This window comes from Chamaea fasciata, unplaced genomic scaffold (genome assembly GCF_029207755.1).
Source record: "Chamaea fasciata isolate MVZ Bird 193981 ecotype frontalis unplaced genomic scaffold, bChaFas1.0.hap1 SCAF_23, whole genome shotgun sequence".
NCBI lineage: Eukaryota > Metazoa > Chordata > Aves > Passeriformes > Sylviidae > Chamaea > Chamaea fasciata.
This window is the reverse complement of record NW_027094108.1, coordinates 21065-92382: the sequence shown is the minus strand read 5'-3', so window position 1 is coordinate 92382 and position 71318 is coordinate 21065. Positions and strand designations below refer to the sequence as shown.

Below are 71318 nucleotides of genomic sequence, written 5' to 3'. Positions count from 1 at the left end.
ATAGCAACTGCTTCTGTCCACCCATCGCTGCTCACCTCGCCCACGTCAGCTTGACTGCTGAGATCCGGCTTTACCACCTAAAAATAAAGACAAAGAACAGAGATGTAACACAGCCATCATTTACACCTCCCCTGCAAATCAAAACAGTGACTGACCTTCTCAGGGGAGCCCCTCACCCAGACTGGGGGGCTCTGCCACAGATTTCATCCCTCTGCATCTGAAAGAAAGTTCGGACAAAAGTCAGAGTGCTGCAGGATACCTTGACAGCTCCACACATCTTGTGGCAATCTAGGAATACCCTCTACAGTCTAACTACACCCCACATCACAAATTTCAAGCCCCCGGCACTATTACCCTCGTACCCCTACACCCAGACTGAGCATCAAGGCAGAGCAGCTCCCGGCCAAACACACACCAACACCCGTGACACAGCACAGGACAAACGAGGGGACGCAACAGGGACAGAAAACTCTGGGCAAGAAGAATGACCCTGAGGGTCCAGAGAACTCAGAATGAGATGACCGAGGTGAGATGGAAGGTGAGCTGGCCAGGCTCAGAGAACCCTGCAGGAACAAGATGCCATCGGGATGACTTATCCCAAGAAATGCAGAGATGGATGCCCGAGAACCCTACGGTCAGAATCCTCGACCTGTCTTTGCATTCTCACAAGACCTAACCCGCCGAATGGATCAGGGCGGTGCACGGCTGTCAGTACAGCTCAGAACAAGACCTGAAAAGGCATCGGACTGGATGCTTGTGAAGAGAGATGGATTCTGATGAGTGTCCGAGCAGCTGAGACAAAGGCACCTGGCTGAGGAGCACAGAGATCAGAAATGCTAAGACTGATGCCAGGGGTTTTGACAGGCCCCTGAAAGGACAAAAGGAAAAGACAAGACACCAAACAGACACAGAGTGCACAACAGACAAGTGACACAACACACACCAGGACTGCTCTGCCCTGCACACCTCAGCACTGAGATGAAAAATGAGACTTTCCCTTAATGTAGCCTAAGGGGTCACATCTGGGTGCCCCCAATTCCAAATCTGACTTAAAAAACCCCTCCCGGTGCTCCCTGCCCTGGCATCCTGCTTTCATCCCCTCTGTGAGCCATCACCCTCCACTTATCTCTCAGGCATCCAGGGAGGCAAATCCCTGCCAGGTGCAAAGAAGGCCGCCTCTCCCTCAGGGAAACTCCTGCTGTCGCCGGGCTGTTGTCTCTTAGTCAGCTACAACAAAGAAAACCAAACATGAATGTGTGATCTTAGCAGCCCATCACCCAAAACCCGACAATTCTGCTACTCACTGTCTCCTAAGCTTGCCTGTGTCCTCGGCCCCGCGCTTCAGCTGCGCTCAGAGGCCAACGCCGGCGTCGCAGGGTCTGCCTGGGTAAAGAGCAGACAAGGTGACGTGGCAGCGCTGGAACTTGAGGGGACCATCCCTCCTTCTCCTCCCTGACTCACCTCAACTCCTCGCCCGTTATCCAAGCCTACCTGGATGGGGCCTTCACAAGGAGAAGATCAAAGCTCCATCACAGACTCCTGGAATGCTCCCGGAGCGCTCACGGGTGAGGTGACGCGGGTCTGTCGTCCCGTTGGTGAGAGGGGAGCTCGGCCTCCTGCGAGTGGACTCCCTAAAACACACAATAACGGAGGCTTAGAGTTGCACCAGCGAGTGAGGCTTGAACAATAGCAACGGCTTCTGTCCACCCGTCACTGCTCACCTCGCCCACGTCAGCTTGACTGCTGAGATCCGGCTTTACCACCTAAAAATAAAGACAAAGAACAGAGATGTAACACAGCCATCATTTACACCTCCCCTGCAAACACAAACAGGGACTGACCTTCTCAGGGGAGCCCCCTCACCCAGGATGGGGGGCTCTGCCACAGATTTCATCCACCTGCATCTGAAAGAAAGTCAGGACAAAAGTCAGAGTGCTGCAGGATACCTTGACAGCTCCACACATCTTGTGGCAATCTAGGAATACCCTCTACAGTCTAACCACACCCTACATCACAAATTTCAAGCCCCCAGGACTATTACCCTCGTACCCCTACACCCAGACTGAGCAGCAAGGCAGAGCAGCTCCAGGCCAAACACACACCAACACCCGTGACACAGCACAGGACAAACGAGGGGACACAACAGGGACAGAAAACTCTGGCAAGAAGAATGACCCTGAGGGTCCAGAGAACTCGGAATGAGATGACCGAGGTGAGACTGAAGGTGAGCTGGCCAGGCTCAGAGAACCCTGCAGGAACAAGATGCCATCGGGATGACTTATCCCAAGAAATGCAGAGATGGATGCCCGAGAATCCTACGGTCAGAATCCTCGACCTGTCTTTGCATTCTCACAAGACCTAACCCGCCGGAATGGATCAGGGCGGTGCACGGCTGTCAGTACAGCTCAGAACAAGACCTGAAAAGGCATCGGACTGGATGCTTGTGAAGAGAGATGGATTCTGATGAGTGTCCGAGCAGCTGAGACAAAGGCACCTGGCTGAGGAGCACAGAGATCAGAAATGCTAAGACTGATGCCAGAGGTTTTGACAGGCCCCTGAAAGGACTAAAGGAAAAGACAAGACACCCAAAAGACACAAAGTGCACAACAGACACAACACACCCTGGGACTGCTCTGCCCTGCACACCTCAGCACTGTGATCCAGAATGAGACTTTCCCTTATTGTAGCCTAAGGGGTCACATCTGGGACATCCCCATCTCCAAACCCGACTCAAAAAATCCCTCCCGCTGACCCCTGCCCTGGTACCCCGCTTTCATCCTCTCCCTAGTTCCGAGCCCTCCACTTATCTCTCAGATGTCTGGGAAGGTGAATTCACGCTGGGTCCCAAAGAAGGCCACCTATGCCTCTGGGAAATTCCTCCTGTCACTTGCCTGCTGTCTCCTAGTCAGCTACAATAAAGAAAACCAAACATCAAAGCATAATCTTAGCTGCACATCAGCCAAAAACCAGCAGCTCTGCTACTCACCATGTCTTCAGCAGGCCTGGGTCCTCGGGCCCCGTGTGTGCTTCAGCTGAGCTCGGAGGCTGACGCTCGCAGCGCCAAAGCCTTAGAGGCATTACTGGCACTGAGCCCACCCACCGTGGCCTCCATTAGGGCTGTGAGCATCCCCGGTCAGAGCAGGACAGGAACGCAGGGTGGACATCCCCGGTGAACCTCAACCCTGTGGACTCGGCCCCACCACTGTCACTTCCTGCCTGGCCCTAGCTTAGGGTTACTGCCTGCACCTCTCAGGACTTCTGGCATTGCCTTGCCATTAGGATTGCTGCCGGCACCTGCTCTCAGGGAAACAGTGTTGGAAGCAGCACTGTGAGGACCGGGATACCTGTACTCTGACTTGTATCCTAGGCTGTACCCCTGATTTTCACTGTGTGTTCTCTAGTCCTTGAGTCCTTTACCTCAGCCTCTGTGTGTATCACTGTAACCTCCCCCCTTCTGAACCCTGCTTCTTTTGAGCCCTAGACCTTGCAGCCGGGGACGCTCTGCACCGTTAGGGTCCCAAGAGCTGTCCCGCACGCAGGACAGGTACATCCACAGTTGTTCCCTGCCTACCCTAAGAAACGTGGCCCTGAGACAGGGCAGAGGCTGACAGAGCCGAACTCTTTGCGGTGGCAAAAGGCACGAAGCCTTACCAACCGCCGCCTCGAGAGGGAAATCAGGAGCACTTCCACCGGCTGCGGAGAGACAGGGAATCCCAGGGTGGGTGGGGCGGGAAACCCCCGTTATCCCCAGCCCTGTTGGATCCTGCTCCCCACTATCGCTTCCTGCCTGGCCCTAGCCTGACAGTGTCTGCACATGTCAGAGCTTCTGGTGTGTTCCTGCACTAGGGCTGCTGCCTGCACCTGCTCTCAGGGGAAGTGTGCTGGTAGCAGTGCTGTGAGGGCCGCTACACCTGTACTCTGACTTGTATCCTAGCCCGTTCCGCTGAGTTTCACTGCGTGCTCTCTAGTCCTTGAGTCATTCACCTCTCAAGCCTTCCCTCAGCCCGTCTGTCACGGTAAACTCCCTCTGCCAAACCCTACTAACCCCGACACCTTGCAACCAGCATTGCTCCTAATCAGGATGCTCCTGGGCCAGGAATTCCCCACTGCACTCTAACCCTGTGAACTCTAAAAGAAGACCAACAATGTGAAGCTCCCTAGAACATGGAGATGGGTCAGAACTGCCCTGCCCAGCGAAGGCTCTGGTGATGCTGAGGACAAACCCTTGCCCTTTACTTCTGAGGGGACCACCCCACTAGGGCCTTCTCCTCTAAGGCAACTTGAAATTGCCTCCTGGGAATGGAAAAGGTTTTTTCCCTTCTCCCAACCACCAGCCCCAACACTTAGCTTTTGGAGGACGAGTGGACAAAATCCATCCTTGAGAGAAATGAACGTGTCGGCACCGTAGACGTCGAGATGTTCTCAGCATCCACTTCGGGGCTGCCGTATCCAGACTTTGCCTCTGCACCTCCTCACACTACCTAGGATCACAAAACAGAAAATGTGAGGAGTAATCCCCAGGGCTCCTCAGCACCACTGTCCCGGCTCCCCCTCAGATCTTCACTTCACTCCAGAGGCTGCCTGGAGTGGACCTAGCAAAAGGAAACGGTAGATGCTGAGCACGTCACTCACCTATAGGTCACCCTGACTTAAAGGCCAACTCACTGGCTCTCTCTATTCCTTGGCACGCCTGGGACAGCAGCAGCACCTGCAAAGAAACAAAAGAAGCAAAAAAATCGTGCTGAGTTACTGTGCAACAGCAACCTTCCCGGTCGGACTGACACATGCCGCAAGTATACCTTAATGCTGCACCCATCTGGCCTCTGGCATCCGGAGCCAGCATATCTGGTAAGGGGACACCCTAAAATTAAAAAAAAAGAACAGCAAATGCTTACAGCTGTACCAGCAAGTGAGACTTGAGCAAGAGCAACTGCTTCTGCCCACCAGTCACTGCTCACCTCCCCCAGTTCACCTTGACTGTTGATATCCAGCTTCACCTCCTAAAAATAAAGAACAGAGCTGTAACACGGTCACAAGTTACACGTCCCCTGCAAACAGAAACAGGGACTGAACTTCTCAGGGGAGCCCCCTCACCAGGAACGGGGGTCTCTGCCACACATTTTATCCCTCTGCATCTAAAACAAAGTTCGGACAAAAGTCAGAGTGCTGCAGGATACCTTGACAGCCCCAGACATCTCATTGCAATCTAGGAATACCCTCGACAGCTCTACTACACCCCACATAACAAATTTCAAGCCCCCAGGGCTGTTATCCTATTCCCCCTACACCCAGACTGAGCAGCAGGGCAGAGCAGCTCCGGGCCAAACACACACCGACACCCGTGACACAGCACAGGACAAACAAGGGGACACAAAACTCTGGGCAAGAAAAATGACCCTGAGCATCCAGAGAACTCAGGATGAGATGACCGAGGTAAGACCGAAGGTGAGCTGACTAGGCTCAGAGAACCCTGCAGGAACAAGATGCCATCGGGATGACTTATCCCAAGAAATGCAGAGATGGATGCCCGAGAACCCTACGGTCAGAATCCTCCACCTGTCTTTGAATTCTTGTAAGACCTAACCTGCAATAACCTGCGGTGCACAGCTGGCAATACAGCTCAGAACAAGACCTGAAAAGGCATCAGCCAGAATGCTTATGAAGAGATATGGATTCCAATGTGTGTCCAGGCACAAGGTTCAATGGCATCAGCACCTGGCCAAGGAATAGGAGATGTTAAGAACACTGCCTGGCATTTCCAACAGGCCCCTCAAAGGGCTAAGGCAAAACACACACCACACGAGACACCCAGAAGACACGGATTGCACAACAGACAAGTGACACAACATGCCCTGAACAGTTCTGCCCTGTGCCCCTCAGCACTGAAACCTTCCCTTTATGTGGCCTAAGGGGTCACATCTTGGACATCCCCATCTCCAAACCTGACTCAAAAAACCTCTCCCGGTGACCCCTCACCCCACATCCCACTTTCATCCCCTCTGTGGCTCCGAGCCCTTCGCTTATCTTTGGGATGTTCAGGGATGAGGTGAATCCACATCGCATGCCAAAGAAGGCCAGCTCTGCCTCTGGGAATTCCTTGCTGTTACCGAACTGCTGTCTTTTAGTCAGGTACCATAGAGAAAACCAAACGCTGATGTACAATCTCAGCAGATCTGTTGGCCGGTCAGTGAGGGGGTCTCCCTGTAATACCAGGGAACCACCTAAAACACACAAACAATAATGGAGGCTTACAGCTGCACCAGAAACACCACTACCCTGACCACACAAATACAGGAATTTCAGAAAAGAAAACATAAAAAATAGTTCACCAAAAAAAGCGCCAACTATTATTTCTCTTAGTCCAAATACAATGAAAATAACTCCTATGTCCACTCCCCTCAAAAAAATCTCCAAAATATATACCCAGAACCCCCCATCCTAAAACTAAAAGATCCATTCAACTATAAACAGTATCTCCCAAATTATCCATAACTATAGAACACACACTATAGCCAAACAAGCTAAATAAATAAACAAACCCCTCCAACACAATAAACAATAATCTGATTATAAATATTAGGAAACCCTAAAAAATTAACTACAGCACATTACCTCAAACCCATCAAAAAAACACTATACACCATGATAAAAGCCATCACTAAATAAATAAAAACCTCCCCTACAGCTCACACTACAGCAAATTACACCACTGTAAACCTCAGGAAACGGATCCTTGGAAAACATAATACCCCACCAAAAAAAACTTCAACAACAAAACTCAGTTCAAAAACAACCTAATCCACATATAAACTAAGAAGCCTAACATGAAATAAATAGACCATATTCCTCATCACACACCATCTCCAAGCAAAATAAAGCTACACAATAGGTTATTAAAAGCCACTTTAAAACCATTAAACAGAAAAAAATTTGAAAAAAATTAAAAGCTGCATCTAACAAAACACCCAAAATTCAACTAGCCAGGGTGGCCCTACCCAATCTAAATCCTTATACGCAATGAACGAAACCTCAATAACACATATCAGAAGCCTATCAAATAAAGCTACTTAATTCTACCTCAAATACAAACCCACCCATACAGTTATTTTCACTCAAAAGCCAAATTACATTTAATAAATAACACCAAAAAAATCAAACAAAAGACCATATACCACCAAACAAAGCAATAGTTAATAAAAACCACATATAAGTACCCCTACTTATTAAAAAGCGAGGTGAAAAGAAATCCCTCCTGGTTTAAACACAGACAGCAAAAGAAGAGGAGTTTCATCACTCAATTTGAACTCCTTTTGCCTTCATAACCTCTTTTTCTTCTGGGAGCACTGGGAAGAAACTAGCAAAATGAAGCTAAAAAGGAAAAATCCTCCCTAAAACCCCACACTGGCTTACCTGCTACTATTGCTGTCTGGCACAAAGAAACATTCGACATCTACCTGCTCCTGTAGGTGCTATAAGAGGCTTTCCCCGCCACCGCAAAAACCACACTTAGAAACTCAACAAGAGTTCCTCACCCTCCGCAGCTCAATGGAAAACTGAGTTGAGGCTCCTCGCTTAAACCGCCCCGGCAGGAACCGCCCCCTCATCATTGTAACAACTCACACCTGCAGCTGGTTTGCTCCCTCCTCACCCTGACAACTCGCACCTGCAGCTGTCTGCTCTCTCATTATCCTGAAGGCTCACACCTTTGCCTGCTCTGTTCTCCCCTCATCGTTTACATGTCACACCTGGGGATGCTCTGTCCCCTCACCATCCTGTGACAGCTCTCACCTTGCAGCTGCTGCCACTCCGAGTGAGGGCAGGGGGAGAGGGGACTTCCTGCTCATTTCCCGGTCAGTCCATTCTCTGCCCCTGACACGCTGGGGCACCGGGCTTTCCTTGCTATGGGTAAGGACCTCTCTTCTCCTGCAGGTGCCCAAGGCTGAAACTGGGATTCCAGCTCCAAAAGTCCATATGCCTGAGATCCATAATTCCTAAGGAAATTCCCCAGCAATCATTGCTAACTTGTCTTTCTATGGAAGTGTTTCAAACATTCATTGAGAGTTCAGGAGCCTGGTTGGCTTGTTTGTGTCTTAGCTGACAATCCCAGGCTAAATCAAATCACCCAGAATTACGGAGAAGTATGGAAACCGTTTATAAATACTCCCCTTCCTTGCAACTTAGTCCTTTATCGGAGATCCCCGGAGCAGATTTACTTTCTTCCCAACAGCACCGCTCCGGCAGAGATCCCACTTCTCAGACCCAAACCGAACACAAACCTGCCACGGGGGGATCGGGGCGGGCTGAGGCTGGGCGGGTCTCGGAGCCGGGGCGGTGCCCAAAGGCATTGCGGCTTGCGTTGGGGTATTTTAGTTGAGCTGCGTCACACAAACATACAAGAAAAATATTATCCTTTTACCTGTTCCTGCTTTCCTTTCCCAGCAAATTCTTGCAAGTCAAGTATTTCCGGTAGTAGCAAGTAGGACTGACACATAGGTAAATACAGGTAGAGGGTGTAAATAAGCTTCTCTCTCTAAAGGAAAAGAAGCTTAGAATTTTGGCTTACAAAGTCCATGGTTAGTTAAGGGACAGTAATGTACATCATTCACAAGTTGGTTCCCTTCCATTTAAATGGCCACCTTAAATTGTGTGGTCTGTTTCTAGGTGATTATCATTAATTAATACCTGGATAATGGCATTTTTGTTGGTGGAGGTTAGCATAGTGTGTTTGAGGATTCAATTCGAAGTCAAACAATTTCCTTCTTAAAATTAATTCAGTGCCAGAATAGTGCAAAAATCTGTGGTGTTATCAGCCACTCCAGCATTCCTCATCAACTGCAGGATTGCTCATACAGCTTTTGTAGCACGTCATAAAGCCTATGTTCCTAGCTGATCAAAGCACCACTTCACAGTGATCCGATGCTGTCAACAAGCAGAGATCCTCCAGGCAGTTGTGGCTGTTTCTTCTTGCTTCTTTTCAGAGGGGAGCATTTGTGGCTCCAATTGTGCCAGCAAGAGGCGCAGCAGGTTTTGCTCAAAGAATACACTTACATTCCAAATGTCTGGCAAAAAAAGGCATTAAAAAGAAAAGAGTTGCATTCAGAGGCTCCTGGAATTGAGGAGCTGATACCTATCTTACTACTCTACACACTCTGGGGCAGAAGACAAGCTGCAAAGCAAATACCTCAGAATGTTTCCAATGAGTTTCCAGTTATCACGCTTATTTCTGCTGTCCAGCCTCACAGCTGCATCAGTAGTACCTTCCCAGCGTCCTTCCCCGTCCCTTGCCTGAAGCAGGAGTACGGGATAGTGCTGGTCCCCTAGCTCCACCGTGAGAGAGGGAGAGAGGTAGGTATAGATGTGGCTCTAGAACTTTCATTAAGGTGTAGACAAGTGTAGAAAATGATCTGCTACCTTTACCCAGTGCATCCAAACTCAGTTAATACACCAATGATCATAATCTCCTGCAGTTTCAGTTGAGGGTTTTTTCCCAGCCGGCTGTCAGGGGCAGGTTTTTATGGAGAGGATTGGAGAAATCACTGGCCCTGACTATCCTACACTTTGTCTCTGCTCCTGCAGCTACAATATCCAAGTAGAAGAGCTTCCTGATCCTGCTGTGAAGACACGCTGAGGAGTGTTGTGCCCCTGTGTTGTCTTTAAGGTAAGGTGAGGTTTATTGCAGTTCATCATAGACTTTATGAGACAGGCCCAGCTTTTTTACTGTGTCTTCTTCAGCCCCTGTTTCACCATGTTAATGCACAGTTGTGTCTCCCTGTGCGTTTCCCGGTTCACTTCTCTGTTTCGTTTTGTCCTTTTAGGTTTCTTTTTTTCTCCCAAAACCTTCCTCTTTGAAAACTGACTGAAACCAATCACTCCCATGTGATGACCCGATAGATTGCCTCAGAACCTCTGCCCTATTCTCACAGCTTCATGCTGGAAAGGCCTGAATATATCAACCGAACAGAGATACTGTGAAATAGTGGCTTCATGGGTATATTTCTGGTAGTGTACCTACTGCATGTACTACTCCTAAGTGGCTACTAGGAAGTTTACTTCTAAAGTACAGTTTTAAGACAACTCCAGCATTCCAGCTAACCTTACAGTCCAGCTTGGATCCAGGCATGCAATTTTATTTTATGGAGCAATTTTCCTAACTTGTCAAGAGTTAAAAGTGGTATGTCAAGGCAACAGATGTCCTGGGCTGATCCTATGAGTGCAGCCAGGCTGTGTGCAGGTCACTACTCCCCTTTGGTATGAGAACACTACCAGGGGTCGGTCACGGTTTTTGCTTTAATTTTCAGCAACTGCAGATTTTGACCGCGGGAGTGAAACCATGTAGAGAAAAGGTTTGTTTTCCCCCAGTAGCGCTTAGCAATTTGTACCAAATTTGCTCTGAAGGGGAGCGCTGTGCGCTGCGGCCCTTGCAGGTTTGCCGTGTTGCGGTCCTGAAGCACCGCGCCGTGGTCAGAGTGCAACGCTGCAAGCGCGGCACATTAGGGTGGTGCTCCTTCGTAACGCTCAGGATTATGCTACTCGACGTGGGTGAATCCTGCCAGCCCCGTTCGACTTCATTTCTCGGGCATTAAACACATAGGTGCCCCTTCTCGCTACCAATTTCCGTTGTTCACGTACTGTAATTAGGTGTGTTTGGTGCGCTGGATTTGGCAGCAGTTGTCCTTTGATATGCTCCCTGAAGAACCGTTCCTGTCTGTGAATGCCTCTGCGTGTGTGCGTGTCTGCCCTTGCTGATGCCCTGGATGCTGCTACTTAAGAGATTTGCTTCTAAGTATGTTGGAAGTAAAGAATGATTTCACAAAAGGAGGAGCAGTGTAGTGAGAATTTTTAATGTTCTTTCATTACAGATCTTTCCAGGTAAGTTAAAACAGTAATACACGGACATTCCTGCTGAATGCTGTGTTTCAGACTTATTTTTTAGTAACTGAACTGAGCTTCTCAGCAGGCAGTTTTGGAAGATACTCCAGTGTGTATGCTAATGGAATTTTAAAAGCAGAGTTAGGTGATCATGGTTTGGGGAGGGTCAGGCTTACCTCGGCAGTTGCTTTATTGTCTGTCTGAATTTATGTAGAAACTCAGAATAACTGAACTGATGTGAGAGTTAATGTATTCCACACAGACTCTGGGAGACCTGGGTGTGTATGGAAATGCAATGCCAAAATCCAGTGTCAGTGTGGATGAAGACCTGTTCTGTCCCTGGAAGGCAAATCATAATGGTAAGGTCTGAATATGGAATTAAATGTGGTCCTTGGCTCTGGGGCTGTGCAGAGGGAATGCCACAGCCTTACCTGGACAGAACAGAACTTTTCACTGTGGGATGTACTTGCATGCTTTACTTGCACGTACTTACATGTAAGGCCACCTAAGAATGAAGAAAGGTAGCCAGGGTAGGCTTAATGCAGTTACGGCTGAGAGCTTTCTTACCATTCTTTCTGACCATTCCCCCATCAATGAATGGATTTAAGAGATCAGCTCTTGGGGACAGCCCGAGGGGGAAAAGTGACACAGTCACCTGCTTACACACCTGCAGTGACTCAAAGGACACCTAAAATATGGTGTTGGATGATGCCTGTAGAGTGTCACTTCTGTGTTGTATTTAACAATGCCCAGCTGTTCTATTTATGGTTCTCATTTGTGTTCTCTGGGATGCAGGTGAAGATTCACACGTGGTGATGGATACTGGATAAATTCCAGCCTGTGCCTCACACCAAGCCTACAATGACATGTTTGTGCAGGCAAGCGTACAGTTACCCAGCTTGGCTACTTGGCTGTTTATGCAATGGAGCTCTGTGGCTTTCTTAGATTTTCCTGGAGTACCTTGAAGCTGGTGAGACAAAACTATTTCACTGCAGAATGTTCATTTTAACAATCAATTGCTACCTTTATGTTACGCTGATTTTCAGAATGGCAAGTGCTACAGGTGCTGTTTAACAGGGAGGAATGCTAACAAAACTGAAAATGTTACGATAACCTCACAGGGTAACTGTAGTTTCTATTGACCTTTGATTTGTTGAATCATTTACTATTTAATTTGCCTTGGTCATAGCTGAGGCTTCCTATTGCAGAGTAATGCCCAGAACTCAGTTCAGTTCTCCAGGAGGAGAACAGAAAGCCAAATGTTCCTGTATTCCAGCTCTCTTTGGAGAACATGGTTTCATAATTAACTAAATTGTTGCTTTAAAACTGATGGGCATTGTTTCTGAGAGGAAGACTGAACCACGCTACAGCAGTATTTGTGAGGGGGGAAAAAAGCCCCTCACTGCTGAGTACAGGGTTCTGGATTTTATTTCGTTTTTTAATGCCTGAACTGCTAAATTAATTACTCTGTAAAATTAGTCAAGATCCAAGACTGAGTTTTGGGAGAAACATTGTACAATGTAATAGCATAATTGTCCCTCTTATCTTTTAGATTAGAACATCCATATATTCCAATTACCTTAATTTACATTCAGAACAAATGCACTTCCTCCTCCCTGCCCAAATTCCTCAGCAATCTGTCTCTCTTGATTACAGAACTTTTCCAAGGGATACAATACTAATGAAAATTGTATTCTACATCAAATATTCATTTGCAAGCAATTTTACCATTCCAAAACAATCCAGGAATTGCATTTAGAATCATTAACTTAATTTAATACATATAAGCACAATAATTCAGTATTTAGATCTCAAACTGCTGAACAGCTTTTGCTGCCAGTGTTGTCCTGCACTTTGTGGAGTTGTCCTGCACTTCCGTGGAGGAAGACGAGTCTGGAGAACTTTCCTGATAAGTGGTGTTAACTACAGGGCAAGGAGAGTTAGGTGGCTCAGTTGTGCATGACAGTGGCGTTTTAACAGCTGCTTACCATATAGCTTGATCAAAAAACCCCTCATTTTTGAGGAGAAAATTTGGAATACTGAGAAAACACTATGAAGGGGGCCAAGGAGAAATTTAACACGTGAAGGTTATAAAAATTATCTTGTCCCCTTTGATAATGGTATCAGTTACACTGGAGCAGGGAATCTCAATCAGTACTAATCTTACACATACCTATTTACCAGGAAGATTGACTGCAGACGATGAGGAAGAAACGTCCCAGCAGCTGTTAAAGTCCTTCAGCTGTACAAAGCTGCCATCTGCCTACAGCATGCTTTATTCATTCCTTCATGAAGTGTATTTTGTTCTTTTAAATAGTGCTGTGAATTCTTGTTTGACTGCAGCTTCTGACTAACACAGGTCCAATGAGAGCAAGTCTGCAGAGCACTGGCATCCCTTCACCCACACCTCAGGTTGTGGTACCAGCTCCTTACTGTATGTGGGGGCATTTACCTGCCCTGTTGTCCCTGTGCCCCTATGGGCTGCTGCTGCTGCACAGCCCGTGCCTGACAAGTTCCTGTTCTCAGCCGTAAGAATTGTTTTCCTGAACAACTGTTTTCTGAGGAACAAGCTTACACATTCAGAGTTCTGGTCCATGTACAGTGGACAACAGATTTTGGAACCAGTTTGCAGTGTTAGAAAAAATATTATTTCCTCTGATATCAACCCCCTTACAATATACACAAACCTCCTCTTTCTTGTATCTCTGACTCTTACATTAGCATTTCAACTTTCTAGAGTAATGTAACTGACAATGAAGTATCTCTCTAAAATGAAGACTCAAAACACTTCAATGTATTTCAGTGATAGTTTATTCACTCACTTATAAACATTATGCAAAGCAGTTAAAAATGCTACTGAAACTTGAAATTCTACAATTTTCAGGAGATTTTGTTTGAAGAAGAAGGAAGGCTAAAATTACTAGCAAAGACTATTCAGTGCTGCCAACCAGCCTCTTAAACCTCAACCTGAACAATTTAAACAGAATTAAAACCATGCTAATTACAAAAACTTACCATGAGGTTCCTTGCAGGGGCTCACAGTTAGTCTTTGGAGGTCCAAGAATACCATTTTAAAGTGTTACTCAGCAGAAGTAGCTGGTAATAGTGCAAGTGCTAAAATGCAAAATTCACAGATGGGACAGTTTGGAGATTATTCTGATTAAGGTGCAGAAAAAAAAATGTAAGCAACTTTTTCAGTGGAATATGAACAAATGTGTGGGATTTCTTTCTCAGCCTGAGTGTTTAGAAACCCTCTTTAAATGAAGCACATTAAGGCACAACTTATTTTTTAATTCTGCAGGTGGAAAACTCAGTCATGCAGTTTTGTCTGCCGTTTAGATGCTCTGCTATTCACAAGCCTCAGTGCGATACAGAGTAATGATTACATAGGTTAAAAACTGTGTAAATATCCATATTCAGACTATTCATAGCTTACAGCACAGTATTTATGGTGTATAGAAAAATACAGACCCAAGACAAAATTCCTCAAGGTCATACCGCAAGTGGAAATAATTGCTAATTTCTGCTCTAACACTGTGCACTTTGTTAAGAAGCTGCCTCCTGTGTGACACCTCTGCACTTGTCATAACTTAGTTCATACTTCATCAGTCCGTGTATATTTACTAGTGCTTTATTCACCTGGAAAGCCCTTCCTCTGACTAGTTTTAACAGGAGTTAACAGCATTCTTCTGGGCTGGAAGTGTGGCAGAAGCCTTTTTCCCATGAGTGGGCTGATCTAAAAACAAATTTAAAACATGCATCCCCACAGGAGATGCTGTGGACAGAAATCCATCGTGACAGCAACTCTTTTTTCCCCCAACCCACTTCTGATAAGGAACTTCAATTGCTAAAAGAACAAGTAACGTTCCTTGGCACAGATGAAATCTGGAGGGAGCTGCTTACCAGTCTAGGTGCAGGCACCCCAAGGTGTGGGACCTGGATTTTAGATCTATGTCACTGCACAGTGCAAGGGTACAGTGGCTTAGAGGTGAGTGTCGGGTATCGATACGTGCTGAGCGGTGGCTCCTTTAGAACCTGCTTATCTGAAACAAACCGAGTGACTGCAAAAAGCTTTACAGAAGTTCATCGCAAAAGGGTAAAATTAATTAACTGCTATGAATTCTTTGCATTCAGGGCTGCAAAACAAAGACACATATTACTTAAATCAGTTTTATTTAAGAATTTCCTACAGTGACAAATCTTATAAAAAGCATCCAAACACGAAACTGCAGCAAACAGCATTCTTATGGATATCTTACAGACAGTGGAACTTCCACCCTGGAGAGGCACACTGAGCTCTAGTGATCTCTGCTAAAAGAGCTACTGCAAAGCAGACCACAAGCTCAATGTTCTCATCACAAACCCCCATCGTCTTCAAGTCACATTACCACACTTACAGATCATTAACAGAAAAAAAAACACACACCATACAGCATTCACAGCAGTTGACATAAGGGAAAAGAAATACAAATATTCCATTTCACATAACACATTCAACTAATTGATTAACTAGGTAGAGAACCCACTTAAAGTCTTCCACATGTGGATGTCCTTTGAATGCAATAAACACTCGTACATTATCTGCTACCATTGCTCTCCGCACACTCTCTCACCAAAGCCACAGGATTGAGAGACATCTCGCCAAGTCAAATAAAATCCCATTAATGCACCACCAGGTCTCTGCATGCGCTCGCTCCTTTATCTCGCACATACCAGCCCTCTCATGCCTCGGCACCACCACCAATCCCACACATGGTTTCAAAAGTTCAAACAGCCTTCTGGTTCCATCTCACAGCCTTGCGTTCACAGCGTTGATACGACTCCATGAAATAAAGAGTAGCGGATAAAAATGGAACACCCACCGTCTAAGACGCAGCATGTGCAGTGTGATGAAGTATTCTTGGATGAGAAAGCATGTAGACAGAAGTATTCCTAAGGCAGAATATTTACAGCACTGCTTTCAATGAAGTGCTTCTTCCATATACATTTGAAATGAGATGAACTGCGGAGATTAAATGAAGCCTTCATATCGTACTTTAGTATGGAGGGGAGACAGTGTTAAAAAAAACAAACACAAACAAACAGAAACGACACTGTGTTCTCCAATGGGGCGCTTGGAGAGTCTTATGGTGGGAGCAAATTAAAAACAAGAGGGAGAGAATGCTGTTTCTGACCAATGGTTCCATTTTGAACATGCAAAGAATTCAGGTAGCCAGGAAACAAACGGATAAAGTGTTACAGTAGAAACATTTCCTATTGACTGTAGTGTTAGTTCACCTATCGGGCAAACAGCAGTCCACTTCCAAACATTCAGAATTCCAACTAGATATGTAACAAAACTTAGAAAATTCCTTTTACCTTTCTTTTCTTTTTCTTTTTTTTTTCCTTTTTTTTTTTTAGAAAAGAAAAATGTCAAAAATACTGCTGAATATACTGCACACTGAACAAATTCATTTGGAAAACTTTAGTATATATGTAATTTACAGTATACTTACCATGAGTTAGAAAAATTTGATTTCCCACCATAGAGTCAGTAACAGAGCCCACTGCGTCTACATTCCCCAGCCTGACGACTTGGAATCCATGCTTGAACCAAAGCCTCCGTTAAACCCACTGCTGGAGCCTGGGTTTGAGGCTGAGCCCCAGCCTATTGCTGCCCCCGAGTTGGACCCTCCGTACGAGTTGCTGCCTGAACTAAAGCCCTGGTTCTGCTCCCGCTGCATGTTGCCCTGAGGCTGGTTGTTTCCCGAGGGCCCTGACTGATTCTGCTGGCTGGCCAGCATGCCCATCATCCCCCAGCTGCTCTGCAGGGCCGCCTGTGCTGCTGCCATCATGGCAGGGTTGATGCTGAAGGCCCCAAAGTTCATACCCCCGCCCATGTTGCTGCCCTGGTTGTTGCCCAGTCCTCCCCCACCTCCTCTGCTGTTACCAAACCCTCCCTGATTCCCAAACCCTCCCGGGTTACCACCGAATCTTCCACCTCTCTCTAACTGTCTACTGCTATTGTGCTTAGGTTCAGCATTGGATATATGTACGCTGATTCCTTTAATGATCAAGTCCTCTCCACAAAGAGACTGGGCAACCTATAAGAAATAAGGGATGGATTAAATGTATGTTAGATGTCCTTTTTTTCAAAAATGATCAGTACAAGACAAAACACAAAACATCCCCTACGATTCTGAGCAGATACTTATCCTGCAAAGAAAGCATATGCAGGTACTTAATTCAAATTGAAGCGATTTAGCATTGCATTCATCACTACACTAACTGCAGTATAAAATCGTGTCTATACAGCTGCATCTGTAAGTGTAATCTCAGTCCATTCAATAAATCAGATCAACCTGATAGTTCTGTAATACTCAAGACGGCAGACAAGTAAGCATTTCATGTGTAGTTCCAGAAACCACACTTTATCATGCTACTAAAATGTAGTCTGTGAAGTTAAAATATTTTAAGACTTACCTGATCATCTGCAAATGTAACAAAAGCAAAAGCTCGGAAGGGTTTAGGAATGAAGACATCTACCACTTCCCCATACTGGGCAAAGAACTGTTGGAGTTCATCTGCCGTCATGTCCTCGGTGCAGCGTCCAACAAACACCTTTCTGCTGCGCAAAGGTTCGTCGGGACTTTGCTGGAGAGAGTTGAAGGAAGAAACTATCACAGCTATAGTCCTTGAGAACTGAGTTACAGGATGGTAAATGATACTCCTAATCTAGTCTGTTCTGAGGGCTGCTGATGGAAGAAACTTTGAGATTGCAAATTTAAGACTTATAATAAATAAATTTTAAATATTCTAAAAGAATTTCATGCTCCAAGAACATGGCTGCACCTTAGTACAGGTGAGGGGGAAGAGCCACAAAAAAATGAGCATGGGAGCAACACACAGGGATGGTGACAAGGCCACTCCTGAAGAACACTTTTTTGTAATAATTGCATACAGAGACAACAATAGAAGTTACAGGTTCAGTTTGGAACTCAAAGACTTGTTCTGCTCTTCCCCAAAGTAGTTATTCCATCTGCTTTATTCTGCATTTATTCATGCAATAGGCAAGTTAAGCAGGTACTGCTGGACATCAAACACAGATTTCTATCTGTACTTCATTCCCCCACATAAAAAACTATTTTCCCAACATTTCAATTACTTCCAGCTCACCCACCTCCTCCCTGTTTTCCTTCCTTGCTCTTGCTTGTTCATTCACAGTAAAGGCATATCCGAGAGCAGACAGTTAATCTGTGCAGCTGCTCTCCTTTAACGCAGCTGATGAAGAGGTGCGCTTGGCGTATTTGGTACAAATAAAACCAGCAGTAAATCCCAAAGTACCTTAGAGTTGGGAAGTTTGCAGTCACACCATCTTCCATCAATCATGTGCCGCTGAGACATTACTTTCACCTGGGTTTCGTAATCCGTGAACCGAACAAACCCAAAACCCTTTGAGTGGCCTGTCTTAATATCCTTCTTAACCTAGGTGGAAAAAACCCAAAACCAACCATTAGTACGAAGCACGCTGTTACTGAATGAATATGGTAAAAATCTGTTTGAGAGTTCATCAGTCTCATAACCATTCTTATCACAGGAACCTCTAATTCCTTAACATCTCCCAAAATTAACAGGCTCATGGAAAAAAGACACCCTTAGGAAGAAACACGGCTTCTGATCTTGTCTAAGTTTATAAAGCTCCTTTGTTTCTACTTGCTTTCTCAGGAGCCTGGTATCTACCCAATATCCCTCCTTACTTGAGCTGCAAACGGATTTTACCTGCACCATCAGAACTTCTCCAAAGGTACTGAAATACTCCTTTAAGTCCTGTTCAGTCGTTTTCCAGGGAAGACCCAAGACTATTAAATCTGAAGTCTTCTGTACTGCTCGTTTCACTTTCACAGCTGATGATGCATCGGTTTCATCCATTTTTCTCTTATTATCTGAATATAAAAAAGTACATTAGACATCTTCAGCTTTGGAAATTGACCCACTAACTATGAACTGCATGGTGTTAAATTATAACCCACGATGATAAAGAGTACAGACTGCATGAGACACACACCAGCCGTTGAGAGCTAACTGGAACACATATCTCACTGCCCTGAACCGAAGCCAGTCCACAGTCAAGTCCTCCCCTAAAGCACAATTTGACCCAGTTAGTTCTGCATTAATTTACTTAAGTATTATCCAGCAACGTTCACAGTCCTATGAGGTGGAGAAAACATAACCTTTTAAAAGACTACATCACTAGCAATTTACTTGCTTCTCCTCTTTTTTTTTGTGGGGGTGGAGCAGGGTGGTCAGGTTTCTCCTTTCATGAGCATTTCTAAACAGTACCTCTGACCAAACCATGTGCCTTGAGGAGAAGCATCTGTTAGTACAGAGATTACAGTCTTTGAAGGCCTATAGGAGGCTATCCTTCAAGGATAACACAAGACTTTGTCATTAAAGTACTCGTTTAGGTAGAGTGTTAAAAAAATTAGAAAGTCAATGGGGTCAAACCTACTGGGCAGGACAGACACCCGAATAAATCATTGATCTCAGTGAATCAGAGAGTTCAAGAGTAACAATGTTGCTATGTTAGATCAGCAGTGACTCAGACCTTAAAAAAAGCAGCCTTGCACAGAGAACCGAAGCCACGAGGACAAACCTTTGGGATAATTCACGACGTAGACGAGGTTTCCCCAGCCGGCCTCGGGGGCGTGCAGAACGCCCTCGACCAGCCGGACTCCCCGCATGCACTGCGACACTGGGTTCCTGTAACGCAGCCCGCACGCCCCGGGGAACTGCGCCGTCACCGTGGACAACAGCACCGTGCCGTCGTCCTCCGACGGGATTTCGATGGGCTCATCGTTCTCGTCCTCCGTCACCCGGATATACTCCGACATCTTCGCTGGAAGTTACTGAAGTACAAAAGGGGTAAAGCAGGCGTAAGCGACCACCCTATCCCCCCTGACTTGGCTTTCATCTTCCTCGCCCGGAGGCACGAGTCTCTCTGTATTTATTACACAACACGGGGCACCGGAACGCGCCATTCATCAACGCTAAAGCCTCCGGCCCTTGCCGTATACCTCGGCCCGTCCTGGAACGGCGGAGGTACCAACAGCGACCGGTCCCCGAGCACAGCAGAAATTCCCAGGGGCGCCACAGGCTTCCCCCGCGGAGCCGGGAGCACAGCACCGCTCGGCCTCGCCGCCTGCCGGGCCCGCCCGAACCCGCGACCTCCAGATGCGGCTCCACCCGCCCCAGCACCGCGGGCAGCCGGGCCGGTTCCCACCCGGCCCCGCGCCCCGCTCACCGGCCAGGGAAGGGAGCGACGTCCCGAGGACCCCTCGGCACCGCCTCCACCGCACTCCACCCGCCGCCGCACAAAATGGCGGCCGCGGCCCCTCAAAGGCCGGGCCGGGCCGCGGGCTGAACCATTCCAGGCGGCAGAGGGGGGCCGAACTGCGGCGGGAGACTCGGGACGCGGGAGAACGTGGAGCTCCGGCCGTACCCCAGCGCGCGCTCCCGCTCTCGGCCGGATATCGGGCGGCGCTCTCGAAGCCGGCGACGGCAGTGCTCCGAGCCGCGCTCCCCCAGGTCTGGGGCCGGTGGTGCGGCCCTGTCCGCGCCTGCGCGAGCGCGGGAGCTGCCGGGAGCCGGAGTCGTCCCGGACCGGTCGGAGAGGGCGGTAGTGACCGAGCTCCGACTTGGGAGTAGGAATGAGGCCTCAGGTCGGTCCCGCGTAGCTCGCCCGGAGCAGCCGTTAATAAAGACAAGCCTTGCTAAAGCTCGGCGACGCCTCTCTCCCGTCTTCGCTACCAGAAGGAACGAGCGCACCACATTAAAAAAAACCCCAAAACCCAAAAAAAAAAAAAAAAAAAAAAAAAAAAAAAAAAAAAAAAATAATAATAAACTCCATCCAAAACCGAAAACAAAACCACCAAAACCCAAACCTGATCACCTGGCGTGTTCAGCATGGAGAAGAATGATGGGAAACCTCATCGCAACCTACATCTTCCTCGTGAGGGGGAGCGGAGGGGTAGCTCCGATCTCTGCTCTCTGCGACCGGTGGCAGGACCCGAAGGAACGGCTGGAGGTGTGTCAGGGGAGGTTTAGGCAAATATATCGGAAAAAGATGCTTCCCCCAGAGGATGGTCGGGCGCTAAACAGGGTCCCAGGGCAGTGATCACGGTCCCAAGGCTGCCGGAACTCAAGGCTCTCAGGGACAGAGTGGGATTGTTGTGGTGTGCTGTGCAGGAGTTGGACTGGATGATACTATGGGTCCCTTCCCACTTCAGAAGATTCTGTGATTTCTAGAAAACAACAACAAGCAACCAGATAAAGCAATCAAAAAAGCCCCAAACAAACAAAAAACAACCAAAAACCCCTCCAATAACTTAAGGGTAAAACAAGCCAATCACAGTCCCCACAAACTCTTCTAACAAGGCCTAGGTAGTGGAGTAGTGTTTCCAGGGAAAACGAGGGGTCTCCGCCCCTGGGGAGAACTTTCCTGGGATTCATCTGAAGTGTACCTAGGGCTCTTCCAGTTGTGAAGGAGGAGACTCCACATGCTTTTGAAGATCTGTTTTTCACAGAACTGGATAGAAGAGGATGGAAACATTAGAGATGGAATCATTTGTTATCAGCATCACTCTGGCAGTACTGGCATTGAACATTGTAAGTTGGAAAAGGACACAAACCATCTCACCAGCAGAGGCGTGTGAGCGATACTCGCTGGGGCATCTTGGCACTTGAACAGCCTCATTTTGCACTGGGTAGGAAGAATTGATCCAACATGCCTCTGCAGATCTTACGCAGGTATTCCCTGAGGATCGTGGGAAGAATTATATTAACCAGGCTGACAAATGTAGAGTTTCATGGTTGGTCATTTCTATATATCATACTTGTCTAGTCAGACACTGTCCCCAACAGCTGTTTCATTGCTCAGAATCAAAGTCTTCATTAATTTCTCAAGATCTTTGGGGGTTTTTTGTGCCTCTCCCCCATTTACTGCCCTGCTCACTGAGCTTGTATAAAACAATCTTGCAGAATTGATAGAAGTTTAAAAAAGCTGGCTAGTAGTTCTAGCCCTGTCCTTTAATACCCAGTGTTTGCTCTAACTTGGCTTAATTTTCTCTAAACCCAATTTCCCCTTACTTAATTGAAAAACTTAATGGTTATATCTTGTTATACAGTGTTATAAACATCTGAACACCAAAGCCAGTAAGCAACACTCACGTTCTTACTGCTGCTTTTCTGCCTCACAAAAAAAAGTTTAGAGGAGCTCATCTGCCCAGGTTTTCCTGAGCTGCTATCACAGGAAGGACCAGGCTGTGAGCAAGAGAACCACACAGAGAGGAAAAACACTAGTGGCAAGAAAATGGTATTTTCCACCTGCTCTTGTCTCTTTTATAAGGTTAACCATATGCTTTCAGTAGCATCACCCTCTAGGTAAACACTCAATTTATTTTTATTTTTTTTACTTTGCAGTGATAATACTAAAAAGCTATACATTAATAACTATTCCACGGTTTTAGTCTGTCATTTTCCATCTGGATAATTGCCATTCCACATCTCCAACTTATTTTATTCTGGTCTTTAGTAGTGGGCTTGTCTGGTTTGTAAGTCACATTAGCCAGGGGTCACACCAGAGACACCTGTAAAGCAATCAGTGTTACAAGGTCTATATGAACAGGAAGCCACACAAGGTTGACATTAGCAGAGCTGTTGAAGTCCTGCCTGCCATCATCATACCAAAAGTGCATAGAAAAAAGTGTACTGCAGAGCTTTCTCTAACCAGCTCAGCAAATCAACCTGTGGACTGTACTATACTATTATAAGGAAAATAATTTTACCACCTTTTTCTCCCCTCATCTGCTCCTTTGTGGCACTCATCCTGTCTCTGTCCTCAGTATCCTTCTAGCTTGTCCTTCTTTGCACTTGTCTCCAAAAACAAACAAAGAAGCAACCTCACCAGAACAAACAAACAAAAAACAAAGCAAAAAACCCCATCAAACAGAGAAACCCCCATAAAAATAAAGGGCTATTGGTAAGGACAGACTAACTCTACTGCTTAGAAAAGGTTAATCCACTACCTTGCATTAATGGCTTCTGCTGAGAGTATTTAAGACTCTCATTTTAGATATCTTCAAGTGCAAAAATTGGCTCCCAGCAACACTGAAGCTCAGTTCGTCTATGCCAGTGTGACTTGAGACTCAGTCTTACCATTTATTTACCATTTTTCAACAGCATTCTGAGAGGACCTGACTAGACACAGGCTAACAAGAGAAAGTAATGCTCCTGAAATGCCTACATTTTCTAGTGATCCACAATGTACATCCCAAAGCCAGTTGTGGTGTTGCCAAGTCAGCATGGAGACAGCCAGCGTCATTTGAATGTGCGGTGAGGACGGAGTGGTAATCCCAGCGCGTCAACATTACCTGCTGCACAATTTTCACTCGGAGTTTAGCATAGTGCTGTTGAAGAGGTTGTCATGGTGCTGAGCCAGAGCAACCTCCATCTCACACAGCATCTGGTGGTAATTTCACTAATGAGCAAAGTAAGCACCAGTCTTGGATTAGATTTCATGCAGGTAAAAGTTTGACGAGAGCAGGGAGCTCTCTGCTGGCTGTAAAACGGAGGTAAAGAAGGACAATTAGCCATAAGAGACTTCTGCCCCAAAATCTTCTTCCTCAGTTTTGGCAACAAACAAGCTTAGAATTAAGCAAATATCACTATCCCTTTTCTGTGTGAATCGGGATTCTTGCAGCACTTTCAGTCTGTTATTTTGCATTATGATTTGGTTTAAGTTAAGCAATTAACAGTAGCATTGCTCTTGAAGTTAGTACACCAGCAGGCATAAACTAGTTAATTCACCAATTCCCTTACACTGACAATTCCAAGGGCCCATGGGTGCAGACAAATAAAATATGTGGTACTAGCCATCATGTATATTGACTTAAGTGTGCCCGCAGGCACAAAACAAAATGCAATACAATAACTATTTGTTGCTCTAGGTTAAGTGTACTCATGGGTACAGGCAAACTCAGTGTAATGATCAGCTGTTCACCCTCCCAGAAGCACTTGGGATGAAAAACAACATCAGTGGGCACCTAAATACAAGCTCCTGATACAAAAACACCATGCAGCTGTGGGTACTGAAAAACTTGAAATGCCTGGGCCTATTCCTAATCACAGCGCAGTAAAAGACAGGAGAATTTAATGAATAATGGTGTATCAGTGTAGTCAGATTGTAGACAGCCTGATTTTGTCATTAGTTAATGAATCTGACCTTTGGTCCTTACTCAGTGGAAGTCTTTTTATTTTCCCCCACAACATGAAGTGTCTCAGAATAATGCAGGAATATAAGGAGGATGAACAGTTTCTCCATAAATATCTACCATAATTAGAGCTTTCTATTCACAAGGAAGTTATTAACGTAAAAATTTACTCACGCCCAGCAGTCTAAAACAACTACTAAAGACAAGTTTCCCTGAAACAAAATAAGTAGTTTTCACCCACATAAAGTACCTGGAAAGATCACTTAGTCCGTGGTACTCACACTCCTCCTAATTCCCTCAGTTAAGACAACACTTAAGACTTCATTATAGTGCCTGAAATATTTTTAAGCAATTTTACCATGATCCTATCAAATGATTTTTCCAATTATCTCATTTCTAATCCATCTGGGATAGTTTAGTCCTGTTTCGTAAAGAGGAAGAGTTTCTGCATTCCTTTTGGTTCATATCCTTATTTATTTAACTCTTCCAAACTAGGTTAGAACAGGTGATGTGTTTTTTAAACTCTAAGCAAACACAATGAAAACCAGATATTTTTTTAGAGGTTTGGCTCTTCTGAGGTTCCAAAAGAGGTCAGAGGCTCAGTCTGGGTCCTTTCAGCCCTAGTTGCTATTTTTGCAGCTGGTTGGAGTCCATGTCACTGGAACTCCAGGGCTCATTAGCCAGGTGTGGTGGATGCCCTGGCTGCTACTCAGCAAACAAAAGGACTGGCCTGGCTGAGAGCTCTGGTAGAAACTAAGAATCTTCTGCAGTTAATGGAAACTCAAATGGTGACAAAAAGGCCCCTCTGAGCTCCAAAGCCGCTCCTGGCATTGGCCTGCTGGCTCCTACCTTTGCGAGCTGCGAAGAGTTCCAAACAGTGGGGATTATGTGCCATGTCCACCCTCTTGTTTGAGTGATACCTGTGGGAACTATCAAATGTTAGCATCTTGCACAGAAAATGCAAAATTCACATTGCTCTGTTTTGATTGGCAGAGTTAGATCGTACCATCTTCAAGTCATCTCCCTTGCCTTTCTAGAGCATTCAGTAGCAGAGCCTGGGAAGAATTTCTCCCTGTGATTCACAGAGGTATCTAGTCAGTTCCCAGAGCTCAGTTCCCAGTGCTGGTGTGCCAGGCATCTTCTAAAGGAATTTGATGCCTTGTACAGTGGTACTGGACATGGGATTCAGAGACTCTTTGTGGCTAGATTCTATAGTAACTCCCAGCATGTAAAAGTGTGAACTTCCATTGGTGTAGGTTGGCATAAACGAAAGGATAAAATCCACAGACTGGGAACTGGTCCATAAAATTGCATGTGTTGGTGTGTGACAGGTTCTAAATACTGAATACAAACATTGGAATTTACACAGAGGGTTGGAAACAGACTCCTTCAAAAGCCACAGGTGGCTTGGGTAAGGTGTAGCAGCTATTTCTGTAACACGTGGAATAGTGTGAAGGACAGCTTTGGCAGGATCTGTTCACAAGCTGTTTTGTCTACTTTCCCTTCTATGTTTTTTACCTTTTCTGCTTTTCTCTCAAGGACAGGGCAGACAGTTTGCGTATTCTTTTGCTGGTTTTGAATGATGCACATTGAAGCAAGAGCTGAAGGATAAGACAAAGACTCTTTTTAAAATAGTTAGGCTTTAGTGCCTGGTGATATTTTTTCGAAATACATTTACTGAAGATTTATGTAAAATCTATCTTTTGTCTACTTAAAATATCTCAAATGGATGTACAGGTCAAAATTTAATGCATATGGCTTTTCATTATTTTAAATCATTTGCAATATAAATGATTTACAATGACATCAGACCTTTGTTCTTTGGCTGTCCACCATAAATTGAGGCCCACCCAAATTTCGAACCTTAGCTGCGTTTCTGCATTCCCTGCGCCAGTATCTGTAATCTCAGATCTGCGATCCTTCATGTATATGACTTTCAACAAGGAAAGGAAGGGAACACATAATTTGCCTTAATACAGGTAATTTTGAAAGAGAAGTAAGACCTTTACATGAGAAATAGTTGACATCCGCATAAAGGGGAGAGCTAATGCTTGTAGAAGTGAAAGTCATCCTTGATGAGGGTGGTGCGAGCTACCGATCAACCAAACGTGACCAAATGAACTTTTTGTGTAGTTGAAACTGCCAGAGGTGATCGACTTCTATCTTTCTGAATTTTTTCATGTCTTCTTTTTGACCATAAATTTATAATGCATTTAATTAATCCTGTTCTGGCCAGTAATGTTGTAGGTAACTACTTGAAAACTGAGGTAGTAGGATAAGCCAGGCTCCCCAGGGTCATTGTGCAAGCCCATAGTGAAAAACCTTGGTGACACCTGACACCCAGAGTTGTGCTGTCATGACAAACTTGCTCCTAACAACCATAAAAATTTTGAAACACTCAGAGTTTTTGAAATGCCTTGTGAAAACTGCATTCATTGTCATGTTTGCAAGTTGTCCTATGACAGTTAATGTATACAGACCTTTGGATCCATCACAGCCTATATTTGAAGCCTTCTCAGCTCAGTAGTTTCTGAAAATTGCTGCCACCAAACAGCTCTTCTGTGGCTGCACTACAAGAATTAAGCCCTGAATTCAGCCCAGTTTCTCATCCGTGGATGTCATCCCAAAACCCATGACATCAAGACTCTGCCACACCTCTTATTTCTACTCATGAAACTGAAAGACACTTAAATCTGAAACAAACATTGTATTTTTGCAAACTGCCCATACCATTTAGCCTTCATGCAACCCCCTTTCTGCTCTGTCACAGGATGGATTTCTGTTTTCACTGTTTCATGCGTTATTGCTCATGCATGTAGTTTTAAGTATACCTCCGAAATTTGACCTGCCTGAAGAATTGTAGCAATTCTGGGCCCTATTGCAAATGACAGCAATATCCTAAGGGGAATCCTACTGCTGACATTCATGCTGTCTGTGCAGTCCTCTAGGTATAAGAGTGTCTGACACGGCCCATTTCTCTCTCTTTGCTGTCTTTCCTACAGTGTTCGTCCTTAACAAAAAAAAGCACCGCCAGCAATCTTAACCCTTAAGTCAGAGCAGGGTCAGATGTTGTGGTGGGCCTGCATATGCTTTCCGGCATTCGAGTTTTCAGTGGCTTTACCACGATGAGGTCCAATGAGAAAATTCCAGTGTAGTCCTGGTTTATGTGCAGGAGCACAGAGGAGAGCAAAAGCTTTTAGTATCTTGGGAAGTAGTTAGGGATTAAGGCCAAAGAAAGGACAGTCATGTCAATTACATCCTAAACAAAGAAAATTCAAGTGAAAGTCCTGGCTCCTGCGCTGCTTCTGGGCTGGCAAATGTTCACAGTTTCCTTGGCAGATGCTGCTGAAAGCTAATGGACCCATTTAGATCCCTTCCCATACACCTTGGCATCAGTTTGACCATTCTGAGGGAGGCGTGGTGGGAGTCTGATAATTCAGCATTTTTTTCTGAAATGAAATTAGGGAATACATTCAGTATTTTAAGATCTCTGATGCTCTCTTGTCAGGAATCTCCACTGAACACAGCGCTTCATTCCAGATGTGGCTGAGGGAAGAAAACTTAATGCAAAGTGCAAGGCTGACACCTGGAGGGACTGCGAGAGGCAAATGGGGAGCCTGCAGCAGCCATGCATCCTGCAACACAGCTGAGTAGGGAACTCTCAGAGGGGGTGGCAGATCCCAGGATTTGAAAATACGCTTTTCTAGTGGAGGGATGCTTTTAATATGTTTCCGATTCCCCTTCTTCAACAATAAAGAAAAATACGGATTTTTATTTCGGATTTTCCATGCCTATTTTTAGGAGTAGAGAAGAAACACAGGAGCTGTGACTTAATTATTCACTTCTTCCATGCTCAGAAATATTTGGATCAAAACTTACCTTGGTCAATAAGCTACTACAAATAATGCAAGGTTATTTATTCTGTTGGTTGGTCTAATATATTTGAATTGTTGTGGATCAGACTTCCCACTGCTTTGCCATTTGCTTAACTCTGTGTTGAGTTTCTGAAACACAGACTGGCAGAGCAATTCCTGCTGTCAAAGCTGCCACTGGAAGATTTGGCATTAGGTAGTTTTCACATCTGGGTCTGCCAGCACCCGTGCTAAGGCTTTTCCTGAAGCTGATCCTAATCAAGGAAGGCAAGGCAACTTGTGGGACAAAGTCTTCATGCTTTTCGAAGTTTGCTTTCCGGCCTGGCAGTCACTCTTTCATAACACTTGTTCAAATCTTTTCAGTAACTTCTCTTCGCTGCCAGGAATTATCTCAGTATTAGTGAATGCTTGTTTTGCTTGATTTAATTTTAGAATATGTTAATAACTCAGTTATTTACGGTTTTGGCATTACCATACATTTAGTAGCTCACAGACCCAAAGATTAGATGTCCATTACATATCCTTAATTCTCTTTATCATTTCCAGTGTGTTTCCAATCATAAAATTTGCTTATCACTGAGTAGTTGCTTATGGAAATGGGAAAAATAAAGTAAAAAACCACAACAACCAACAGTTATTCAGAGGTCTTTTATGCAGTTCTATTATCCCACCTGCAGTATAGCTCCCCGAGTCTCCACATGTCTTCTCTGGTGTACCTTGATACTGATTGACTGCATTTCTTTCCCTTCTAGCCTTCTGACTCCCAAAATATCACTGATGCTCAGTTCATCCCGATGAGCATACTAAACCACTGCAAACGTTCTCCACCCAGACTAGCCTAAAGGGTGAGCCATGAAAGCACTTGCTCCATTCTGGCGAGCCGAAAAGAGGTGCCTTGAAAGCTTCAGGACCAGCACAGGACATGGGGTGTGCTGGGGATGCTGCTTTTCAGGAGAGACTTGGAGGTCTAATGCCATCTCTGTGGCATACTGTTTCTTCAGTGCTTCACATTAACTGTGCCACGACTAACAAGGCAGTAACATCTTTCTCCTCTCTCCACCCAGACAATACTGCCGATGCTGGATTGTCAGTTATGCTGAATTACACCGGATGACTTGTGGTTACTCAGTGATGTGGACAAATAACAATTCAAGATCAAGAGTGAGCCCTGGCCACTAAATTTGTTTTACTTGTGACTTATTCCAGACTTAAAACTTGGCTCTTGCTGACATTTCATTAACCCAATTTGTCGTCCTCCTAACCCCCGTTATCCAACCCAGGCAGATTATTTGCTTTGAAAAGATGTATAGATAGCTTCTATGCAAATTCTAAGTAGAGCCGGGCACCACAGCTAGATTCCAGAGGGAGTTACGTCATGAGACATGTGCTGGTTAATAACTTCTATTCTAGATGCTTCCAAACTCAGTGATATTCTCTCTGTTTAGGTATTGTCTGGACTCTCATTCCTGCAAAGCAGCTTGACACTAGTATGGGGAAGTGTCCACATTCATATCTTCAGACCTGTGTGTGTTCCCAAAGAGACCAGCAAAGGTAAACTTAAGCACCTATTTAAAGTTAAGGACATTCTCTTGCTTTGGAGTTGGAATCTCTGACTACCCCTTCCCAAGTGACTCCCTCTGAATCTTCCAAAAATAAAGCGTTCAAGTTAAGAATAACTTGCTGCCTTCCAGTGAATTCATCATGTCCATCTTGAAGAGAAAAATCCAGGAAGCATCAATAAATCTACTTTGACAGTGGAGTAAAGAGCCGCAAAAGGAGTAACCTGCCAAGGTAATGTGACTTAATTTCTCAGAGAAAGATCCTTTTAATATAAATGAAATAAAAATGTCACACTTGGTTGTCTCTCAGTAGAACAGAAATAAAATAAAAAGAAGGCAAGGTAAATGACATCTAATGAGGGAAGTAATAACATTAACTGGGAATAATAATATCCACTGAAAATCTAGGCACAGCAACCTGAGTATGTCAAAGGGGTGTGTTCCCACAGAAACATGCATTTAATGTACACCTTTTTCCTTGAACAAAAGGCAGGTTCTGTGCTGGGAGTGCAGGATTCGTGGACATACTGTGATTGGACATACGGGGGCAGCCTTACCTGCAGGTTATCACAGCCTTGCAGCACCGTAGCCGGGTCGCTGCAGCCAGCGCTTTGGCCTCCCAGGTTCCCATGGCTAGCTCTGGAGCTTTGCCCCTTTCTAAACAAGGGACCCATGCAGACTTTCCAGATTTCCTTATTCAAAGGGTGAGCACTGTCCCTTTAAATAAACACAGAGATATCAGTCCAAATGAGAACTGAAGCCCAGGCTACTCTCGGTTATGAAACCTCCCTTTCAGAGCTCACAGGCTCGGGGGCCGCTGCTAAACTCCGAGGTTAATAATCAGTTTTAATATTCACTTAGGGGGCTGTAAAAAAAAATGAAAATTTCCTAATTTGAAAATGGACTTGATTGGCAGCTTTATTATCTCTATAAGGTGCGTGGCATTCCACACAATCAAGTCATTTTTTAAAATAATCTCACTGCTTAAGTCGTACATGCTGCTAATTGCATTTTAATAAGTCTCTTTAAAATCTTTCCATATTTTTTAATATCCTAATATTAGATAAGTGATTGCTGGGGACACTGGAGGGCACTGAGGTTTATAGAAAGAGGAACACCATAATGAAGCTTCATTGGGATGGCATCACCAAACAATTGATGTGATAGCAACACTCCCAAGCTTGGAGAAATGCCAGCCATTCCCCCCCTAGAACTGACTCAGGCGCAAGCCTCCCTGGCTCGGGACTGACACAGAAAATGGATGCTTTTTGCAGCATAAAATGGCCTCTTTCCATCTTGGAAATGACTGAGGAACTGTCCACTTTGGGTTTGGAAAGGATTTGGGAACTGGTTTTTTTCCATTGAACAATGACTTTGAAACACATTTTTGTTTTGCTTGTTTCTGACTTGGAAATGAAAGTTCGTTTGTTGTTGTTGTTTTTTAAATTGTGTCAAGGTTAGACAGAAGGAAGATTTTTTTACCAGCACTATACAGTAGCAGATAATGGGAGAGACTTCCATGGAATTAGAAACTAAGGCTGCCAGTAGACAAGATGAGTCCATCTCAAACATGAAACACAGTTGGGAGAGCATTTGGGAAAAATGTACTATGGTGTGGGATTATTGGGTGTCTCTACCACTTATATGGGACAGGGAGCATTATCCAAGAACACCAATCCAAACTTAATCACTCTAAAATTAAAAAAAACAAAGAAAGAACTCAATCAACAGGGGGGGCTGAACTGACAAACTACAGATTCAAGTACCCTGAAAACCAGAAAATTTCCAACTCAGATCCATTTAGGATCCCACGTGTGCATCCACAGGGTTAGCTATTGCAGCAGTTACAACCCAGTGGTGCAGGCAGGTACTCCACGACATTCAATGTGCAGAGCCCAATATTGTCCATTGGAAGTCTGGTTTTATATCGAAAGTGCTTTCTTCTCTTTGTATATAAAGTTGTGTTTCTCCAAATTATGACTTAGTTGGGCACTAACGCCACTTTCAGTGTAAATTTAACACCATTATCCAGGAGGGAGAAATATAATTCCAAATTTATGTGTAACTGGCTTTTTGGGAACTTTACTAGGATAAGAGGACTTTTTCTGACAAAACAGAATAGCAATGCCAAATTTTACATTATACTGCATTTTATCCTCTGCAATTTGTGTACTGGGACCTGAGATCTAAAAGTTATTTTGAGAACAATAATGACTTTAATGTATTGCCTGCATTTATATGATTTTTTCCTCCTGACTCTTGTCTTCTGAAATCATACTATAATAAATCACAATATCAGTTTCAGTTTTAAAAATAATCAAGCTTCTAGCAGTTCATTATTAGTAAAGGAAACCAGAAAAAAATGTGATATCTGCTTGAAGATTCAAAACCTAGGAAAGAAATACAGAGAATCTGCAACTTTTTTTTTTCCTTTCAAGTCTCATAATATTTAAGTAAAGTTGTTTTTGGAACCCAAAAATTACTTTTAATACTTGAAATGGACAGTACTGATACAAACATCTTGCATTAGTTTGTTTGAAAGTGGGCCATTTTCTGACTGACTGAAGCTGTCTATCCATGTGTTTTTTCTGTACATCATCAGAGAATCCTTGGACTCAGTCCATCGTATCTTTACGTCTGATCTTACTCCCACTGAAACCCAAAGGAGTTCTGTCCCTGATTGCCAATTAAAAATGGATCAAGCTCAATTTTACCATATAGTACAAATCAGAATAGTTTGTTAATATTAAATTAGTAATTTCTGATTACTAGTTGTGCGTCTTTCTGGTTTGAAGGTGCATGAGATGCCACTGTAAAGAAATCAATGTATCTGACATAAGCCATGACATAGAAAAGGGTTGTCATGTCTTCATCTCTTCTTCTCCTTTTTTTTTTTCCTTTTGAGAATAAGAGCAGGAGGTCTGGTTTTGCACTGACAGGCTGGGAGGCACATGTTCAGCGAACTTCTGCACAGGAAGTAAATGTCCAGGTCATATTTATCCCTTTTCATGTGGTTCTTTTAATCTCCCAGATTGGGTTTCAGAAGAGTTTTACAGTTTCAGTTTTACAAAGCAAACCTTCCTTTAATGTTGGCTTTTTAAAGAAAAAGCTTCAGTCAAAACATGTGTGTTTTACATCAGCCAGATGTGACGTTCAGGGGAACAGGCCACAATGTGGCAGCCAGCTCTGCTGCAAAAGCTGGACATCAAATGGGACATACTAGTCCCCAGTTGAGGGATCAGTCTCCTGAATCTCTCAGCCAGTGGGGGAAAAAAAAAAATTTTTTTTAGAAAAAGTCCCTGAGAACCCCAAGAAAGTTACAGTTTATGAACATAGCCAACATTGCTATGACTTGCATGCCATTATCCTGTATGGCCACATGACAGAGCACAGCCCTACTGTGCACAGACCTGTACACCCAAAAATGCATTCTTGCCTAAAAACAGTTAAATTAAAACAAAACAAGAGGTGTTAAGGGCAGCAGAAGTACATTAACATGTCCAGCACTGCACCAGAGTCAGTGGCTACTCCAAAAATAAAACCTGATTCTTCACAACTTCCACTGAGCTTCAGTGTCCCTGTAACTTGCTCTTTCCAGGGCCTAATTATGGTCATTTTAATTAAAAAATAATGAAACACAATCAGACTCTTAACTTTCCCTAGGACTTAACTCACAGCCATGCCAAGTGGGGCAGGTCCCGTTTTCAGCTGTCCCCCCTAAGTTACGGTCAGTTGTGACAGGGTAAGGACTTTTTTGTACCTCGGAAAGCCCTTCCTGAGAGTGTTCTGTGGACACAGCTGGAGTTTACACTGGAGAGAAGGTTTTTAGCAGCCAGTGATGTGGCTGGTGGGTCAGCAGGGCCCATGTCTGTGGGAGACTGAGGCCAGTTTAGGGGCCTGAGGCAGCCACCATTTCCTGTTATTTTTTGCCATTTTTCCTAGTCCATCAGGCAGTGCCACAGGAGGAGCAGGCGTCAGTCTCCTGCCATGGCTACCTGCCCTTACTGTCTATGCAGCACTGGCTGTGTCATCTACATGGAGCTGTGCTGGTTGTTCAGTAAGCTGAGTACTGGGCACTTTCTCCATGGCCACTGTGTTGTGACCGTTGGAGCCCCCTGACCCGCCCTTCAGCTGTTGCTGCTCTGAGTTGGGCCAGTTGAGACTGAGCTGGGGCCGTTGAGGCTGACCTGTGGCAGTTGAGGCTGGGCTGGGGCAGTTTAGGCTGACCTGAGGGGGTTAAGGATGAGCTGGGGCAGTTGAGGGAGTTGAGAAAAGGCTTAGGCAGAAATGGATGCTCTGAGGCAGAACTGAGGAATCTGAGGCCTTAAAATTCATCTTACCAGTGTGTGTGGCCTCCAGACCCTTCAGCAGGTGTCTCGCCCCCCTGCCAGCTCCTCACAGTTATCTGGGCAGGAGATCCCCAAGGGAGCACCTTCTGGAAACAATCCGTGGAAAAGTCTCTACGGTGACTAGTAACTTCTTCCAGAAAAGCCACTACAAAGTGTCACACTCCACCAAGACCCTGTCTGTGTGGCACAGGCAGCCATCCTGGGAGTCCTGGGAAAGCAGCTCTGTACCTCTCTTCCTGTACCAGCAATGGGTGAGTATTTGCTCTGTTTCCAAAATTAAGCACTTTTACTTGGTCAGTAAGCTGCAGGGCTGGCTTTTGGATTCTCTGGAATAACAGCTATGGTCTCTTGATTTGAGACCATTTTTTTTTTCCTTTAAGTTTTGTGTTAATCCAAGGTCACTGGCCTGGGCTCTCCATTGATCTCCTTGAATGATATAGCTAGGTTTTCCACAGTTGCCTGCTTTCCTCACTGTAGCTAGGTATAGATTTTGTCTTTACTGTGGGCTAAATGGTATGGTCAGATGGCCTGCAGTAAATTTCGCAGTGGGTTAATTTAATGTCCTGGAGTCTGGGTGACTGGATGGAGTAGGACTGGAATATGTTGTTTCTCTGGAGTGAATCTGAAGCAAGTATATTTTATAAGCTGTCCTGTATGGTATATCTATTCCAAATATCCTGGAAAAAGCCTATAAGACTGGTTTATTCCTTCATGGGGAGCTGGGTTGAGCAGGATCACGTTTGGGCGTTCTGATTACCTGGATGTTGCACTGAGCTGGAACAATTGTCTTTCGCTTTTCTTGGGAGCAGGAGAAATGCCATGAAAACAAGGAAACCTGATTAAGTTGTATGTTATGTCTGGATTTGTCTAAGCTTTTTGTACTGATCAAGGTAAGGCTGAAGTGTCTTTTAGAGGGTTTAGCAGGTGTTATATTTGGTAAAACCAGATTTTCCTCTCAGAGGTGGCTAGATTTGCATAAGCGTCTCACAAGTTTTTAGTCAACTAGTGTGCCCCCAGTTCGCTTTGGCTGGTAAATATCTTGATAGATAGTACAAATAAATAAATAAATACAAACACGCATAGTTGTGTTTTTTCTTTTGAAGTGCGTGAGTATCAAGAGCTTGATTGTTATTTATGCTTGGCTGTTCCTCTTATCTCCACTCAAGATTTCTGCATCTTGTTAATTGATATTGTTGCTATCATGCTCTGCCTTGCATTTTTAAGGCTCTCTGACTGAAGTTAAACTTAAGCTGATACAAGCAGCAGCAGTTTGTAAGGCTATTTTTTAGGAAGTATAAATTACCAGCAGTTTTTTCTGATTTCACTTGTATATGTGGCTCTTCACTACCCCTAGAAATTAGCCCTGAAAATAAGGAACAGTAAATCTAGAAGCTTTTCTACCATCAGCCTCTTAAAGCTAGAACATTTACTATGGAAGGCTGGATTAACATTAAATTCTTGGCTGAAAACTACTCTAGCAGTGAAAGAAACAACCCTCAAAATGTTGTGATAGGAATAGAGTAATGTACCACAGTGATTCTCTTTCCAGACCACTTGCCCCTCATCCAGAAGGAAGACAGCCATGGTGTGACTGGCCAGTGTAGGAGGAAGGGAAGGTGGCTTTCTCTCATGCCTTTAGATCACAAAATTCTTATACGTAGGATGAAAGTCAGATGACTGTGGCAGAAATCTAGGAAAGAAATGATTAGTCCTGACTTTACCACATATTCTCTGTGTGACTGGGTCCATTCCATTCCATTTGCCATTTGCCTCGCTTTCCTCTGCAGCAATCCTATGATACAGAGAGGCAATAGAAAAAAAAATCCATCAGTGGCTGTGAGGCACTCAGCTGCTGTGGTCAGATAAGTACCACAGTGAAGGAAACTCCTCTAAGTATCTATTAAGGACAGCACTTCACAGGGCTCTTGCCCCTTCTATCCAAGGTGCATGAAGCATTCCATCAATGCTACTCATACTCCTTCAATACCCCTGAGAAGCAACGCATTATAAATCCCATTTTACAGATGGGCGAACTGACTTTTCCCCAAGTCCCAGAGTGGTTCAGTGACAGAGCTGGGAATTGAACCATTAGACATTTCCCTCTTCATGACAGCTCTGTACAATCCCAGGACTCATTTATTTTCCCTAATAAAAAAGAAGTAAACAAGTATTTTCTTGCTGAGACCCACTGAGGATGGGGGATTGGGGGGTAAATGGAAGTAAAATTAAAAATAAAATGACGTAATTCCCTACTGGCCCCGAGTTGTCCAGTCTCCTTTAAATTCACACTTCTCTTTGTTATGTTTCCTTGAAGTTGAACCTCCCTGGAGGAGGGAACCTCAGAGTTTCTGGTGCTGGGGAAGAAATGCTTCAAGAAAAAGAAAAATAATCGCAGCTGCAATGTTAAAAATAAGAAGCTAATCAAAGGCAGCCCATGTGGGCGCCACTTTCATCTCTCATCTTCAAAGAGGTGCAAACAAACATTGTCGGCGTGCCAAGTAGCAGCCTCAGCGCCTGATGATCCCATTACTCCTCCAGCGTCCACCCTCCCTTTCCATGCTGCTGAGCCCGTAGGCATGGGACTCCAAGATTACTGCCAAGGTGGGAACCTCTAGTCACCAGAGGGAGAACCACAAATGGAATTTCTCTGCGGATCCAAATCATTTCATAACAAACATACTAGTGCCCTATAGATCATTGCTTGTACTGTTGCCTTTCTAGTGACAAGAATAGCATCTCTCATTCCCTAAGATGCTGAAAAGCCTCTAGATCAGAGCTTTTGTTCTAGTGCTTTGAGGTATTTTGTTTTCCAAAGATCTGGTTATTTCAAAAACTAATATTCAGGCTCTGATGGAATCCAGATGTACTTAGTGCAGCAGAAGACTGTGGGTTGGTAGTTAGAGTGATGGCACTTAGGGGAATTTGATGTGCTGGGTCTCCTCCCAGCACTTAGGAGAACTTGCCTTGAAGTCCATACACCTAATAGATTTGTACCTCAGTTTACCTGAGTTTACTTGCCTCAACACCAAGCCTTGCTCTTCCAGCACACCCTAAGGCAGTTTGTATAATAAGTTAACTAACTTTGAACAAACTAGTTTAAGTATCAAACCCAAGGTATAGTGTGATGTCTGAACTACTGCGACTTAATGTACTACAGAGTCATCTTAAGTGTGGTAACACTGGAGCATTGCTCCAGAATGGGGCCTGCAAAGAAAATGCAGATCACTATGTGCTGTGTGGGGCAGCATTGGATAAAGTAGCTCAGATTAAGAGGACGAAGGGTAAATAAGATGTTAAATAGGGTGAGGAAAAAGGTGACAAATAGGGCAAATAGGGCGAGGAAAAGGACTGAACTCTTTCCCTCAGTATTGAGATTTTCAGTGGATGAGTGAGAGTAAAAAAGGAGAATTTGTTCTGTGTATGTTTTCCTGCCTTGTTCAGAGCATGAGTGAAACATCACTCATGGGTACTGCCCTCCTACAGAGAGGATCCTATGGAATGAGGATGCAAGAGACCCATTAAACTCCTGGGCTCTGCCACTGCTCTTCTGCATATTCTTAGGCTGCTTCACCAGCTGCAAAACACTGATGGTTTAGATAATGGCTATGAGAGCCATAGATTAAAAGAACTAAATATTATTTCTTGGAACTAAATTGCATCTTGATGTTGCCAGAACCTTGGTGAGCAGATGCCTTTACCACCTCGTACCTGACTCAGGCTTTCCTGTTCTGTTAACATGAGCGGCATTCCAGTAGCTACGAGAACAATTCACTGTGGTGGTCATCCACCTACAGAAGCTCTGTGGGGCCTGCCCTGTGTTTCACGATAAGAGACTGGGAGGTGAGGGGGAGGGAGTAGAATTGGATCCAGCTCATTGTAATGAGGAAAGCCTGTACTGTCCAGGAAAGGATTCAATTAGGAGGCCGGAGGAATATGAATGATACAGGGAGGGCACCAGGACATCTGGGACTGGATTGCCATTACTGGCAAGAATAAAGGTGCTTTGCATAAGAGCAGGACGCAGTCACAGGGGAAGAGGAATCTGCTCCCAAGTAGCACTGATTCCCCCTCCCCTCTACAGTGCACAACAAGGTACAGATTAGACCATTACACCCAGGGGAAGCCACAGAGTTGCACTCTTTTTCATGGACAGTAGCAGGAAATCGGTGGATTGGAACCAAATGGGGAGCTTTACTCAAACCAGATGTGACCCCAGGGAGATCAGAAATGCTGAGATGTTTTTGCTTTGACATATCTGCCAGTGCTGAAGGTGGGAGTAGCTGAGGGTGGCAGCAGCCAATTAGATGCTGCTGGATTATATCATGCTGGTAATAGGCCGGATGGCTTATAACACAGAAAGTCAGAGGAGACCATTCTGCTGCTACATAGTCAAAACCATGAGTGTATCCCAAATTTTAGCTGGCTCATCACTTGCTTCAGCAGCAAGACTTTGGGACTTTCACAGCCATACCACATCTGTAGGCTACAGTCTGTTCTGATCAAGCACTGCTGACCAAAGGTATCCTCTATTTCCATTCATCGGACTTCATAAAATAACTTGAGTCTGTTTGTATGGGGAAACGAGAAAATTAAAGCATCATCATACTATGGTGACACATGCTGTGGAGTCCATTTTAAGTCCCAGCACCAAAACCACCACTATCTGCAACTGGATCTTACCTTGGCTTCTGTATCTAATTCTGCCCTCTTGCTTAATGGTAATTAATTTTCAAACCTTAGGAGATAGTTGTGAGCATAGCATTGAACTGGGTGCACATTTTGCTAAAAGACCTAGCTGTAGATTCCTATGATTAGGTGAGGTTATTTTTCTTACTTGCATGAGTTAAAGGCAAATTCTGACGTCAATAGTCTCCAAAAAGTCTGAAATTCTATCACTGTAAAGGCTCTGAAGTCAGGTCAGTACAAAGTAATCCAATGTATTCATTCATTTTCAGCTCTCTTGATTATAAAAGCTTGATGCGTGAGTTTTTTGCTTATTTGATTCCGGTAATAATGAAATGAAATGACGGGAAATCAGTTGCTCTGCTGGCGCTTTCACTCTGTCTCTTCCTTCGTCCTCTTAGTCTAAATAAGGAGTACAAAATTAACTTCAGTTAGCATTAAATTCTTTCAGAGGCCTTGAGGACTGTGATCAGTGTGTCCTTCATTTTGTGCCAGGCCACAGGACACTTGTAACAAGAAGGCAAAAATCCCCTGTCCAGCCTGTTTGCTTCTCTGCTGCCACCTTAGAGGGAACGACTAGTTAATGAATTACCCTGAGTGAGAAAGAGGCTGCATTAGATCAGTGTGTTTCACAAGGGACCCTGAAGTCATGGAGACCTTCTTGGTCCCATACCAGCACAAACTGTTCCTCCTTACGGTGCTGTTTACCCTAATGCAAATACTACTGCCATATTTTACCTCTTAATTATGAATATTTCTGTGGGTGAAGCTATCTATTTTTAGGAAGCCTGCACCTAGACAGTGTCCATTGGAATCCATCACTGTTTATCTGCGGACTTTTGTAAACTTCGGGATGGGAGGTTTCTGCTTAGCCTAGAAAATAATTCTGTTATATCTGCCCCACCAGCTGGAGGGGCTGGCAAGCCAAGAGGTGCCTACCAGTTAAGAGCAGGGAGAAGCCAAGTGTGCCCTCTAAATGTCAGGCAATTGAAGGATAAATTCTCTATTGTTTTGACTTGAGTAGTGCTTTGCACTCTCCTAGCATAGGTATAAATATGAAATTTTGGGGGAGGAGTTGGGCAGACAGAAAAGAAGCCTGTGTCTGCCTGCAGAATGTCTCTGGCATCAGAATGAACCTAGGCATCATCCAGGAGGAGTGAGATGCAGGGAATATGGACCTAATGGTACAACAGGAGCATGTTTCTGAAGACCTTGTCAACACTCTCATGCTTTATAACTCTATCTGACCCCTTCCAGGGAGGGTGAGGTTCTGGTTTACATTAGCCCAGATGAGATGCAGTGTTGACAGAACTCAGCAAGGTTTGCAGTGGAGTTTTGCTCACTGGCCGGCCCATGCAGTAACGGAGCTATGCATGGTGATTGTTGCCAACTGGGTCCCTTATAATACAGTCTGAGCGTGCAGCTTCTCAAATGATGGAGCAGAACCTTCTCCTTTCCCAGGAAATTTAGTGACAAGTAGCCCACAAAACCAAAATTGCTGTCTAAGAACAAGCTGGATTTCATTCTGCTTCTGATGGTGATTGAATGGTGTTTGAATGGTGTTTAGCATAGAAGTTTCATTCTCCACTGTGAAGGCCAAATTGCCTAGTTTGTTGTCTGAGTCCCAAAAGGAATGAGTTTAAGGCATAAGAGTCACAGAAATTCCTATCTGCACCATAGAATACTGTCCTGGTCTACCAGTGAGACAGTGGGAACTGCTGTAGACTTGTAAAGACTGTTTCCTTGTGGAAAGGTCCAGTGGGACAGAAGAGGGTGATCTATGCAAACATGTATTCCACATTCTTAGCTCACTCTGCATAATCCTTGATAAGATTTACCCCTGAAGGTAAGCATGTTTCTCCAAGTGGGATTTATTTCACTACTTGCTAAGTGACAAATGAAAAAAAAAAAAATCTGAACACTGGGATGTGGTCTTACCCTTTATGTTTCTAAGACCCTGGCAGAGTTCAAGCTAACCTGGAAGTAGGGTATGTTTCCAAAATTAGAGTTTTTCAGACCTGAGGAGAGTTGCAAGAAGACTAAGTAATCTGCAAATCAGTGCATTTTCCTGAAGAAAATTATAATTGGCTTCTCTGTGAAGCACTTTCCAGCCAGTTTGCATAACCTTGGCTTGGAAACTAAACAGAATTGACCAATTTTGATTTATAGCAACTTCCTTTGGCGTGTGCTCTGCTGTTTGCATCATTGCCATGGCAGCAAAGGAACTCTTTATTTGTCCAGCTACCTTGCCACATCCTGGCCTTACATTGGAGACCTGATTCAAAAAGGCAAGGAAAGCTAGTTAGCATTCAGGAAGTTGGAGGTCAAATGTCATTTTTCCTATTCTACTCTTGCACATTATCCTTTCAGACTGAGAAGGAAAAGCCGAGCATAACCTCTTTACATTTAGAAAGTTGCTTTTTTCTGAGGGTCTTAAGGACTTCATAAAGCTGTGGTGAAAGTTTCTGGTTTTCTCTGGCCCACGTCTTTTGAGCACAATGGATTTTATGCTTATGCACAGCTAGCCAGTGTTAAATGAGTGGCACAAACCCAAGACACTGAAGAAGGGCAGGAGAAGTGGGAACTGATTTTAAGACAGTAGATGGAGTCAGCTGAAAAGGCAGGAAGTATTCATTCCCCAAAACAAGGGGTTTCTCCCTTTAATGTGGAGTTGACAAAAAGACAGAGAGAGGTGTGAGACAGGAAACACAAAGACTTAAATTCAAGACTAGGTCTGGAATTCCTGTATACAAGCACATAATGACTAATATAGGATGAAAGTGGAATTCACCTATGTCCAAGAGCTTTAAGTTTGTTTGAGACTTCATAGATTCCCATCTCATCCTATTCTGCTGAAATAATCGATTTATTCACTGGCTCTCAATCCTTTGGGATGTAATCCTTACTTAACCCTTGTTTGGGTGTGCTGATTTTGCTTATATGATCAGGCCTTTAATATGGTTCTTGATTGTTGGCATAATAGCCTTCAGGAACAAAATTAAGCATGTGTTCCTCTCCAGCTGGGGTCCAAATTCTCACATGATCCAGAAACTGCTGTTCAGTGTTGATGAGATGCTTGGGTCTACTCCTTTCCATGAGTAGGTTACCTGGAGCAACAATGTCAGAGCAAAAGGTTCTGTGGTTCCCAGCAGTTATTGCAGGCATGGATTTTAGCATGGGATAGGTTAACTCAGAAATTCTCCACTGTTTTTTAAGAGGCAGAGACTGTGCTGGGAAAATGGTGTAAAAAAGCAGGCTGGCTTGGGGTGTTCCTTGAAATAGGCAGACCAGGTATCCTTGGGGAAGGGTTGATGATGGGGTCAGATAATTCACTCTTCATGTTAATTCTTCTGTTTGGAGTAAAGGAACAAGTCTGTTAAAATGTTTACCCAATACTTCGGGGCCAACAGTTATAATTACACTTACTCTAATACATATCCATACATTTGGTGACTCACTGATGCGAATCTGCTTGACTACTTCCAGAGAGGGTTGCAGCAGGGGTGGCAGAAGAAGAGACAATCTGGTTCCTGGGTTTAAGCCCTGGTGTGAGATTTCTGCGCTTTTACATACCCTTGAAGCTGGGATGGTCTGAGCAGGGAGTCTGGATTTTGCTTTTGGTTTGCGCTCTTTCTGCGGCTCTTCAGCAAGACCTGACCGAAGTTCTTCACTGAGACAATGTAATTGGGACATAAGTGAATTCCAGTCAGTTCGGGAAACACATCCTTTCAGTTCCTGAAAACATGCTATTATTAATTAATGAGCGAAAATACTAAGGGGGCCGCACGCCTTTCGTTCCTTGGTCTCAGACTTATGTCTCTCCATTCGTCTCTTCTTGCTAAATTTTTCAGTGTTTTTAACATCAGACTGATGTTACGTATAATTACCAACTTTGCACCAAAATTATATTTGACATGGCTTGTGTGGGAAATTAGAGCATTTCAGAGACTACAAATTCACCTGGGAAGATGAGCCAGGCAAGACAAGGCAGCGCAGAGTGGAAGTAATTTGAATATTACATGTGCCCTCCTGAAAATGCCAAAATCATTTAAATTGCTAGAAAGGATATTTTCTCTAATTAGCTGTGTGTGCTGGAGGGTTCATAATAATGCACTGGATTGTGGAAGAATGGACTGGCAGAATAGAGGCTGCCTGTGCTCTCCATAGGGGGCAGAGAAGAACTGGCACTAAGAAGACTTCCCCCCTTTTCTTCCCTGAAAAAATAAGGATGTTTATCATCCCTGCAGCTATTTACAATGATACCTCACTTTTTAAATGTGTAGAGAATGTGCCCTGTTACCTGGTCATCCATGGTATTAGCTACTGAGGGAACCTCGGGAACAGGGCTAGCTGTGCAGCTGTCCTCCAAGCTTGGATCCTGCGCTATTTGCTGTTTCAGGAGGCTCTAACTGCTCTGCTCCACCCCCAGCCCATCACTGCACTGCTCTCTGACACTTCTTCAGTTTCACAGGGTCCCACAAATACAGTCTCCATTCCCCTCACTTTGCTTTTTTTCTCCCTGGGGCCCTGCTGGTAATGTTCTCACTTCCTTCCACAATTACAGTGATAGCCCTAGTCAGGCCAAGACAAGTCTGTAATTTTTTAATTCCTTTTAAAATTATCCTGATGACTGTAGACATTCTGGGGAGAGGTATGCAGGGAGAGCAAGAGGCAGACACACTCTCACGGATCTTCTCTCTTCCTGACATTGATTGTTTAAGCACTAAACCATTCGCTGACTCTTGTGACTCTAAATGATGTGGGGCTTCTTTGAGGTTTTCCTCCCCACAGCTACAGAAACCGCACTGGAGCATGAGTCTCTCTAATGTGAGGTCTTCCACTTGTGACTGTGGAGTGAGGCTGCTGCTGGTTCCATCTCCTTTTCTGCCATCACCGTTCCTGTGGTTTTTGCTTAGTTACATATTCATTTTTATAATGCAATTATCATCTTGTGGGATGAAGGAGGGGAAGACACCCTAATTAACTGCTTAAAACACTTTAAAAGTGCATGTGTCCATGTCTTTAAAGGAGTCAAAACTGTAGAGTGGATGCGGTTGCACTGTGCTGCATGTTTCCAGTGCTGAGTGTTGCAGGTAATAGAATTGTACCCGCATTGTCTGATCCATGCCATGGCAGTGATTTCCCATTTAACTGTCACAGGGTTTGTATCCTATTGCTTCCTTGCACCACAAGGTATCATTTACACCCTGGCAAAGGGGATGTAAATTATTACCCTGTTGAGCAAGATGGGAGTTTTGGCTTGGGAGCTTTTCAGAACTGCTTTATATGGAATGAACAATAACACAAATTTCAAGACAGGGTAGAATCGGGGTTTAAACTCCCCCACACCCGTATGCCTTCCAAGTATCCTGAGGTACTGCAGTCTAGGCTAGGAGGTACAGAGACATTGTATTTCCAGTGAAATTGGAACTAGGTGCCTGCATTTCCCTGTGGATCTGTCTCTTAGCCGCATGGAAAGGCTGCTTTGTAACAGCAAAGAGGAACTAAATATTGGCCAAGGATGCCAAGGCTAATACCTGTTATTTGGGGAACTGCCCTCACATCTTTAGTGTCCACAGAGTGACTGAGCCCTGTGGTTAAGGTTTCAGCGTGGTCCTTAGCTTGCTTCCCTTAGAAAGATGAAGAGCTGAGTTGATTTGAGAATGTAACTCCTGGATAGTCCATTGATTCCTTCACTTGATTTCTGAAGACTGCAGGCAGGAGCGATGCTTGCAGTCTTCCAAAGCACACACGCCACAGTTTGTGAACATCACAAGCCAGTAGCCTTTTCCAGGTAATAATGTTCTTGGAGGTTCAGTACCAGGGCTTGGTATCGATGCAGTTCCACGTGTTTGGTCGTGGTGGCTATGTTAAGGAATGATGAAAGGTGATGAGCCTGGATAGGAAGGGACGTAGCGCCAGGAAAACTTGAATAAGAGGCATTGTTTTGTTCTAAATGTTGATAATTTTGTGTAACTTGGGCAACTGTTTACTATTCTTGCACGGGAGAGGAGGGAAGTAGATGAGTAATCAACTCTGAATTATTACTTTCCATTGCTCATGAAGTGGTAGTTACGCCCTCTCTCAGACCCCTTTTCAAACAACCCATGGCCTTGATATTACTTTATGTCATCTAATATATTCCTTTAGTGCAAGTTCATTTGCAGCTCAGGATTCAGGATTCCTCGGAGGGTTTCTGATTTTGGCCTGCTCTCTGGAAGGTATTATTGGCCATCCCACTGCAGGATAGTAGAAGAGGGTGTGCACCCTTGGCACGTAGTGGCAAAGCTGCCGTTAAGAACAGCAAGTGATGTCCTTCAGGGAGATTCCACAAGGCTTTCCCTATATCATGTAGCATCACCTCTAGCATATTTACTACAAGGACGAGTCCCCTGAACAAAGAGCATGGGAAGATGGCAAGCATTTACTTCTGCCTCCTTGTTCTAGCTGAGCTGCCACCACCACTCAAGAAGATTTGCCAAGTTTTCTTCTAGTACCTGTCCTCTCCATCGCCAGCATGATTCCACTAGATGGTGCCAAGAACTCTCATGCAGTTGCAATGAGTCTGAGGCCTATACTTGCTTTGTACCTCAATGAGAAGATGCCTCTGGCATGGCATATAGGCTTTTCAGGAACTGTTTCCCCGAGGGGCAGTTTCCCAGATTTGCCTCCAAATCAAACGAGTGATTTATGAAGTGAAAAGATGTCACAGAGACAAGCTGGCATGAGGGGAGGGAGGGGAAGATTGTCTTCTGTACTGTGTGCAGAATTTTCACAAGCTGTACAATTCATAATCTGTTTTGTGGGATTTCCTTTATTTTTTTATATTTTTCTCTAAACACTGTAATTTTTAGTGAGAGGAAGGCAAATGCAAGGGCTACCCAAAATGACGCACAGTGAGCTCTTTGCTGAACAGCTCTCTATGCCCTTGAGGCCTGATCTGAAGCAGCTTCTCATAAAGCAGCCCTGTCCAGCAACTAGTTCCATCAGTGTACCCTTGCTCTGATTCATCACCCACAGTTTTCTCCCAAAGAGAGGATTCTAGCATGCATACAATTATTTTCATTTTAGGAACTAGCACCCCCTGAGACAACCTAAAATCAGCAAATTCCCAATACTTGTCCTTGTATGAAAGACAAACACATCACTGAGTCCCGCTAATCCTGATCATCTCCAGAGTTCTCATTTTAAGAGCAATATCCATATTTATTTTGGTGAAGCCATTAAGCATTGTAGCTAATCTCAGGTGCTGAGAAGTGAAGCAAGTGATATAGCCGGGGATGAAATCCAGCTTCAGATGTTAACTCCTCTCCAGTTCTCAAGAGCACATCCTCCAGAACTGTAGAACTCCTTAATTCATCAATTTCTGATGCATATCATCTCTTTAAGGGATTTCTAAACTTTGGTTGTCAATAATTCCTGGCTCCTGGAGAAGACCCTTGTTTTCCAGGTTATTTTATATGAGCAAATTGAGCACATTAAATTTTTTTTTTTTTTTTTTTTAACACACCTGGTCTTGCTCTCTGGTAAATATGATTTACCTCACTTACTTTTGCAGAGTAAATGAGACAGGCTCTGGAAAATGTCTGTATTGTAGTTTACTGTGACAAATAGTTAAAAAGGTAGATCATTGCATTTTTACTTTTCCTTTTTTTTTTTTTCCTTCCTAATCTTTTTCCATTTCTGAACTTGCTTGTCCTTTATTTCTGTCTATCTCATTTCTTAGCCCCCTTCTCCCAGCCCTCTGCCAATTTGCCTTCCCATCCTCTTTCCCTGTCCTCCAAATGACTACACAGGCCACAGCAGTCACATCTTCTTGACATCATCCCATCAGCAGACTGTGGCTGTGCCATGTTAGTGTGCATATGTTGTGACAAAAGCAGTACAACCAGATAGGGAAACAGGGGGATCAAGTACCCCCTGAGGCCTTCAGAGAATCGCAGGGAATGAGAGGCAAGAGCTGAGGTTTTTTTGACAGAAGAGGATCCAGCTGTTCTGGGGGGGTGTTAGATCCAGCTGTCAGCTGAAATATTTAAAGGATATATTTTCTGTATTTAAAATCCTCTTCATTCCCTCAAGCATCCCCCTTACAGTGCTGCTTAATTGCAGCTCATCTACACTTTCTACTGTCACTCACATTGTGTTCTTTGCATTCCTGAGTTTAGGACTGCTCTCAAAAGCAGATGTGGCTGTAGAGACTTTTTAAGAGTAAAGGAGTCCCCTCTTCCTGCTGAGCAGGTAGTGTTGGAATCAGAATCTGAACAAGGCAGATGGGGCCAGCTGTGCAGTTTGCGTGGTGTAGAAGCCCAAGAAAGGGCAAGACTGAGTTCTGCCCATGAAGCTTCAGGGATGGAAAGCAGGGCAGAAATGGAGTGTAGCTAATGTGAGGTTTGGAAGCAGCGCATGTCATATGGGGCAGTCTCTGCTGGAAGATGACTCTGAGATAAAACCCTGTGAGTAGAGACCCTCCCTACCCCCAGTAGTCCCTTGAAACAAGAGATGGCACATGCATTGCTTATTCCTGTGACAGGTAGGTATTATAATGCTTGTTTATTGATACTATGGCCATGACAAAAGATGCTGGAATTAGTCTCCAAGGTTTAGGTCTGCTGTGCAGAGATCAAAACTCTAAATAAGCAGAAGTGAACATAGATAAAGCAAGCACTCTAAAAAAGTATTGATTGAAAAGGCCTGGCTGGAAAGCATAAATGACTCTTATTTCTGCATCTTTCCTCACTCTCTCCTAAAACGTGCACAAATGTACAAAATCCATTTTCTTTCCTACTCATTCAGAAGTATGGAGTTATTTTCCTAAATATCGTCTAATCTTTACAGTTGGAGTAAATTCCCACCCAGCTTAAAAACTGACCCCATGATTTCTTTGAAAGAGCTTCCACAGCCACCTTGTAATAGAAATAGTGGTAAACTGCTGAGGAGCCCTTTGTGGTACTCTGTTCCATCAGCTGCTCTAATACCTTTTTGACTATGTCAGTGGACACAGATATAAATGCTGCACCTTGGATCCCTCACTTGCAAGCTATCTCCTTTTTTTTTTTTTTTTCATTTTCTTTTTAAAACAAAAATGACTGCTGATGTTTATGCCCCTGTAATACATTATGTATTATTTTGTTTTAAGCGCTGCCTTTTGCATCCTGACAGTAACAATAAAATGTGAGTATGGGATTCCTAATACAGACAGACTAATGTTTCCACTGCTAGCCTTCCCTATCTCTTCTTTTTTTCTTTCTGCTCTCTAAGCAGTTTTCTAAAGGCTGCTTTTATATTCCTAATAAAATTAGAGCAAAATACATCGATTTACTGGAAAAGAGGGTTTGGATTTTTTTCCTTGGTGATAGCATATTCTCCACCACCTACCTTTTAAAAAGGCTGGTGAATGTTCCATGTAAAAGACATCCAGTTTCTTCTTTTGGGGGTTGGGGTTTTTTGTTTGTTTTGTTTTGGGGCGTTTTGGTGTGTTTCAGGCTGTTTGGTTGGTTGTTTTTTTGTTGTTATTGCTCTTTTTTTATCAGTTTCCTCATAATTTTCCCCCCTTGGTTCTGAGAATACTCTGCTTGTTGCCCCCACTATAGACCATTTTGTCTATGCTGATCTTCTGAAGTAATTACCTTTCATTAATGCATTTTACTCATATCTCCAAATACCCATAAATGGCTGGTGTGCTCATAGTGGGAACTGATCTGAATGGGACCTTTTTACTCCTTTTCCATCTCTAGATTGTGCAATCCATATCCTGATGTCTGACTTTCATTTTAGTGTAATGGATCTCCCCCCCTCCCCCCCCGCCCCTTGCCCTCCTCCATATTTGCCTCTGAAACCAATTTCAGCCAGCTGTTAGATTATCAGAACCAATGTGGTGGTGGTGCTACACTGATGTAGGCAACGTCACCTAAGAAATTAGTCCTGTTGTGGTTGTACTGCTGAATCTCACAGTTGTAAGTTGTGCATTGGGTTCTTTATCTCCTACTGAGATTTGTGTTGATCCCATTGTTTTGCACTCCAACAGCAGTCTGCTCACAGTTACAATGAGGGGAAGGAACAATCGAAACCCATTGAATTTGTTCATACTCCACACCCCTGGAAAGGTTTCAGAGCCCATCATCATGCTTTGGGGATTTAAGATTTCTGAGATACTCACTTAGTTATGGAGTAGGTTAAAATCTGTCATGCTCATTTAATGAGAGAGGAGGAGGGGGAAGATACACAGTCACACACACGCACAAAAAAAGCAATTTTCCTTGTAACAGTTGTGTTAAAATATTGATACAGATGCATAGTGGAAAAACTTAACGAGTTGTTAGTGTTAGAAATAATGCCAGCATTAGACATCTCTTGTGTGCAGGGTTTCCAAGATGGTGTTTAGCATTTCTGAGAAAGCGATCTCCTGAGAAATGTGGAATTGCTCTACCTGGATCACACCAGTGACACTTCAGCCTGGTCTCTTCTCCCAAGGCATCTAGATTGTCCTGTCTATAACCACAGGAAGTAGCACTGATAGAGGCACACTGTGGTGAAGACTCTTCTGTTTTTACCAAAAGCTTAGATTAAGGTTGGGTGCTGAACATTCTCAAGTGCCCTGTATACTGCATCTCTTACCAAGGATACACTTTGAGTTCAGAGCTAAGAGTTTGTGCTTAAGGCAGTTGGCAGACACACTATCCTGTCTTGATTCCAAACTGTTACAAAGTTTATAAACCTTGGGCACATCACTTTTTCTTTACATTACACTTACAAAATTCCTCCACCCCCCCCCCCCCACCCCCCCCCCGGCCTTTTCTCCTTGTAGCATCCTTTGACTCTGCAGGATTGCAAACATGATAGAAAATATTTCTTTTCCGTGTGTTTTTACTGTTTTCAGTGCTGTGATTCCATGATTTTGATCAAGGCTTCATCTTCTGACACCAGGATGCTCTTGGTGTTTTGGTTCCTTGTCAAACTGGGATGTCTCAAGCCTTTCAGATGGTGAGCTTTCATTGGGATGGGTGTTTCCTGGAATCCTACAGCTTCACTTTGGGTTTAAAGAAGAGATGTGGATACAATGCGGATGTATCCGGTAACAGGGACTACAGAGTGACCCACAAAATCTTTTCCAATGCTGTCTCCTAGTCTTGGGGTCTTTCATTAGTTCTTACTCCTGGAAAAGTCACTGAATTAATACATTCTGCAGAGCATAAACCAAGTCAAATGGGATATGCTGGGCTCTGTTAATGCAGACCTCTATCCATCAGAGACTCAGCTGAGACCAGTAAATCTGAGCATTCCCTTTAAGATGAGAATGAGAGAGGAATTAATTTTAATGAGTGATGTTTTTGCTACTGCTTGCCCTGTCGTGTGTGGCCTCTGTGTAGGCAGTGTGATCTGCCATGATGTCAGTGCTCTATGATCAAACCCCTTCCAAGAGGGGATACGTTACATGTGTTTCTGTGTCAATTCCAGTCCCTGAAGAATGTTGCCAATCCATTAAGAGCCTGGCAGGCTGTACTGGGAAATGCTAGCATGAGCACAGAAGAGAGAGGCAAGCCTGAGAATAAGGAGGAAGGAAAGAATAATCTCAGCAGCAATTCTGTATCCAAAAAGGACTTCCAGGGATATATTGTCTTCAGCTTGTACTTTGCCGAATGCTGTTCACTCTGCTGCATAGCTTACCAAGAAGTCTTCCTAGCAGAAGAGATTTCCCTTACAACTGCAAACCATTCCTATACTGTACAGTTTGCTTGGAATCCCTGACTTTTGCTTGCCAATACCTGATATTATAGAGACCTGAGAAAACTATAAGTATATTGGGCTGTGCTCTTCAGCAGTCTGCTTCAAATGAAATGCTTGAGCCCCATGAAGTACTAACCCTTTGAATATCTGGTCCTTGGTGTTACTGAAGGCAGTATGGCTTTGCATTGGATCCAGTAAGTATATTGATTCCTGGTCATAGTCAAAAATCAGACAAAACTGAATTGTTTCTCTTCTATCAGACCGTTTTTGTTTCTGTATCTGTCTCTACAGAGAGCAACAACTAGGAAATCCTGCTGCTGTGGTATCTATTGCCGCCTCTAGTAGGCTTCTGAGAATGGACTGGGCTGAGAGCTGCCAAAATTGTTTTGCCTTACTTTAAGTGGTATGATACTTACAGATACATGGCTCCCAAGCAGAAAGGATATTCCTTTCTTTCTATTGGGTGTGATGCCAGGAGAGGAGTGTTTTATACTAAAGAAAGGAAGTGAGGTGAGGGTCTCCTGTGGGCTCTGTAGTATTTTGAACCAAGGCTGGACTCAAAGTACAATACGGCACGTGGAGGACTCAGTCCAGATTCCTGCCGATACCAAATAAATCTTCCATATTCTTCTCACATTTAAAAATTAATTGTTAGGGGAGGAAGGACAATAGCTTTTAATATATATCACTTAAACTGTAGATAGATCTGTGTAAGCCCCCCCCCTTGTGTCCCCTTATGTCAAGGTTCTAGTCCGAATTATTCTTGTTCCCTCCCCATTACCAACAAGACTTCTGTCTTCCTCTGCTGAAATCTCTGTTCATTTAAACAGGAAGGAGTGATAGCTCCATCAAAAAACCTACCAAATGTTCAGAGGCAAGAGTAATGGAGTAGCAATGTGGAAGTTGAAAGGACAAGGAATCTGTGAAGCAGGGGGATTGCTGCAGTGCTGCCATTAAATGATCATGGGCATCATTAAATGAGTGGCATCAAGTGCCAAGCTTTCAAAAGCTGTCTATCTCTTTCTTGGGGAAGTTCCAACCTGATTACTAAGTGCCCTGCTTGAGATACGCCTTAGAAAGGAACCATGAAAAGTATAGAAGCATATTTTTTGTGAGAACTAAGGGGCTGATTTCTACCCAGTTTTCTTATATTTGCACCGTTTTGAGTGAAAACTGCTCAAGGCACCTGCCATGTTGTTTATGAAGAGGGACTCCCAAACTGTTTCCATTCTTTTTGCTGGCATGCATTAGTGAAGCATCTTTCTCTACCAGACCTACTAGCCAATCTGAGCACAACTTATTACCGGACTCTTTTATTGAGAATACTGAGTGATGTTGCCTTCTGGGATCCCAATGCGACTGACCCAGCACTGCCGTGTGAGACAGGAGTTCTCCGTGCAGACTGATGGATTTGGCTGGGACCCTTGCTACACCCTGTGCTTGTGAGCTGCTCTCTTTTTGCCAGCTTCCCCTCGAAGTGCTGAAGTGCCCCCACAAACCACATGCCCAGAGCACTCCATTCAGGTTTGTCAGTCTTCAAATCCTGGGTTGCCTGGTCCCTGAAGGAGCTTCAGAGAGCAATCAAAGCCACTGCAGTGCAATTTCCGACTGAGAATTTCCTTCCCATTTCTGAGCGAGTGTGTGTGTGTGTCTATTTACATGTTTAAAAAACAAACAAAAAACAAAAACACAACAACAACAACAACAAAAAACCAACCCCACAACATTTTGGTTTTGTGCACTAAGCACTTTTGAGGGCAATATAGGGCCCTGTAATATGGAGGTTTATAACCTCCTCAGCTAATGCTCTCTGACACTCTGTTTTGATATCATTACTACATTATACTCACAATTTTTGAGTGAAAAAATACAGTACTTAGAAAGTCGAAATTCATAAATAAATTCATGTCAAACCGCACTTAATATTGATTTTGTTAGTGTTCAGATTCAATAATAAGGTACTGCGTGCATGAATATTTAAATATAATCATCATTTCTGCATCTCCTAATGGCCTCTGCTCTTCTACACTCAATTTAAACACAATTTAAAAACTATAATGTATTGAAAAATACTAGGATTTAGCAATAAATCACCATTGGGATACTCCAAGCCTTTTATAGGATGGCTCAATATCTGCTTCTCAAGGGACAGCACAATTAGATTCATGTTTTTAAACTTCTCAATTATCCATATACCATAATTTTATGTGAAAGTTTGTTTCTCTTCCTCCCCCCTCCACCCTTGCTCCCCCTCCTCACCCTTCACCAGATACTCTCCCAGTAGGAAGCAGAGAAATCGCTAAGTGTTCTCTTAGCTGGGTTAGTATAGTAAAAAGGAGTCAAAGGTCACAGTCCTCAAACTGAATTAAATCCAGAGGCTGTCAGGGAAAGCAGAACGCTGACTCACTTAATCGCATTATTTGGGGAAAAATATAGGGGGAGGAGAGAGATAAAATGACTCAAAATGAACTCACCAAGGAGGAAACGGAGTTTTTATATTTGTTTAAAAAGCAATATTCGTCTTTATCAAATAGACGCAGGATGGTTCGATGAGGATGGAGCTGGCTGGTCATTTGCGCAGTCGCAGGCAGGAGGGCTCTGGCAAGCAGTTTTTTCCTGAGCAGGATCAGTGAGGGAAGGATGCAGTGCCCTCGGTGCCTTCAGTGCCAGGCTGGGTTTTTTTATTGATGGGGGGTGTTTCTGTAGTGCTGTTCGCTAACCCATCTCCAAACCACACTCTTTGAGGTAGGTCATTATCATTATCCTCATTTTACACATGGGGAAACTGAGGCACTGGTGGATGAAGTCATTATGGCAGAGTCCCAGTGACAGAGCTGGGTCTTTGGATTCCTAATGCGATTCCCTCTGTCCAGGCTATATGGCCCATCTCTCTCACCAGTGTCCTCAGAGACCATGATGAAAAGAGATATTAAAAGGATCTAGTGCTGGAATCTAAAATAGTAGCGCTAACATCTTAGGAGAGCAGTAAATCCCAATGGTGTTGGCGTGGGATTGACTCTGCTGGTCCTGAGGGTGGCTTGCCAGTTTTGTTCAGTGCGTTGCTATCAGATGTGAGGAAATTGTCAGTCGGGGAAGAGAGGAGTGAAGGTCTGGTGTCCAACAGAGAGAACATGGCCATGTCACTGGGTGATGCTGGCAGTGTCACACAGTGCCCTTGCAACCCTTTATAAATCGTAATGTGGGGCTGGGAGTCAGTGTTGGCTGGGGATCAAATATGGCCTGACTAATCTGTCCACCCTGATGGTGGAGGGAGGGCAACGGTCTGCTGAGAGGCACACAGACCGCTCACCTTTTTAATCCCCAATCAAGCAGCCAGAACTCCTCCAAGCCATACTGTATCTGGCTGAGGTTTTGCTTATATTCCATATTTCACCTAAATTCATTAGAACTGTTTTCTAAAGAAATTTAGTGTGCTTCATTGGAGCTAGTTTTTATCCTATACATCTGACAAAGCATCATCTCCTGCTGCCTCAGGATCACATCAAACCTGTGAAGTCCTATGACTGGATAAAACAGATGTTATTGATGGGAGAAAACTCTAACCCAGATGAGATGTTGCCATTCTGTCTGCCACAGTTTGAAGGTCTGTTCATTCATTTTTGTGGGAGAATAAGGCAGACATTCCTTTCCTTGATAGGCAGGAACCACTTCCACATCTAACTGTTCTATAGCTCTTTTGTCGGGCTGTTGTGTTGATCTGCGAAACGTTTGTAATACTGATACCAAATATTGTCCACCTTCCATTTGCTCATGTTGGGAGGAAGGGATAGTAATTTTTTCATTAATAAACACGGCAGGTTCAGGAAGATTATTGCAAGAATTATGCAGGTGGATATGGAGTTTTAATTATTTTTTTTCTAGGCTGTTTTTGAGATTCTCCAAAGTGTCAAAAGGTAGAGACAGTCTTAACTGAAGGGAACTGTGTATGGGAAATGCAGTTCATCACATGATTTCACCAGTTTTTCAGTGTATTCCTTCTTCAGGTATATAGAGTATTAGGGAGCACTTGGATCTGTGTGTTAGGGAATGGAACATGGGCACTAGGTGGAGGTCCGCTGACATACAGCACTTCAGCTTCGTGGAAGCTGTTGGGGAATGCACACCTCGATGAGTGGCAGACTTGGACTTGCAGATGGAGATGCAAACTCCAGAAGAGCCCCAAAAGCTCTCCAAGATGTGCCAGAGGAGGCAGTCAGGTACTCAGGGAAAAAGCTGTCAGTAAAAAGTATTGAAGTGTTTTCACAGTTGTCTGCTCGCAGACCTGCATAGCCACATTTGACACAGCGGCAGGAATTTCCTGGCCTGCCTAACGTGGTTTTCCCTTTCCATTTATTTTCCGTTGTTATGGCGAGATACCCGATAGCGGTCATATTGCAACCGCCCGGTTCTCTTCTCAGGACCATCGTCCTGTGGCAGTAGATGTAGGGAGCAAGTGAAGCCCTCACGTTGCCGTTGTTCGTTGGGACCGGCCCGCCGTGGAGGGCCCGTGGTCTGCAGGTGGCGCTCTGGCCCTGCGGGGCCCGGGGACTCGGCTGGAGCCCCGTCCGTGCAGGCGTGTCGCGGCTGCGGTGGGCCAGGCGCAGTATGCCAGAAACAGTATGGTGACAGGAATGGGTCATACTTCAGCCCGTGACTGAAGAGTCCCCAACTTCAGAGACACATTTCAGCGAGTTTCCCTGTGTTTGGTGCTGGCCATTGGTCATCCTTTGTTACGGCTTCACTTCTGTCGCTTTCCACCAAAGAGACTGTTTTCTACAGGAAAACACTTTTCTGTGTGAGGTGTTCCAGCTGGAGTGACGGGCCCAGGGTGCCGTCTGGAACCCCCTCTGTGTGGGGTGTCCTGGCTGGGGTGGAGGGCACGTGTGTCTGGCTGGCATCCCCACCATGCGGGCTGGGGTGGGGAGCCGGCTGGCACCCCCTTCACAAGGCTTGCAGGCACTGGAGGGATACAGGGTCAGCCCAGTGCTCACCAGCTGAACTGGGTACCAGCTGAGCATTGTTTAAAACAAGTGTGCTTGGTGAAAAGCCACTGGTATCTGTGGCCCGTCCCAACAGATGTCACCAACAGATCTGTATTGTTTCCAAGGTTGGGACCTTGTCAGTGGTGGAGGCAGATGTCACGTTGCTAATAAGTAGTGTGTGCTGCTGGCAGAGTTGTGAGGAGAGTTTGGATCACTGAGATAGTGTAGTAGCATGATGCCATGGGCAAGTAAGGGGCATCTTTGGCCATCTTTACCCTCTCCACAACGATTTCTTTTTTTCTGACTGTGTGAACATTAAATTTCTTATCCTCTCTGAATCTTTGTTTTTCTTCTGTTTTGTTTGTTTGGGTTTTGTTTTGGGTGGGTTTTTTGTTGGTTTTTTTTTCCCTCTCTCTTTTCTCTCATTTCTGTGCCTTTTCTTTTCTTATTTGATGCTCATGCCTTTGTCCAGAATGTTTTTGGCTACCAGTAGCAACCCTTTCATGTTTATACTTTGCTGCTTCATGTTGTGTAGGAGAGGGAGTGAAGACAAAGGACATTCCTGCTGGTTGTTGTAGAAGAGGGTAGGTGTTACACTAGGTCTGGGAAAAGGTCTGTGAATCACTTTGGATAAGCATCTTTGATTCCAAACCTGGTGATAGACATAGCACAGCTCAGTAGATTGGGTTTCTAACTGTTATCAGACTTGCTTCAGTTATCAGAACAGGAGCCAGAACTTGAAGCACTACCATGCACAGACTATGAACAGCAATAGCAGGGAGCACGTGCATCCAAGCACATAAATGCTTTCGCTCTAAGAAGTGCTAGGTACATTTGTAAGTGCTTATGTGCACTAGGAATTCAATTTATACACCACAAACACTCAAGAGGAGCTCCTCATCACCTAGCTTGCCACAGACAGGTACACCCAAATGAATCAAGTGGTCATTATTGTATGGTTTTTCTGCTGTCTGTTGCGTGGCAACTTGAATAGCACAGTAGACTGTGAAATACCTGCTTTTTGATGGCAAGCAACTGGAGAGTATAGCTAAACCAGGGAGAAATTCCAGCATTACTGCTTTGCTGCTGATGTTTTTGTTATTCTTATGGGCTGGCTGCACTTCCCAGTACCAGATGACATTGTGCCTAAAGTCCTTTTATGAAGGAAGATCCCTTTCGCATTTCCTGCAGAAAATGACTCAAGCTAAGCATCTCCAGCTTTATTTAGTGATGTCACATTACACAAGACACCATCCTCAGTGGCGCAGAACCTGGGGTTACATTCTTTAACCATGTGCCCAGCAGCAGGAGCCACCTTTAGAGTCCCAAGTGATACCTGCTGTCGCTTTTCTTATTGATTTCTTTGAATTAAGAAGAAACATGACCAAAGAACTACACTGAAGTGTGAAGGGTGGATCCCTTAGTCTTTCAGTTGTGATCCAATAATTTTTATTTTAGTACTGAAACATAGAGAACAGTTGTGAGTTTCCTTTCTGGTGATAAGGGCTTTTGACTTCTACCTAAGATGCAGCTCTCTGTTATTGTAATTTCTGGATTAGGGAGATAGCTGCATTCTCTTTCACAACCTTACTATGTTAGCTAAAAATCTGGATTGAGGTAAAGCTCCAGGGAATCTGCAAAGGGAGGAAACCCTGAATGCCTGTAGGAGCTGGCTCTGCATTTGGCCTCAAAGCTTCTATTTTCCTAAAAAGGAAAGGGCAAAAAAGCCTTGGACACTGTTTCTTTGAAAGCTGTAAAAATTAGAACAGGTGTGAGCACAGGCAGCTGCTGGGGTGCTGTGTGCAGATATTCCTGCTAATGCCTCCTTAGAACTTAATCTCTGAAACCATCTGCTTATGGTGAGCACATGTCCCGGAGGTGGGGGGGCAGAAGCAAATCCAGCAGCCCTACAACTTCTTCCACTGTAGCCTGAGTCAGAATTTTGAATAACAGAAGAAGATTGAGTTGTGTGTCAAGAGGCTTTAGTCTCAGCTTTTATGAAGCAAGAAAACTCCTTTGTCAGTTCCCCAGGTTCCGGTTCTGGTTATTGATGAGTCTCAGAGGTCAAGATCTGACTCATGACCATCTGAACCAAAACAACACACAAGCCTAACGGTTCTGCCATCAGCAGAACCTTATGTTCCCACAAATATGTGGGATCAAGTTTTCTTATTTGAGATCTCAATCTGAATACGATCAGCTAAAACCTCCTGGCTATGCATTACTCTTGTTTTCCTGACTGAAGTCACTGTTGAGCAAGTCCTTTAGTCCAGCTCTCCTGATACTCTCCAATGGAGCCTTCAACATTTATCTTCGAGCAAATCACTTCTCTTCTTCGTGCCTTTCTTCTCCTCCTGTTTCTTTGCTTTTTGGCTTTGGGAGGGACAGGGGTCTCTTAGTCTTTCGGCACCACATGGCCAGAAGATCAGAGATGTTACTAAGTGCTAACAAATGAATCAAACTCACCCACTGCTGCCTGCTTTGCTGCTTACTCTTTACCTGTGTACATTTGTTTGCAAAGGCCAAACTGCTCTCAGCCGCTGACCTGTTAATGAAAAACTATCAACTTCTCTGGCAAAAGAAGAAAGCAGTATTAGCCACTGGTGCCCCGTGACTGCCAGAAGCAGTATGGTGACAGGAATGGGTCATACTTCAGCCTGTGGGTGAAGAGTCCCCAGCTTCAGAGAGATGTTCAGGGACTTTCCCCCCATTTGGTGCTGGCCATAAAAAATTGATCATCCTTTGTTACAGCTTCACTTCTGTCACTTTCCATCCCAGAGTCTGTTTTTTACAGAAAACAAGCTACATTCATCAAAAATGACAGAACACAGACTTAATGTAATCATGTATGGGAACATGAATTGCAAATGCAGAACACAAGCACTAAAATGTATTTTCCATTACTGCCACAAAATGAAATAATCATGAACATTTTCCCCAAGAATGAGAACACATGTAGAATACACTGACACCTCAAAATCTGCTGCCATGCCCTGGCCTCAGGTGCAGGTAAGCTTTGTGCCTATCAGCGGGGCAGAGGTCTGCTGGTATCAGAGGAGATGCCTATGTTATAATCCTCACCATGGAAACTTGTCTGGTTATTAGTTATACCAGTTCTGGCAGGCTCGTTTGGGTGATTTTCTGGCCATCTCTGCCTGTTAAAGATCTCATTATACTCTTAAGCATAACTGAACAGAGGTGCTAGAAATACAGACAATACAGTGTTGCTCAATTCTGGACTCTACTTCTAGCTACTATTGGATTGCTTACTGGAAACATCGAACAAGTCCTCTCACCTCTAGCCTGCTTTCATAGATAAGCTGTAAAACTACAAATGTAGCTATTTAAAAATAAAATCTGTCAATTGATTTAGAGCTGGTGCAGGACAACACGTTAATAAAATTCTTCCTTTCCCTTGCAGACACATTGGACTGCAGTTTTGCCATGCTCTGAACATTTGTTATACTGCACTCCAGATGTGCCTGCCTTTCATAGACAGGTAAGGTTATACTTGTCTGATTATTATTATTATTATTATTATTATTATTATTATTATTATTTCCAATTATTTATTTGTTTGTAACTTAGTTTAGTATCAGAAATGTAAATGAGTGGATTGCCTCTCTTGATCAGGCTGTCAGAAGGCGCAATGAGGAAGGATAATAGAATTGGGAATAGCCAATCTGTAAACTAAACTAAATCCAGGACTCCCTCAGTTATTTAGATTATACTAAACATATGCAAGTTCTTATCCAGCCTGTACTTGCCACAATCCTACAAATACAAAGCTACTAAAAAGGGATGTTGGAGCCTGCCCTGCTGAAGGATAGTTGGATATGGATCGTGATGATGTCTGGAAGGGAAGCTACTGGTTTGATCAAAGCCTTGCACTCAGACAGCGCTGAGTGCTGATGGAATGATAGAGAGGATAAGGTAGGAAGACAGTGGCTGGTTTACATCTCATCCAGCCGAAGCTGTTATGAGGGACTTATTGATCTCTGGTTCAGCCATGGCTGTAAGTTAAATGATGGGATATATTTGAAGAGACCAGTCTAAGTGTACCCAACAGGAGGTGCTGAAAAGAGCAGCATGCTGTGCTGGGGTGAACTTTTTTCCCCTGTCATAAAGAGAAGAGGGAGAGATTTTGTTCTAAATGAATTAAAGCTATGTCTTTGCATGAGAGCAATTCATATTATAAAAAATACATAAAACAACTAGACTCAGCAGCTGTAGAATCCAAGAGAAAATCTGGATTTGGAAGAGATTCTTAACTTTTTTGTAACATGACAGTAAGAAAAACATTTGGTCTTAAGTATCTTTCCAGCTGTTTACACAGGGTCTTCTCTGACAAGTTTGCTTAAGGGACTTCCTAGACATGTTCATATGGTCATCTAAATGCAATTTCTGTATATATATAAGCACATATCTGCACATCCTTGGACATTTGACACACTTTATGTGCATGTACATAATCCTATCAAATTAACTTCCTTTTTGAATTAACGTGCTTATGCGCATATGCATCAGTATGTCCCAAGGTGCATATGTGTATCTTTGTTCATATTCCCATGCATGCATGAGGTGATCAACATAGTCAAATTGAAAAATTAGGTTATTCCAAATCTGTGTTATTTCTCATTTCATTCCCAGGGGTAAATGGACCCATTCCAAATGAAAGGTAATCTTGGGACCTGAAGTTTTACATTTCAGCATATAGTGTGGTTTTAACACTCGGTACTATCAACTGTGAGTTCTTCAGGGCAGTTTGTAGATTTCCTTCCTGTTTACGCAACACAGGCAATGTCAGATTGTTTAAGAATTTAGATGCTAGGGCACTGCAAATAGTTAATAAAAATGGTCAGATTCTATGGAAAGATTAGATGAGGTGGGCAGGCAGGACACCTAAAGAACCTACAAAGCCATCCATATAAACTTGTGCAGAACCTTTGTCACTGTTTTTTTCTGTTTGGTTGAAATACTTCCCCTACAGCTTTGAACATTTAATCATTTCTCTGTTGTTTTTGCATGGCTCATAAAATCTAGCACATGTGGACATTACATAATCTTCAGCAGAACTAATATGCATATGTGTATGTAGTAAAAAGCACAAACTTTTATAAACATTCACATAATACATAAAATTCCATCATTACAGGTAACCATCTATGTACAACTCATGTGAGTCATCAGAAAGATAGGTGTCATATATATATTGACATTAACTTACGTACATAGACTTTATGCTTGTGTGCATTTAGCCAGGTGTGTATGCACAGGTATTCATGGAAGCAGGGATTCCAGTAGCCCGTACAGGTAGTATGTTGGCCCCTTCCAGAAGAGGGCACCTGTCTCCTGATGCAGGCAGCATTCCCGAACCAATGGCTCCCAGCCGTTCACACCTGGGCACTCACATCTCACCTGCCAATTTGAGGTTAACAGTGCCAGCACAGAGTGAAATATTAAGGCAGCTGCTTGAAATTCAAAGTGTTTCTTTTAATTAATGGGTGGATGCCACAAGTTGATCCTATCCAGCTCTTAAATTAATCTTAATTACATAGATTTTGTAACTTTGGCATTAGCCAGCCACACAAAATATGTATTTCATAATCCTAGAAACGGGTGAAAAAGACTGCTGCTGAGCTGAGAAGTCAGCTGATGATGTTATCAGCCTCTGTGGCTGTGGGTGTAAGTGTCATTGGGGTGTGTCTGAGATCTTATCAGGAATACCAAATTAATTCACTCCTGCAAATATCAAAACAAGCTTTTTTGCTGGCAAGTAGGGAATAGGTAAGAGATTCCTGAGCTGCTATATTTGGAATTTCTGTGCCATCCAGTGCTGATACAGTAAAGAACAGAAGCATCAAGGAAGGGAAGCTGGTGATCTGTCCTGTTTGGTAGTGAGTTTTGAGTGTCTACCCAAAGAGTGCTACTCAAGCCTTTAGCTGTTCAGGGTATACTTGTAGATTTTGGGATCAGGAATTCTGCCTTAGTAGTTCAACCATTGACATGCTGTGTGTGCCTGGTCAGGGGGAGGGAGGCTTTCTATCCCTGTGCTCTGTTCTCCTCCTCTGTGTGTTTATTTGTTCTGCACTTCCTATGAATATCCCTGACCATCTATTCCTTTTTCTAGATAGGAGCTGCTTCTTAGCAAGTGTCCATTCAACCCTGTATGACATCTAGGGGCTACTCTGCTACAGATTTTGATAACAGATAAACTGAATTATCTCGGGAGAATTGATATTTGTATTCCCTGCTAGTGATAAGCATCTGGGATCTCTCTGAGCATGCATCATGCCAACTTTAAATAGAAAACACAGCTGGGAATAGATGGTCAGGGATATTCATAGGAAATGCAGATACACAATTTGCCTAACCAGTCACTGCACATTCGTTAAACAGGAAGCAGGGCCTTGGCTATCCCCAGGGATTGGCACTCCCTTGGGATTAACATGGCTGGTCGCTGGGTTACACTCCTTCTTCTGTAGATGAAACTTGAAAAGTGACGGATAAAATGGAAGTAAACACAATTGAAAGTTATTATTTAGTCATCTTGCTCTAATTCTGAGTCAGGATGGGAGCAGAGTCTGTGCATAGCCTGGCATGACTGATTATGCAGTGGTGAAAGGCCATTTGAGAGCCTCTTCTGTCATTGCTGCACACTAAGGGTAGAGGAAGACCAATGGGAAAGCACAGCTAATCTCTTTGTGTACACATGTGCACCTATGCAGAAATGCTCTGCTGCACACCGGTGTACATACATACACACTTGTGCGCACCTACACCTTTTATTTGTACCTTCATAAACATCCTCTTCTTCTTCATTTACTTTACAATGTGGAAATTTAGATTTACCTGAAATCTTTGTAGAAAAAAAAATTCTCTAGAATGGGAAATGTGAATATTAATCTGACCTATGTGTTCTCTCAGTGCCTGTCTGCGTGATATACTTTGTTGGAAGACAGTCCTTCCTTAATGTTAAAACCCCTTTTTTTTATTTGGCTGATTTTCTATTGCTGGTAAAACTTTCTAGCAATGTTACCTTCTTTGCCTCAAGTTGCTTTACAAGGTAAGGTTAGCTTGGATATCAATTCGAGGGATTGTTTTCATAGTACTTTTGGAACCATAAACGGGAAAATGTTAAACCTCATGCCAATTTGCCTGATTGATGGGAAACTTGATTGTGGCCAGGGATGAGTGGATTTCCCCACTTCAGTCTTATGAATAATTTGCTTATCTGAAAAGAGAGAATATCCAGTAAATCCTAGCAGCCAATGCAACTATCCTCACAGGTGGAGATTCTCCCAAAATACAGAGAAAAAACAGGGAAATTATGTGCCCAGCTCCCTTTGAAACATTATAATGCTGAACTTGACTATTTGATTTGTTCTGGTTGGAGCTGGTGGAGTCTTCTGGGGACTCAAATTATTTTTAGTCCAATTTTGTCAGATTTCTTGTGTATTTTCTTCAAAGCCCTTGTAATGGTAAAAGAATTTGTATTAGATAGACTGCCCCTAAAATACAGTATCATTTCCTTGCTCTTGAGATGATGCTCACTTGTGCAATTTCTGATCTCCAAGGATTGCTGGAGTTGGTGTGACTCGAATAGGAATGACACAGAACTTCCTCCATTTTCAAATTTGAAAACTTTTAGATGTCTGAACTCATCCAGCTATGGGGAGGAAGCCAGCAGGCAAATGGAGAAACCTTTCCAGCTTTCAGTGAAGGTAGGAAGTAGAAGGAGTAAATGTTGGCCCAAAGGGCTACAATAAATAATGAGAGCTTTTCCAAGTATATCAGGGGAAAGAAATACGATAGAGAGGGTAAGCCCATTAATAAATTAGGAGAGAGCTGGAATCAATGGTGATTCTAAAATGGCTGAGCTACTTAGGTTTTGTTGGGGGTTTTTTGTTGTTGTTGTTTTTGTTTGGTTTTTGCTTTTTTTTTTAATTGGTCTTTAAGAAGAAAAATATAGAAATGGAATATGGACCATTAGGAAGTAATGAGCATCTTGGCACCCTGGCTGTTGATGTAAAGCAGATAAGGGAACACTTGGAACAATGGATAGCAACAAATCAGCAACTCCAGCTGATGAGCATCCTGGGATGTTTGGCTGCTGAATGCACTGAACTGCTGGCAGGTGTTTTGAAAAGTTGTGCATTAAACAGGCAGGTTCTTCATGGTAAGTCCATATCAATAGTTCTGGGACAGAAACAGCCTTACAAAGCTATCAGGAGGATCCCTGCAATTACCACTTTACACAGCTATTGTGTTCTCAGTTTGAAGAGGTGCTAAGAGGAGGTACATGAGTTTCAAGATGCTTAAGTTGAGAAATTGGCTGGACTCACACTAGCACAAAAGAGCTCTAAGACCATTATCAGTGGCCCTTCTAGCCATCCTGCTCCTCCTTTCCTCAAGCATAAACTCAAACTGTTATATACACTTCTGGGTCACAGCATACTTTCTTCCTTACCTGCATGTTAAGAAGTAAAATAAGGAAATGTTTGTATTGGAAATAGGAATTGCTATCAAGATGAAATTTGAACTTACACTTGCACATTAAGTGCTCAGAGGACTTGATAGCACTGCTGAAATCCAGTGAAGTCCAGGCATAGTTTCTATTTAAAACAGGGGTCCCAGAGGAAAAAAACATCCGTTTATGGTCACTGAGGAAGCACTTTCGGCCTATCATGATTTATTAATAAATCTCTTGAGATAACACCCAGGGATGCAAACACTGGTGTGTTAGAAAAGGCTCTGAGCAGAGGTTCAGTAGGGGCACTCAGTTGTCTCATCACTTCAGTAATGGAGCTCTAGTTCAAGACTAAGGCTCCTAGATCCCAGTAAGGAATACAATTAGTTCAAATAATGAGTGAGGCGATACTGGCAAAGAAAAAACAGGAGGGTTCAGTTGGATTCTTATGGGCCTGTTCCTGATAATGCAAAGGTCCTTTTACACTGGTCTGGCAGTGCAAACAGGTCTGAAAGATGAGGAGTTAGGAGGTTACCCTGTGGGTCTCTGGCTGGAACACTCATCTCTGCACATCTGAAAAAGCTGGAGGGAATCAAATACCAAGCAAATACAGGGGACTGAAATCTCCACTGACATAAATCAGTATCATGCCTTTGATTGCAATGAAGCTATGCTGATCAAGGCCAGCTGAGGACTTGATCCAGGGAATAAATGATTTTTGCCCTTGGTCTGTAAGTCCAAAGTCAAGTCTTTTGTATACCATGTCCCATTCAGTGTTAGACAAGGTCATATTTTGCCTCTTTCTCTCCACCTGGGCTGTCCGCTCTCCTCTGGATAAACAGTATTTCCCCATTGCATTCCCAGTCCCTCACGCTTCACCAGAATTAAATTCATCATTCATTTTTTATGGTTTATACATAGCAGTAATTTATGTTTTCAAATATATTGAGGTCACACTTTAGCAGAAAAAGACTGTTTCACATCTAAATTGAAGGCATGTTCATTCCATTAAACAGAGATGTTTTGGATAATTTTAAAAGGCTAAAAGTAGTATAAAGTAACATTAAAATAAAATTTGAGAGATGTAATTACACCTAATCGTACCATAAAATAATCAATACTGCATTACATTATTTCTGACTTCCCCAATTATAGCCTTTTTTTGTTAAGCTTTTGAATATTGATGAGGTCATGGGGGTCACAGTCGACTCTCTGAGGTCTAATGGAGGTGGAATTAAGGTGATGTCCTCTCCTATTATGTCAGCACGAGGAGGTGCGCTCTGTACTTTCTCAAACTGAAGCGATAACGTGGCATCAGAGGCTGATACCTTGGCAACGTTTCTTGAGCTGATATTAGGCTTCTTACTAGCGAGTGCTGACTGGGAAAGTGGAGGTGCTGTCTCCCCATTGCAGACCCACTCAATTATACACACCAAGATGCGGAGGAAATGATGTTCACATCAACAGAGATCATTAACAGATGAAAGACCAGTGTGTGTGAGGTGAAAAGAACCAGTTCCTTCCAGTTCGGCCAGAGCTTTCTGCGTTTTCTCTGATCCCTGTGGGAGATTGAAAAGGCATTGGTTGAAGCAGTTTGTTCCCTTCTCTTCCCCTTTAGACCTACTCCTCCACATGACACAGCTCTCACTCTGCTGAAACAGCCCAACCAGGTTGCAAAGCATTCACCCTTCACCAGCCTTGGTGTCTGGACATGCAACACAACAGCAAAAGTTGGACAGCTGCTAGGATTCAGTACAGGTGTCTTATTTTCCTGTTTCTCAGAAGGTACAGATCCGTCTGCATCTGAGGGAGTGTCACCCCTCAGCTGCAATGGATCTCCTTTTGACCTAGTCAATGCTGTTATTCATTCAGGCATCATGGAGTCATCAGTGGATTTTCATTTGGGAATTCTTTCTGTGTACAGAAAAAAAATCACCTGCCTGGAGACGACTGTATTTTCCTGTTTCAGTGTGTACCCTTCTACCTATTTATACTTTGGGCTAGAGCAGTCTAGCATTTAAAGCAAGGGATGATATACTGGGTGGCCCAAGTTCTGCACCCAAATTTCTCATAATGCACTGTTTTGTGCCTTTATGCGAATGGTTTAGCATTTAACCTAGGGAAAGAGCTGGGATCTGAAGAGACATTCAGCAATAACCTTAGGAGTCATATTTTGCCTTCTGGGCCTTTGTCTCTCCATCCATACAATGAGCATAAGGATTTTTTTATTGAGGTCTGTTTTGCACAATGAATCCAAAAAAAGGTTTCTATGCTTTAAATAACTTCTTGAAAAAAGGCAACTACATGTCATTTTCTTGGGTTCTGATCATAAATATTAAGAAGGATGGAATTTTTGAACAGAACCAGACTGAGCAGTACCACTGCATTATCCCTTTTACATTGCCACAGCATCCTCAGATTACAGAGCTCATAACAAAAGGAAAGATAATGAACAGGCTCCTATCATTACCATTAATAATAAAAACAATATAACGTATTTTTAAAACTTTCCTTAATGCAACACCAGCCCAGTCATCCCAACATTCAGATTATCTTACCTTCCCAAGCACGCACACACACACACACACACACACACACACACACACACACACACACACACACGTATATATGTACACATAGCTGAAAGTGTCATCAGGGAAAACAAGCAAAATACAACTCAGATGCTGGACCTCCCCCATGAACCTCATTTCTCCAGAGGGACCAGTCCCTTCCAGAGGGGCCAGTCCCCTCCCATGACCCTTTCCACACAGCCACTCCCCAGGCTTCCTGGCTGCCTATTAAGTTATGCTTTCCGTTTCACCAGTGCTGGCCCTGGACTCTGGCCACATGTGTTCCCCCAACCCTCATCAACTCTGCTGTGCCAGTTGTTTTTTTCCTGGTACCTCTTCACACATACACCAAACTCTCTGCTTTCCCCTTTTCCCACCCCCTTCCATTTACTCCACTCACATCGTTTCGTACCTGCTTTGAAATCTAATTGTTAAAGCTCTTGGTAGAAGGTGGATATTTGCCCCAAAGCAAACTAATAGTGTCCCTCCCTCTGCAGACACTAGACAGCCCCGCTCTCCTGATTAGCCTGAATTGCTTTCAATTGACTAACATAACAAGCTGCTGCTGCTTTTTCTTTTTTTTTAATTTGAAAATGGAAGGGACACTATTAGGAAATTTACATTTGTGAATATGATATTTAATTAGCAATATTAATAAATTAATAGAACTAAAGGACCTTGTTGAGACTCCAGATTAATAAAACATGCTCTAACTGAGTAAATGAGGTGAGCCAGGCATGTGTTGCACATAGAGGATACAGGGGAAATCTCACTCATTAAATACCCCTTAAAAAAAGGAGTGGGGGACAATAGCAAATTGAGGCAAAGCTTTTTCTATCTTACAGTATCTCTTACACTTCAATACTTACCCTTCTCTATTCTGTCACGATACTTTAACAGGAAATCAGGTACAGCTTCTCTGCCCACCTCTCTCTTTAACCTACCAAGAAACCGAATAAGTCAGTGGCAGGGAGTGAAGTAGAACCAATGCTTGGAGCTCTAAGGTAACAGCAAGAACAGTGCAGGGCAAATGCCTAGGAATATTTGGTCAGATCCATAAAAAGCAATAAAAGGAGACTTACAGCATTTTCTGATCTGATCCTCTGCTGAACATGGAGCACACAGTGTCACTTAACTATGGCTGTGTCCAGCTTGGTGTCTCCAAGGCACTTGGAGGATTTGCCTCAGATGCACCCTCAGTCTGTGGCACACAGAGCGGGTCCATGCAGGAGCAATGTCTCAGCACAGGCTCAAGAAGGGATGCAGTACAGCAATGTCACCGTGGGCTCTGATGAGAGGACTGACCACTTTAAGTACAGGTCTGGCACAGCATGAGATAAATTGCTGAGAGGTTCATGGGGGTCAGACCCAGCCAGGTGTCCCAGTCTACATGTATATCTGTCACTGCTTTGTGGCTTGGGTGCTAACCCAAACTCGGGGCCAGTCCTCTGCCACTCACTGATTCACCAGTCCTCAGGGCACTTCAGCATGTTGTAATTTAGGCACACCCAATTTAGGGACATTTCTGTGCCCCATCCTCCCTGGAAAAAAACTTCTCAGAACAATGTGGTACAGTCCTTTTCTATACTGCTTCATTAGTGTCCCAACATATACTGGGACATCAGGACTCCAGGGAACCAGTCAAGCAGGAGGCTGCACTGCCAGGTGACTTCCGTGACTTAATCTGTCACTAAGTCTGGGACAGAAAGAACATGGTTCTCTGTATTCTATAGATGTATGTGGAGAATCCTTTGCAGTGTGATGGCTGAGAACCATCCACTGCATGGACATGTCTTAGCTAGTCAAGTACTATTATGTCTTCATGCAGCAACCTGTACAGCCTCTTACATTGATCCTTGGCTCTGGAGGCAGGACAAAGAAGAAGAAAGCCCTCCAGGAACCAAGGTAGCAGTCAAAGCAGTATCTCTCCTTGGGCCTGTGTGACATTCACACACACCACTGTGAAGTCACACTCTCCTGTAGGGCATAGAAGAGGTGATTACTTAAAATGTATTGAGCACTGTCCCCATGCATCACTCTGCCTTGTTCTGCTGCAGTCTCAGCAGTGAAGCACTGGGACACCACAGAACTGAGGCTTTCCCTGTGCACACCAAGGGGAGATGGTCAGTCTCAGCACCTAGGAGGGACCCCAGAGAAGGGCAGTGAAGCTGGAGAAGGCGGCAAACACATTAATTGTCTGAAATAACTTTGAGGGGTTTAGTAAAGCTTTCTGCATGCTTGGCTGTCATGAATCAACTCTAGACTCAAAACCACCCAGCCAGATGCTCCATGTGCCTGCCCCTGGAGCACACACAGGTGCTTTTCATTTTTGACATTAATACTTAGTAGGCGAATCTCAGTCTCCCTGTTCTCCTTTACATATTTGGGATATTATAACATGTGTGACATGAGTGGTTCATCCCACACTGTCAATCTTTAAGAGTAAAGTGTATGGAAAACTCTCTCAGGGTAGGTTCTCAATCCTGGAGAAGCACTTTTCTTTGGTGTGAGGTACAATGACCTGCAAGGTGCAAGCAGTTTCCTTCTAAAATTGAACAACGGAAGATAAGCAGAGAGATGTGACTAGTTTGCCTGATCCCACAGTGGCTCAGCTGCACTACTCCCATCTCCAGGGATGGCTTGTCCACACTCTGTGGTTTGTGCTATGCTCCTGATGCCAACACCTAATCTAATTGTGGGAAAGTTTACTATTAGAATGGCATGTACACAGGCCTCCTGAAAGAGGTGGAGTCCCAGGAACAATTAGGTCACGGCACAGATGCTTGGGGACTCTGGCTTGCAATGCCACCCTTGGTATAGAGACAAGTATATGGTAGGTGTGGCAGAAGAAGAAAAAAAGAGAAAAGTTGTCTTTGGTGGCGTACCAGGAGTAGAAATGGGGAAGAAAGGCATGAACTCATACATACAGGCAGGAATGAAGCTCAGCAGCATGTGGATGTGAAATATGCATTGGGATCATCTTGGGATAATGGAGAAGTCGTAGTGTAGGCAGTCATTAATCTTGGAGATGTGGGCCTTGATGAGGCACTCTGAAGCTTAGCCCCAAGGTGGGGCTGCCTTTGATGGCAGTGAGCACATCCACAGGTTGTAGAGCCATGCCTAAAGCGAACAAGGGCATCTCTGTGGGAACTATCTCCTGCTTCAGCCTGCATGGTGGGTACTTTGGCTTTGGACGGAAAGACTGCCCTTCTGAGGGTCTGCAAGGTCGTCTGTGTGGTCTTCAGGGGAAGAATGGGGCTGCTGAAAAGCTTCCAGATCAGTGGGGGAGGGGCTGTTACTATAGGCCATCTCTTGGCAACGTCTTGCAGGTTTGTAGCCCTTGGACCCTGAGATACAGAGATCCAAGCCTTTGTAAAATGTTCTCTGCAATGTTCAGTCTTGCTTTTCTTCTCTCCTTCTCATCCATGGTTTATGGAGCAATAGGAACATTCAATAGCAGATTCAAAATACCTGGTCTGGGTGTTCATGGCCCATTCCTATGCCTGACAAGAATCCTGAGAAAGAAATCCTGATCCCTGCATGCTGCCCCAGGCATTGCTGCTTATCGCCCTTTGTGTGGGCCTGACTCATCCCAGAAAAGTGAGCATGCACCATCTGAGCTCCCACAGACATGCTGCTCTGCCACTGCATCTCCTTCCTGACCTGCTCTTCCTGTCCTGGCTCTTCCCTGAGCTCAGGTTGCCAGACAGGGTGCTGCTTTTCTGGAGTATAGGCTATTCCAGTGCCGTCTTGCTCTGTGACTCAGACCCAGTATCACTCATGAGAAAGAGCAGGATCATAACCTTTTCTTTTCACCACCATCCTGTTTAATCCTCTGCTTCTGGTGACAGACACTCAGTGAAAGCTTGTAGGAGCATCTGGGTTTGTTCGCTAGCTGGAACTCTGTCCTGGTACTTGGAATTGACAATCATGTAAATGACAAGGGAGGAAATTGTAGGCAGAGGAGAGACTGTAGGGAGGGTGTTTCCTTGTGCAATACTTGAAGGTCTGGGGAAATGATCATCACATCCCTGAACATGACTCTAGAGGCTCAAAGGGTCACATCAGTTCATCCTGTGAGTGGTTTGAGGCACAGCCACCTGCACAGAGTCCCACTCTAAGTGCTCTGCAGGCCCACCTGAAGCCCTGTGCTCATACTGCTGCTGTGCAACTGGTGGGGGCTTATGGCATGATGGACTTGAAGCCCCCTGTCCTCCTGAGGTTGTGGTCCCCACAGAGGCTCCCAGCAGTCTTATGTATAGCAAAGGTGTATAAGGAGAACAGCAGGGAAAAAACTAATTCCAGGCCTTCTCTGTCTGGAGAAAGCACTGTGCTTGCCTGCCCTGAGCACTGGAGTTTGCAAGGTGCAGTAGGGCAGACCAGCTGCAGGGAATTAATTTCTCCTGTTCCAGACACAAACAAAACTCGCAGTCTGTGAATAAAAGTCATTCTGGGGATGGTGCATCTTTGGAGAAAGTGCTGGGGCTGATGTAGCTGGAGGGTTGCAGACCTGTAGGATTGTCTGTAAGACAGACAGCACAGTGCACATTCAGTCCTTTACAGGGTGGTAAATTCTGTGTGAAACTGGTTTGGCCATTATAACTTTTCACATGTGTGTGTGGGGGGCTGACTTATCCAGCTACTCTCCACTGTTCTCTTGCAGTATCCTCTCCTCTGTATAAGGTTTGCAAATTCTGGTAGGCTTAATTAAACCATCTCTTAATAACTGCTCCTTAGACGGCCCTCCCTCCACCTCTCGCTCAGCCTGGGGTTTGCAACCGGGAGTCCGCCTGGAGAGCGCGGCCGGGCCGGCCCCGGACCAAACCCCCCAGACTCCCGGCCCTGGCGGTGGGGCGCTCCGCGCCCGGAGAGCGCTGCGGGGCTGCGGTGGGGCCGGGCCGTGCCTGCGGCGCCCCGGAGCTGGCGGGCAGCAGGGGGCGCGCGGGGCACGCCGGAGCCGCGGGCTCCGCTCGCCTCGGCCCGGCCTGGCTCG

General features: G+C 44.2%; 1 protein-coding gene and 4 long non-coding RNA genes across 7 annotated transcripts in view; 1 reads left to right on the top strand and 4 right to left on the bottom strand.

Annotated features, from left to right (window-relative positions):
* Positions 1-641, bottom strand: part of LOC136300622 (uncharacterized) — a 1604-nt gene extending 963 nt beyond the window's left edge. For both annotated transcript variants that reach the window (XR_010723707.1, XR_010723706.1), the window contains exons 1-2: positions 156-641; positions 36-77 (exon numbers count right to left, since the gene is read on the bottom strand). This is a non-coding gene — a long non-coding RNA (uncharacterized lncRNA). The remainder of the gene's footprint in view (positions 1-35; positions 78-155) is intronic.
* LOC136300623 (uncharacterized) overlaps positions 1-1185 on the bottom strand; it is a 7290-nt gene extending 6105 nt beyond the window's left edge. Inside the window, exon 1 of the long non-coding RNA XR_010723709.1 lies at positions 1116-1185. This is a non-coding gene — a long non-coding RNA (uncharacterized lncRNA). The remainder of the gene's footprint in view (positions 1-1115) is intronic.
* A 3244-nt stretch (positions 1186-4429) lies between these two features.
* LOC136300701 (uncharacterized) lies at positions 4430-5002 on the bottom strand. The gene is made up of 4 exons (XR_010723725.1): positions 4959-5002; positions 4800-4861; positions 4633-4708; positions 4430-4481 (listed from the first exon to the last, which is right to left on the bottom strand). It is a non-coding gene; the product is annotated as an uncharacterized lncRNA (long non-coding RNA).
* Positions 5003-15025: 10023 nt separating this feature from the next.
* TARDBP (TAR DNA binding protein) lies at positions 15026-20440 on the bottom strand. Of its 2 annotated transcripts, none has more exons than XM_066202877.1 (6): positions 20348-20440; positions 19502-19754; positions 18628-18791; positions 18193-18333; positions 17332-17502; positions 15026-16952 (listed from the first exon to the last, which is right to left on the bottom strand). In XM_066202877.1, exons 2-6 carry the CDS (start codon positions 19737-19739, stop codon positions 16422-16424), a joined length of 1245 nt encoding a protein of 414 aa, XP_066058974.1. In that variant the 5' UTR covers positions 19740-19754; positions 20348-20440; the 3' UTR covers positions 15026-16421. The 2 variants fall into 2 exon arrangements, with proteins under 2 accessions (XP_066058974.1, XP_066058973.1); XM_066202876.1 differs by lacking the exon at positions 20348-20440 and adding an exon at positions 20150-20234.
* LOC136300455 (uncharacterized) lies at positions 20282-58776 on the top strand. The gene is made up of 5 exons (XR_010723691.1): positions 20282-21654; positions 27625-27766; positions 29434-29539; positions 29680-29779; positions 58707-58776. It is a non-coding gene; the product is annotated as an uncharacterized lncRNA (long non-coding RNA).
* The last annotated feature ends 12542 nt before the right edge of the window (positions 58777-71318 follow it).

Coding starts and splice junctions, on each gene's coding strand:
- TARDBP (XM_066202877.1), bottom strand. CDS start 19,739: ATGTCGGAGTATATCCGGGTGACGGAGGACGAGAACGATGAGCCCATC. Junction 18,334..18,627: donor GAGAAGTTCTGATGGTGCAG/GTAAAATCCGTT, acceptor TTTTCCACCTAG/GTTAAGAAGGATATTAAGAC. Junction 17,503..18,192: donor GCAAACTTCCCAACTCTAAG/GTACTTTGGGAT, acceptor AACTCTCTCCAG/CAAAGTCCCGACGAACCTTT.